This window comes from Crinia signifera, chromosome 8 (assembly GCF_055691185.1).
Source record: "Crinia signifera chromosome 8, ASM5569118v1, whole genome shotgun sequence".
NCBI lineage: Eukaryota > Metazoa > Chordata > Amphibia > Anura > Myobatrachidae > Crinia > Crinia signifera.
In genome coordinates this window covers 147783560-147855648 of record NC_139224.1, presented here as the reverse complement: position 1 = coordinate 147855648, position 72089 = coordinate 147783560, and the positions used below count along the sequence as shown (strand labels likewise).

General features: G+C 45.7%; 1 protein-coding gene across 1 annotated transcript; it reads right to left on the bottom strand.

Annotated features, from left to right (window-relative positions):
- Positions 1–21141: 21141 nt before the first annotated feature.
- Positions 21142–61478, bottom strand: SLC5A9 (solute carrier family 5 member 9). Its single transcript, XM_083158100.1, has 15 exons — positions 61365–61478; positions 56741–56812; positions 48067–48171; positions 47149–47313; positions 45366–45471; positions 42450–42530; positions 40061–40266; positions 38842–38977; positions 37641–37748; positions 33818–33968; positions 31779–31947; positions 28684–28899; positions 27309–27435; positions 27127–27195; positions 21142–21637 (listed from the first exon to the last, which is right to left on the bottom strand). The coding sequence occupies exons 1-15, from the start codon at positions 61476–61478 to the stop codon at positions 21429–21431; spliced, it is 2034 nt and encodes a 677-aa protein (XP_083014226.1). The 3' UTR covers positions 21142–21428.
- Between the last annotated feature and the right edge of the window lie 10611 nt (positions 61479–72089).

The following is a 72089-nucleotide window of genomic DNA, read 5'->3' as shown; positions in this document are numbered from 1 at the left end:
AGGCTTCATCAGCCTGGGAGCTCCGGGAGGTGCAGAGTGCTGTATATCAGCCTCGCTACCATACAGGCCAGAGCCAACAATCATAGAGCCAATGTTGTGCTGCTTTCATGCACATGACAATCGGTAATTGATTTATTTGGCCTGGAATAAGATGAGAACTAGTGGGGGCTGCGGAGAAGGAGCTGGAGCTTTACTGTCCAGCCGGCCCTAGCGGTGGGTATAAATAGAATTCTTCCAGAGCCACCCTCCCCTCCGTACACCCCTGTCTGCCTCTGGATCTCCTCAGAATCGTGAGGCCTGTCACAGTTGTCCCCCTAGACCCCCCTGTCGCTGGGCCTGGTTTGGACATGTGCATATTCGCACATGCGCAGACCCCCAACCATCAAAACGGGGCAGAACTCAACCGAATGGGTCTGAATCAGCCTCATAGTGTAAGAGAGGAAAAGGCACATGAGGAGAGAGGTCCCTGCTCGTAAGAGCTTACATACTAAAGGGGAAAGGCAGGCAGATAGGAGTGACACAGAAGAGGGGGGAGGGCATTCATGTTTAATAAATATGTTTCCCACTCAACCAACCCTAACATAAATTGGGGGAACAATAAGAAGAGCAGGAATGTTCCTCAGGGGTGGGCTCAACTGCCAAGGAGCACAGCAATGCCTAATCCACCCAGCCAAGAAGATACCATAAGCCCATATAGCCCCATACCTAGTCTAATACTACTCCTTTCCTTAATTCTATTGTCAGTCAGTAACCTTCACCCCCCTCATTGTCCACGATATATATTTTGTTTTGTTTTGTTTGGCTTCACTTTAATTAAGCAATTGTTTATTGGCAGTTTTACTAAATCACACATAGGTACTGGAAGATGTTTTTTATATGCACTTACAGAATTGTCACAAATCTATAGTACACTACAGTATTAATGAATTAAGAGCAATAGGAAAAAGTAGACAATCTGGGTACAAAAAAAGGTCAGAAGTCCGATACCAGTGACCTTCACCATGCCTTGCACCATGTGCTTAAATTGAGATATATTCATTTTTGGAAGGGGTTGAAGGGGTTTCACCCTAGGCTCTAGCCCTGCTTATACCCTGGATGTTCTGGCACACATGGAACACTGATAATGGATTAACATGGGCTTGAGGCTGAAAATGTTGCAGTTGCCTTTATACTGAGAAGGGAAGGATCTATGACCAGTGCTATGTGGGTGTGGCCAGTGCAGAGTGGTTGTGTACCATACTGTATATGAATGTCTTGTCTCTGGGAGAAGCCACTGGTAAAGGGGGGGGGGGGGGTGTTGCCGGGCCATGGTGCCATGAAGCCCTGCCCCCATTGTGTCAAAATGCCACATTGGAGTGGCAGGGCTACATAACATGATTTCTCTTTATATAGCTCTGCCCCTCCACTCAGAGCCACAAATCCAGCTATTATCTCCATTCTGCTGTCTTCATTAGGAAGTGAGTGTGATGCGGGAGAGGTATTCACTCTTCCAGGAGTGCGGGAGACTACCAGAAAATTCAGGAACCTCCCGTAACTTCTGGAAGAATAGTCAAGTATGGTGTGTATATCCCCTATGGTTTCACCTAGGGTGGCAAATCCTGGTACCGGGATCCTGGGATTTGGCCTCAAAATGTCAGGAATTTCAATCCCAGGATTGGAGTATCCAAACCCAGGATTTCAGTCTAATGCCGGGCAGCGTCTGAGCACCCGCTCAGACGCTGCCTGGCTGTTCCCGGCATGCGACCTGCGCCGGATGTCTAGGTCATAGGTCACGCTGCACCTCTGATTCCCGGGATTGAAAAAAATGCCCCCGAGATTAGCATACCTAGTTTCACTCCCCTTTCTCCCTACATATATAAATATATAAATAGGCAAAACGTAATGAGAAAACTAGAACTACAATTCTAATACTTATGATTTATGGAGGACTGTATGGTCAGGCAGCTTGTCATCATCACGAGGGGCCTATATTTTTAAATAGGCCTGGAGCTGGAGCTCCATCTGCCCCATTTTTAATCTGGCCGTGCTGCTAGGCACCGTACAAATAATACATGGCATATGTATACTGCCTGTCTCTCTCTTTCTCCAAGCTCCTTAAATGCTGTCACATGGGAACTGATATATACTGTATATATAAATCATATCCCCTGATAGGCAACATTTTTATTAGCATGGTTTCCGAATCCCTAACCTTCACAAATCCTATAATAAATAAAGGTCAGCCAGTAGGAATTCATAATTTATCATTTGTGATTGTTCCGATTACAACTTATCTTATTAGCCTAAGATTCTGATAAACTTATCACTATATAAAATCGAGCATTTTCCAATAGACATAAAACTGGCTTCCGGAAACTTATGAGAACACATTTGCCGGTGCCATTAATTACTCTCACTGCCAGTGTTTCTGAACATTACGTCCTGTCTTGAAATCTTGCTCAGCAAAGCAATGTTCTGCTGTCTGCGCGGCCCCATTTATCACCGAGAGTGAGTGAGCCACTGCTATTTACCAGGAATCTGATGTGTCATTTATTAAACATATTTGCATCAAAATGACAAATTAAATAACACGTAGACCCACTTTTGGAGAATTAATATCTACTGAATTCTGCCACTAAAACTAGACTAAACAAATTAAATGTTTATATTTATTGAAACTGTATACAGGAGCATCGATGAAGTGTCACTGATAACATATAAGCCCACCGCCTCTCAGGTTAGTGTCCCTGCTCTTATTTGGGGGACAGTCAGATACATGGAGCAGGATGGCCTCATGCGTTGGCACTAGGGATGACCATCGGCACACCCCCATCGATGGTTGCCATCGATGGCTATATATACATTCCACCTCCTGCCATCGATGGTTCCTGCCATCGATTCGCCACACATGCTCAGACCAACGGGACAGGCGGCCGCGTCACGGTGGCCGGCCTGCCCGACCGGGATGTGCACGCATGCGCAGAAGAAACTTTAACTAGCCATCCATCCACTTTAAGGTTCTTCTGCGCATGCGCGCACCTTCTGGTGGGGCGGGCCGCCCTCTGTGATGCCGCTGAATACAACAACGCTGTGCACCCAGTGCGCACGCAACCCCAACCTTACCTTTACAAACCATCCATGATGGCACAAAACTATTCAAACCTCCATTATCGATGCCCAAAACATTGAGCACTAGGTCACAACCATCAATGTTTTGGGAACTTGATAGTCGATGGCCATCCCTAGTTGGCACATGTTAGAGTTTTATAGGAGCTGCAGCTAACAATTAGCCTATAATGGTCTCTCCTTCCAATACAGAGGCTCTGCCACAACCCCTGCAGCTACTCTCCACTTTTTATGTCCACATGCATTGGGTCAACCACAGAAGGTCAACATGGCTTAGGTTGACACTTGAAATAGGTTGACATGTCTAAGGTCAAAAGGTTTGGAAGGTCGACACAAGCTGTAGGTGGACAATGGGAAGACGTTTTATCTGAGCCTGACATCATCAGGGATTCCCTCATTTCTGGGGAGGAGCTGCAACAGTAAACACACCTGTGGCTCCTCAGTCTGGTGGCTATGGGCTACTCGGTTTATTTTTTTTACAATCGTGGATGTCTACATGGAACAAAGAGGACACAATCTCCACCAGTGGGCATGGTGAGTATAATTTATTTTCACAGGTACCCCTATGGATTTCTACTGGAGAAGAGGACAGGTCTACGGGGGACCCTATAGGTAAGTATTGTGTGTATGTGGGGTGTATTAAAGTTTTATTTTTCTTGATGTCAATGTCAGTTATTGGGCTATTGGTTCTGTTGTAAAACTATAAGTACCAGTGGGCCCATTAATGCCCGGCATGCTGGGACTTGTGGTTCTCCAAGTACCTGCATGTGGGTGAGGCTTCCTGGGACTTGTTGCTCCACAACAGGACCCAATAGTTTTTTTTTCATAAATTTTTTACACTTGACTGGCATCAGACCAGTGCCCACAGCCCAGGGACATCGGGGACAGCCCCGGTCTGACAAGCCAGGATTATCATCTTTTGGGCGGGGGTGCTTATGTAAAAAGTGTCCCCCGGCTGTGGCATGACACCACTGGCTATTTGAGCCCAGCGGCAGGCCATTCTTTTGTATGGGTTTTCTTTATGTCCAGCCCACCGAACACCAGCCGCCGATAGGTGTGTACCAGCGGTGCGGCATCACTGGCACACACCTACTGTGGACCGTATCGGATGTGATACATCGCGGGTGCTTTTGAGCAGACAGGCACAACAATCTGATCTTGCGTCCAGCCCGGCCAACCTCCGACTCCAGTTTAATGCGCACGGGACCGCGCATTGGATCTAATGTCATACACATGCGATTGGGGGCAATTTCACCCGATTTCTTGGCCCAATCCACCGGAATCCCGTGAAATCGGTTCCAAATCACATAGTGTATGGGGGCCTTAAGTGTATTACCATAACTCTGCCCTCCCACGCAGCCTAGTCCTAAATTATAACCCCCCACCACATAAAGCCTATCTCATCTGCCCACAGCCTAACCCTGATTTCAGCAATCTTACAGTGTCAACATTTTACCTGTAGCCATTCTGAGAATGTCAACATATTTTCAAGGTCAATATCAAAACTGTCGACATTAGGTAAGTCAACATTGTTACTGTCAACCTTTTGATGACATTCCTAATAATATAATAATAAAAGTATGTTAAATACTAAACACAACAATGTAGAGAGGCACATGAAATGATTTGATTTTGTTTCAGGATATTTGATGTAGACATTAAACATAAGTTTCCTACCATGAGAATTCTTACATGCTGAATGTATCTGTATATGAAGGTCATATAACAACTTAGGCGGATTGTGCTGAGACTCGGAGACTGGACGTAGAATACCGCAGTCCCTTTACTGCCACAGGGGTCACCAATGCAATCAGCTCTCAACCCCAGAACGCCTACTAACGTAATCATATACTAGATGCAATTATCTGCCCATACCCAGAATGCTTTGCAGGTTTATCACTGGAGAAATGTTGTCTGTGCTTTTACTCATGAGTAATTTTTACCTCTGACAAGGTTATCCTAACTTTACTATATACTATATATACTATAATCAATGTCTCAACATTGCACCTACTTTTCAATATTTTTTAATTGAAAGGGTTTAGGGGCCATTTATCAAACAATATTAACGGCTTCATACTCAAAAAAACACCCATTTTGGTGGGTTAGCTGCTTTTTACCAAGTATCCCACAAATGTATGAAGGAGTCACATTTATCATAGCCTTCTATGGGCAGCAGGGGCTGTGTGTATTCCAATGGGCTGGGCGCCAGTGGCTCAGCCTGAGCCTGTGAGCTGAGTGGTGGATCCTCCGGGACACAGGACTGACAATTATTCACGTGCATGGCTGAACGGCAGCAGGCCAGCAGCTAGTGAAAAGTGGTGCCCCCGACGTAAATCATGTCAGTGGCTGCGCCAGTCACTCGCTGCTGCTAGCTTGACCATGCTACTGCCGCTGCTTGCTCGGTCATGCTGTTGCCGCTGCCAGCTCAGCCATCCAATGCTGCTGCCACCCTGATCAGGAGGTCAGTCACTTTGTGACTTACAGGCAGCCTGGCTGCCGCCTGTAATATGTGCCACCCCTTTGCCCAGCCCTGTCAATAGGGGACGTGATGCTGCAGGATTTACCAATTTCGGAAATGCAGTAGCCCATTGTAGCCTCAGGGCTACAGATTGGAGATGTAGTTCTGGTAGAATTCATTTGTTGTGTGCTGAGCTGGGCAGAGACAGCTGTAGTGGCAACCTGTCCTCTCTCTCATTTTTTTTTTGTCACGGGGAGCATGACCCTGCCCCCTCCTGGAGGCCCCACCTCCACCGGTGGCCACGCCTCATCCATTTGACCTGCCGACTGCCCTGGCTGCACAGGATTGAATGTGTGGCTAGATTTAAAGTGGCAATCAGTTATAAAGCAAAACCAGAAAACCTGTCAAAATTCCGTCAGTACCTTCTTTCAGATTCTGTTCCATTACTCCAATTGCATGAACTGATGCTTTTCATAAGCTATCCATTGACAAACTGCTACAAGAACAGGCATCAAATGACAAGCTGGTGAAATAATCTTGTTATTTGCCATTTCAACTTGTCTCCGGATAAACGTTAAGTATTCTCAAGGAAACTATATGGGGCCTTGGCACTAAGGAGAAAACATTTGTTCCGTGTCATTACTTATTTCTTCTGCCACTGCTCCTGACGATTACATCCAATATGGAAGACTGGCGCATGAAAGCAATGTTCTCCTGTCCGGCTGGATATATTTATTACTGTGAGGTAGTTGTGATAAGCTCTTGTAACATTTGACAGTTATTTCTAAGACAATAAATCAGTTTGGACAGACTTTAAAGACAATGCCATTTTATCTAAGATATGAACAGTATATTTGTAAAGGAACCTTTTAAACCCTGCAAGTCAGATTTCTAATAACTGCTGTTAAGCCCCATACGCAATAGGCGATATTGTGAACAATATCACCTAGTGTGTACGCTCAGTATTGTTATCGAAGCGCGCTCCCACGAATATCACTGGACTGCAGTAACGAGTGCAAATAATATCACTAAAGCTTTAACACTTGCTTCTCTTGTATGAAGTCTAGGGGTGGTTTGGCTGGTCTGTTTTTGGGGGTGTCCCACGTCATAGTCTTCAACCCTTATAATGTTAGGGACTTACCTGGATGTGGTGGGTAAGCCATTAACCCTGGTCAAGATGATGCAAAAAACAACTATTTGTTGCATAATGTATTACAATTCTAATTAGTAATGTTTGAACAGTGAACCTGCATCTTGTGTGTGGTACATCAAGGCCGGGCCGTCTTAACATAAGTTAGGGCTACCGGGCAACCTAATTCGCTGGGAGCCCCGCCTCCACCCCCCCCCCCCCCCGTGAAATAGTTTGCCAGGACACCCCTCACCCCGCGTGAAATAGTTTACCAGTAGGCCCCTCCCCATATCCCACACGCTGAGTGCTGCCGCCTACCTTTGTTTCCCCCAGCAGTCCAGCACAGCATTAGTCCCCGGCCATATGCACTATGCAGGGCACATTGGGAGCTGTAGTCTTGGCCGGCCACTCCCTCTCATGGCTCACGCTGCTGGAAGAGCAGCCAGCAGTGTAGAGAGCCAGGGAGTGAGCTGAGCGCAGGGCACATTGGGATTTGTAGTCTTGGCCGGCCACTCCCCCTCATGGCTCACGCTGCTGGAAGAGCAGCTAACAGTGTAGTAAACTACAATGTCAAGAAAGAAAATTACAAAGGTCTGCGCCCGGACCTCACCACCCGGATCCCCAATGTCTTTCCCATTGGGTTGGGGTCCTAGGGCCCCTGGGCAAGTGCCCATCGTGCCCAATGGGAAAGACGGCCCTGCATCAAGGCCCTTATTCAGATCATTCTGCAGGAGACTCCCTGAAATAACAGCAATGTCCCTCATTAGTCTAGCAGTCTCCCTCATTTACCTAGCCCACATTACACTGTTATATTTTTTTGGGGAAAAGGAATGAGAGACAGATACATTTACCAAGTATAGTAGCTCTTAGTAACAGCTTTGGGGATCATCTACATTTGGATATAAGTCATTTTAAAGATTCCTCTAAGATGCAGCAGTACAAACTCTTCTAGATTCCACGTTCACAATCTCTTTTCACAATCTCTCCATATATGGAACTAGACATGCCACTTGGGTGGAGCATGAGACGCCCCCTCAGTGGGGCACTGTGCAAAATTCTACTACCAACTATAATCTCCCTGACACTAGTTTTCAAAAGTAGGGAAGCATGATTCAGATCTGATCGCAGTACAAATTAGTTCTTAAAATGGGCAAAACCATGTGCACTGCAGGTGGGGCAGATGTAACATGTGCAGAGAGAGTTAGATTTGGGTGGGGTGTGTTGAAACTGAAATCTAAATTGCAGTGTAAAAATAATAAAGCCAGTATTTACCCTGCACAGAAACAACATAACTTACACAAATCTAACTCTCTCTACACATGTTACATCTGCCCCACCTACAGTGCACATGGTTTTGCCCATTTTGAGAACATATTTGAACTGCAATCCGATCTGAATAAGGGCCCAAGCCCAAGCAAGGGATCACCTGTCATTACATAGAGTGTATAGTCTAGGGCCCCTCCCTATAAAGTATAAGCTGTGACACACCACGTTGATCCCCCCTCCCCCATTGCCTCCCAAAAATGCTTATTTCCTGTGACTAACTTTGCACATAAATCCTCATTGAGACCGCCATTGGCAGATGTACGCAATGCAAATTAAGGTGCCCATACATTTGTCCGATTTGATGGATCCGGCAGAAAAATCGGCCCAAATGGGATGTGTTTGACACCTCTTCCGACCCGATGCGCTGTCCTGTGCGCTGTCCGCATCGGGTCGGACCCTACAAATTAAACCTACAGATTGTTCTTTTAACTTGGCTAACAAAGCTGAATTAGGCCCATTGTTCTGTTGAAATTATAAAATATAGGGAGGGAAGGGAAAAAAAGAAAAAAAGGGTGCGGTGGGGAGAGGTACATAACAAACATCAATCATCGCCCGAGAACAATAAAAAAAATTGCATTTAAAAAAATGTGCATAGGGTGGGAGGCATCATGTCAAAAATGTCACATCTTGTAAAATGACATTTTCAGGGGTTTGGTTGCATTCCAAACATTCACCAAGCTCAACAACGTTTTGTTTTCTGTAGCTTGGTGCATATGGGGATGGATTCCACACCCACTGGCGTCTCTTTTAAATGTCGCCATGAGAGGTATTTGGATTCCTTCCAGTGACCCCCAGGCTGATGGACGCACATGCACAGAGGACTCGCGGGTCACCAATCCAGACGTCCCCACACTGCAAAGGCCAGCTGTTATTAGGAGGGCTGTACTAATCTTAAATATACATGCATAAGGTGTTTTATGCATAATGCCGCTATGTATGCAGTAAGTGGTGGCAGGGCCGCCAACAGGTGGGGTCTGTGGGGACTGGAGTCCCGGGCCCTGACAGACAGGGGGCCGGGTGTCAGACTCGACCATCCTTCAATAACAGCCTGGGTGGCATTTTACATTTATTGCCACTCGCAAGCTCACTGGAGTTCACAGGCGGCAGACAATCAGGAGCTGCCACATTGGCGGCTGCTGATTGGCTGCCAGTCCGCGAAGCTCCGATTGGCTCATGGTTGGCTCCATATTTAAAATGGTGACAGCCCACTGTCACTCTCTCAATGGCAGCTGGCTCGTGGCTGAAAGCCCTGGATCGTAGTGTGGTGGCTGCTCTGCCACACCACGAGAGATAGGGGGCTCGCAGGCATATAGAAGTGCCCCCTTTTCTCCTCCGTTCCTTCCTTCCACTGGTTATGGGATACGGGGATGGCCAGGAGCCGCGGGGAGCAGCTGGAGTATATCATGCAGCTGATACAGAGGCGCCGGGGTGCTGATTAATGGCAGACTGAGCCAGTGATCCTTCCCGTAATGTGCTGCCCAGCTCCAAGGAGGAGCCAGATCAAAGACATCAACCAAGTGAAAGAGAATGGAGCCCATCACCACAGTGAAACAACGCAGAGACTTTAGAGGACTGCAAACAGGTCTGTAGAGTTTTGCCACTTCATACACACATCTCTGAGGAACCATTTCCTCTAGTGCCTAACCCTCCCACAGCCTAATCCCCACCCAGTGCCAAACCCTAACACTCCCTCTGTAGTGTAACAGTCACTCTAGTGCCTAACTCTAAATCTACCACAGCCTAACCATCCTCCAAGGGCTTACCCCCTTCCCATAACCTAACCCTAGTTCTTAAAACTAATCTCCCCCAACATCAGCCTAGATTTAACTCTCCCCTTAGTACTTATTCCTAAGCCCCCACCTTGCAACCTAGCCCTCCTTTCCCACAGCCTAACACTAACCATCTCTTCTCACAGCCTAATTGCAGTCCTGACCTCCAACTTGGATTCCCTCCAGGCGGCGGGAAATGGGGTCACATGCGATACATTACATGTGAAAGGACTGCATGCGATGTATCGCATGTGATCCTGCCACCCGGGAGGGTGCTGTCAGCACCGGGGTCTGCTGTGTTCCCAGCTGTGACTGTGGTGGACCAGTAGAGGGTGCTGGGAACTGGGAGGAGGGTAGTTTGAAGTATGATGAAGTCATACACAGGGACACCTGAGAACAGCTGGACCAGAGGGTTGGCGGAGACCAAGAACAGGGGCACGGAGTCTAATTTGTCAGCAGTATTCACCAGGGAGCCCCACAAGGAGCTTTGGACTTGGCTGTGTCTGACGAGCAGGTCACGGCCCCCTGCCCTGGTCCTCTGGGGACTGGGAAACTGAATGGGGTCTTGAGATGACCTGTCGGCCAGAAAGCCAGGGATGACAGTAGGTGGCTTAGGTTAGGTTAGTTAACTGTTGACGGCCTGGGAGCCGGAGATAACTGTTGATGACCTGGGAGTTGCTAGGAGTAGTCAATGGCCTGGGAGCCGGAGATGACTGGTGACGACCTGGGAGTCATTGGCGAGTGTTGCTTGCCTGGGAGCCGTTGGGAGATGTCGGTGGCTTGGGAGCCGGTGACAGTTGTCGGCCTGGGAGCCAGTAGGAGTGTCCACAGTCTAGGAGATGATGACGGTTGTCAGCCTGGGAGCTGTAGGAGTGTCGACGGCCTGGGAGCCGATGGCAGTTGTAGGCCTGGGAGTGTTGAGAGCCATTGGATATTGTCAACAGCCAGGACTCTGGTGGTGAAAGTCTCTGGAGAGCACAATAACTAGTGGTCGACCTGGGATGTCGACGGTCAGGATACAGGTGGTAAGAGTCTCTGGACAGCACAATAGCTGGTGGATGACCTGAGATGTCGATGGTGACTGGCGACAGTCAGGACTAGGAAAGGGATAGTCACTGACGCTAAGCAATAACAGGAGATTGGGCTGGGTTCTAGCAGCGATAGCTATCCAGGGCCAGCAGTGACCTTTGCTGGGGATAGCTGGACAACTCAACCGCAAGGATGAAGTAAGCAGGAGTGACTGGCAGGAGATGGGTTAACCAGATCAGCAGCAGGACACAGGAGATGGTAATGCTGGAAGCACTGGGTAACCTGGAGCCTTGGCACTCTCTGACTCATGTCAGCTGATGGTCTACAACATGGAAGAGCCTGGAATGAAGACAACCTAAAGTAGCCTGTGATTACTTCAGCAGACCGGAATCCTCACAGGTGAATTATTAGCTAGGAAGGTGATGCTGCAGCAGGAGCATGGACACAGGCAAGCCTGGAAACACTTGGAAATGGAGAAAATGAATGTGAAGCATGTCAGGTTTGTTGACAGCTGCGAGACATCGCAGTAGTATATGGCCAGCTTAAGGTTTACCACTATCTCAACCCTCTGACCCCCACCTATGTGTGCCCCTCACTTATCTCCGGGATATCCCCTGACCCTCATTTGCTCCCAGGTATTCCTTGAAAAAGCCGCATTTAGCGGTGAAACGCGTAGGTACTTGCACCCCAACCAAAAACTATACTTGGATAAAGCACCCACCATACTGAAGTATTTGCCACCCATTCAAATTCAGCGGAGATCACCCTCAGCAATACCACTGAAATAGAGTCACCATCCTTTTTCCACTCACTACGGCTCAGAAATTCTCTGGAGGAACGCCACCTTCTAAGGACCCGGTTCCATTCACAAAGAAATGGGAGAAGTTCCATTCCGCAAATCACTGGAAATTATACTTACGCGTCAACACCAACTTGGATGGACTTCCCCAGTACTGGTGGACAAAAAGGGTGACTATCCATGTATTCAGGTCATTGCACCGAATATATTTTATTATTGACCTTTTAACCATCCACTTTAACCATTAATATTTTTATGTGTATTGCTTTTGTCTAATGTCCTAATATTTGTCTTATTAAATTAGTCATTTTAAGATTGTACTTGTTGTCATACATCCAGCACAGTTACTATCCTTCCTGTACATCCCTAGGATATCCCTCTATCCTCCAACTGTATCTTCCCCTTCTTATCCCTCATTGTAGCTCCACCCATGATCCACAATATCTTGCTCTTACCACTGCTGTCCCCCCATCCCCCTGTGAGTGGGGGTCCCATCTATTTTATCAGTCCTGGGCCCCATTTTTTCTGATGGCAGCTCTGAGTGGTGGGATGCAACCCATTCAAAATATCAGTATCTGAAGCTGGGTGTACACTCGTCCCATCCTCAACAGTTCAGATTGCAGACTTGCTCATACTAAATAACTAGCCTTGAACCTCTCAGCCGTATCTGGTAATGGAAATGGGGTGAAAAACCAAAGTGAGGTTCTCCATATTTTATGAAAACCGGCACAAGGTGAAATAAGCCAGGGAGATAATACTGCATCTCCCTCTATTATCACTTTAACCACCCCACAACTGGTAAACTCAGGGCTTGAATGCCTCCAAAAATAGGGACCCCACAAAAAAATAGGGTTGACCCTCCCGAGCAAAAGCCAGCCCTAGTGTTGGTGGGCACAAGGTTCATGGTATATTAATATTCTTGTTACAGTCACCCTACAGGTCCCAGCAAGCCGGCACCATCATGCTGCTACTTGAGGAACCACAAGTGCCAGCATGTCCAGACATCAAAGAAGCGATGACACCTGTAGTCCACATGTAATGAAAATATTAAAATAAAAGCAAAGCAATGAATCTTGTAATATTGTATTGAGCATCAGTGTGGTGGGCCCACCAGGACTTACTCCAGCATCTTCTCACTTCAGCAACTATTCCACACTCTTCCTCTACTGCTGCTTAAAAAGGGAAACTGCCACCATTAGGCATGTCATCTGCTCCTGAACTCTGCAGGTAAAGGCTTTGACCCACTGCCAAGTCCTCCGCTGCTATACCCTCTGGCACCTTCTACCGTCATCACCACCATTCCCAAAGCCACCGTTACATCATGCTGAGTCCAGCAGCAGTGGATAGTGCCGGATCCCGGCAGATCCTACAAGACTGGAGATCGGGCTTCAGCAGCCCTCAGTATAAGTTGCTCGTCTGATCGGCGGTCGGGTCTCATGATATTTAAGCACATTTTAAAACCAGGAGACCTGGCAGGCAACCAGGGATGGGTGTACGGTTGCGGACCAGTTGGTGGAGGAACTCACTTGTCCAATGCTGGACATTCCTATTGTTTGGGAGTCGGATCTCCCAAGGAATGGAAAATGGGGACCCAGCTTGAGTCCAAAGAACCCTACAGGAAGTATTCTAGCCGCAGCGTACTGCTAAATTGCCAACTGTGTGCGGGGAGCTGAAAGAATGGCTGATCCGGACTCTGCTCTGCTTGTCAGACTAGAGAATGGAGCATGTTACTGGAGGTACCCTCTGAAAATGCTGTATCCGGACATCACTATTATCACAGGGATGTCACCCATATTTTTTCACAAGTTTGGTAATTTTTCATGACCTGGGTCATGCCTAAAAAACTGCCGGGATAAGGTGCGCTTGAACATCGCCCAGCCAGGAATAACCCAGGTCTTAGCGTCATTCTGAATGAGGAAGAACATCCAATGTACTGGCTCCAGTCCATGTTCAGTATCTTGAATCAGAGCATAAGCTTTATATAAAGAAGTGCATTTATTCATTCTTGGGCACTTACAGTTTTGTCATTTACATACAAGTCTTTTCTTCATTCTAATCATGATAGACATATCACACTTTTATTATTATTAAGATGTCCACAGCACCATTCAGGGTGCTAATAGTATAATACAATGTAAATGGACTTATCTAATAACAACACAAAGCCATACACAGTCTGAGTGGACTGAGGACGTGGGGCACTGTAGCTTGTAGCGGTGGCAGGTACTCAATGTAAGGGCACACCTATGGGGTTACGGTAAGGCTAGACAGTGTCTAGGTCGAAAGCCACTAGGTTGGCCACTAATTCTCGACAGTGACTAGGTCGACACCTTGAAATGGTCGACATACCCAAGGTCAACATTGGCAAAATGTCGACATAAGCTTATGGTTGACATAGACATGGTCGACATGAATGAGGTAGACATGAGTTTTAGCAATTTTTGTGTCTATGTCGACATATGGTGCGCTGCGCAAAACAATATATTATATTCCTACTCTATGCTCACTTGGATAGTAATGTATGAGAAATCATCTTTTTTTTGTGAAATGTATAAAAACTCATGTCAACCTTATTTATGTCAATTGTGTCTATGTCTACCATAAGCTTGTGTCGACATTTTGTCAATGTTGAACTTGGGAATGTCGACCATTTCAAGGTGTTGGACTAGTCACTGTCAACCTAGACATTGTCTACCCAGTGACCGCATACCAATTATGGTATCTGGGCCTTATTCAGGTTGATTCGCTCCCCTGCATGCTCGCGTAGGGGAGCGATGTTTTGCGGCTTGCGCATAGTCAGTTATGTGCATCTGCAGCCGCTGTGTGCAAGGGGCCACGGTAACCCATGCACTCGCACACAACAGCGCAGCTAGGGGGCACGGGTTGTGGGCTGGGGGATTCGCCCATGGTGGGCATTCTCATGGTAATTCCCCAATGACGCGGGTGCAGGGGCGGGCAGCTGACGTCAGCTGCCCGCCCGCTTCCCGTACAGGCACTCACAGGTGTAAGACACCAAAGAGGTGTCTTAGATTTGCGAGCGCTTGAAAATCATTCGATGATCGGCAACCATTGAATGATTTTGTGCCCGTACACAAGGCTGCGAATGGATGATTATGCAAATCATCCATTTGCATACCTGCAGGGAATTGCACCATGCTGGGGGGGGGGGGGGGGGCGGCTGTACGGGCGGCGGGCAACAACTGGTGGACTTGCAAGGCTGTGAAATTTGCAGCCTTGCGACTCAACCAGAATAAGGGCCTCTTTGTAGCTAAAAGGGACAGAAAACAAGGCACACAGGTAGCAGGGATAGAGCTAGGGGTAGAGCAAGAGGAGAAAGGGCCATGCTTATGAGAGATTACACATACAGTGAACGTGTGGGCAGTTGGTGGGTGAACGTGTGGGCAGTTGGTGGGTGAACGTGTGGGCGGTTGGTGGGTGAACTGGGAAAAAGAGCAGATGAAGGACCGGATTCATACTTAATCCTTCTTCTGCAAAGTTGCAGATGACTGTAATAAGATAGCTGCCACTGACACATAGAAAATCCGAGAGAATTCTAAATGGATCGTTATTTGCTACCCACCAGCAAATCCATACTTCATGAACCATCCAATGGTTTTACCAGTCTGTGCAAATGTGAGTAGGTCTAACCCTACCGGCCATCTGTGACAGAGACAGGCTGATCGAGCCCATCGCTGATGTCACAGACACTCCCTGTAAACGCCTGGGCACGTCTGACATTGCCAGAAAACGTACACCCCCAAACGCCAGCTTCCTTTAAGTTAATCTGCGGGTGGATTGCAATTATGATCCGTACGCTTTTTCTGTCACTATCTCGTCTTGCGCATGTGCAATGCATACGGTATGCATGCACAGTCATACAATATTCACTCAATCTACAAATTCACAGCTAGAGATGGGCAAAAACGGATTATTAAGCTGAGCCGGGATCCGAAGGATTTCTCGGTGAAAAGATACGGATCTTTTAGGCGGCTCCTCGACTCACTTAAACAAAAAAAGAATATACATGACTGAGTAAAAACACTGATTGATGGCTGGGTGCAGAATCCCAATCGATGGCAACCATCGATGGCGTCTGCACCGATGGCCATCCCTGGCAGCAGCAGCTAATCTTTCTATCACTTGCAGTCACAGCACTGTACTCAGTCTCCAGAGGTAGTACATCTCAGCTGCCACAGGTGGCAGCACCGAGATCAGGAAAATGCATTGTAATGGAAAACGAAACTGAAACGGATCACCTTTTTGGGATCGGCGGCTCACTCGTTCTTGAATGGGATCCGTTCAAAAGATCTGGTTCGTTCGCGAACGACCCATCTCTAATTCACACAACAGAGATCAACTGTCAATCAGGCATAAAGGATAGAGATATACAGTAAGTGTAGATTTAGGAAGAGAGCTGGTAAGCTTTCATGAAACTTCTGAGTACATACTGTATTTTAAACTGCTGATACTGGTAAAAACTCAAAATTGATGAGTAGGGCAGTGGTTCCCAAACTGTGTGCCGTGGCTCACTGGGGTGCCTCGGGACACTTGCAGGGGTGCCCTGGGTTGGTGGTCCAGGACCAACTCAAATTATTAATGGTTCGTTATTTATGAGCAAAACCAGTGCTGGTGGCTGCCAATCATAAAATGTGTACAAACAGAAGCAAATCCTGCCCTTTACCACATAACTGACCCTAAGAATTGCATATAAACCCAATCTAAAAAAAAAAAAATTGGCCTAGGGGTGCCGGTTCAAAAAAATTCTGATACTCTGGGGTGCCGTGATTCAAAATAGATTGGGAACCCCTGGAGTAGGGGATTAAGAAGACATCTTGGAGTTGGGCTTGAGAGGAGGTAATCAGTGTGGGGTGAGGCAGTGACCAGGGGAGGAGCAGAGAGGACCTTAAGGAGTTGGAAAGGATATGAGGCTGGAGATGAAATAGAGGTGGCGTGATTAAGGGTTTTAAATGTGAAGCAGGTTTCATAGAAGAGGAAGCAACATTGCTAGGGAAGACAGGGAAATGAGAATAGATTGCAGGAGGGAAGGAGAGCAAGGAGACGGTTACAGTAGTCAGCGCAGGAGGTGATGAGGGCAAGGATGAGTATCTAGCAGACATCAGGGTTATAGAGGACCTGAACCTAGAGATGATGCACAGCTGGAAATGTGGATACAAGGAGGAGAGATTGCTACTCGCACAGGACCCTCATTAGTTTCGAGGATGATAGGTGGACCCCCAGGTGAGTGTATCGTATAGAAATTTCTAGATGGCACTCATGACGGGTGTGCTACCACTGGACATAGAAGATATACATAAATGGCAAAGAAGAAAAAGTATGTCTCTACGTGGTGCACCTATTGAGAATCTCACGAATAAAAATTAACTTTTATTGATAGTCTAGAAAGGCGAAATATAAAAACACACAGACACAACATATACGCAGATGTGTTTAAAAAACGGTGGCTCTCCGACTCCACACACTTGTTAAGCGTAGATCAATATGAGTTATACAGGTATTATTTTTAGCCGACACTCTATATCATATTATTTGTATAATTCAAAATTATGGGTGTCTTAGTGGCTGGTTACCCATGGGCAAAGGTGCAGATATCTGACAGAAATGTGGCAAATGGTGTAGTTATTGGTACATCATGGAGTTATAATCGACTGATACTTCTTTTAGGTCCCCAGATACAATATCACGGTAAATTGTCTGGGTGTTTTGTCTAAGAATCCCTTAATTTCGACGTGTTAGAGGCACTTTGTGTATAAAGTTGACACCGGTGTCGACTAGTACCCCAGGTTTGTCACCAAAGGGGTCTGTCGCTGGCTGTCTATATTGTCAGAGCCAGATATCACTGTGTCAATTAATGACACTCCACCGTGTCATGTCAGTCTATAGGGGCGGATCAACACAAATGTCGACTGTACGTGTCGACCTCTGATAGTAAGTTTACTAGAAAGTTTGCACATGTCATTCATTAGTGTCTGCCGAGTCTTTTAAAGTGTTTTTCAGAAAGATCTCAGGATTTTTGTGCATACCTTTATTCTAGTGATTCTTACTGTTCATGAGTCCGTGTTATGCCCAGTGGTGTCAAATGTAGGCGTAGCTTAATTGCTTTTATTAACTATAATTGCACTTTAAACAAGAATGTATTCGTGCAATCAGTTAATTATTGATGCTTTGCTACGTTCTACTGGATATACTCAAAGGGTCGCCTCTATTATGTCGACTAATGTATCAGTCGTCCTTTTTGCACATACTATCAGGTGGCAGTTGGCTTACTGCAAAAGTACAGTCAGGCTGTTTATAATGTAATCCCCGCTCTGGTTGTAGTTATTAATACAGGCAGATTACTTGAAAAGACATGTGTCTTTCTTCAAGAGGGGTAGATTTGCTGCTGAATGCACTTGTTGCAAAAAATAGAAACAAAGTGTTCCCTCTGGAGGGATTGGCAATTATCCACTAATTGATGCAGCGTTTTATATACATAGTGTCTCTCAGGCTATTGTGGGTAAACTGACACAATCCTGAGCAATAATCAATATCACAGATTGGTGCTGCGGGGCTCTGTATTAGAGTCCTGGATTATAGCCAATATCTCAAAACCAGGGTGTTATTCTCCTGTATGCCACTCAAGAGTTTAGTCAGTGGTGACTAGCAAGTTATCTACAATGGTGTTGACCACATAGTAAGGTCTCTGCACACTATAGCACTCATGGGGTTCCTGTAAATAAGAAGTACAGATCAAAATGCATCCTAGTCAGTGTGCGAGTCTCAGGAGCGTCACCGCTAGCCGGCGCGCGCTTCGCAGTAGCTTTTTCAAGGCCTTGAAAAAGCTACTGCGAAGCGCGCGCCGGCTAGCGGTCACGCTCCTGACACTCGCACACTGACTAGGATGCATTTTGATCTGTACTTCTTATTTACAGGAACCCCATGAGTGCTATAGTGTGCAGAGACCTTACTATGTGGTCAACACCATTGTAGATAACTTGCTAGTCACCACTGACTAAACTCTTGAGTGGCATACAGGAGAATAACACCCTGGTTTTGAGATATTGGCTATAATCCAGGACTCTAATACAGAGCCCCGCAGCACCAATCTGTGATATTAAACTTCTAGTAAACTTACTATCAGAGGTCGACACGTACAGTCGACATTTGTGTTGATCCGCCCCTATAGACTGACATGACACGGTGGAGTGTCATTAATTGACACAGTGATATCTGGCTCTGACAATATAGACAGCCAGCGACAGACCCCTTTGGTGACAAACCTGGGGTACTAGTCGACACCGGTGTCAACTTTATACACAAAGTGCCTCTAACACGTCGAAATTAAGGGATTCTTAGACAAGACACCCAGACAATTTACCGTGATATTGTATCTGGGGACCTAAAAGAAGTATCAGTCGATTATAACTCCATGATGTACCAATAACTACACCATTTGCCACATTTCTGTCAGATATCTGCACCTTTGCCCATGGGTAACCAGCCACTAAGACACCCATAATTTTGAATTATACAAATAATATGATATAGAGTGTCGGCTAAAAATAATACCTGTATAACTCATATTGATCTACGCTCAACAAGTGTGTGGAGTCGGAGAGCCACCGTTTTTTAAACACATCTGCGTATATGTTGTGTCTGTGTGTTTTTATATTTCGCCTTTCTAGACTATCAATAAAAGTTAATTTTTATTCGTGAGATTCTCAATAGGTGCACCACGTAGAGACATACTTTTTCTTCTTTGCCACAGCTGGAAATGGCAGTAGTTAGATATGTTTTGAATATGAGATGATGAAGGGGAGGAGCAGAAGGAGAGAGCAGGGGATATAAGTGGTCACTGGAGGGAGTGGGAGGGGCATACTAGGAGTTTGGTTTAATTGGAGATAAAACACGGTGACGCCCAAGAGGATATGGCAGGAAGACTAACAAGAGGATATGGAGGGGCAGATATTTTTGGTATATTTGAGAGTCATCAGTGTGAAAGTTTTATTGGGGACCAAAGAAGCTAATGAGGTTTCTATTGAAGGAGGGTGTAATAAGATAAGAGCAGAGGTCCAATGACAGACATTTGAAGGACACAGATAGGTAAAGGGTGGAATCAGATGTAGTAACAGAAAAGGTTATTGGCACAAGAGGTAAACCATCAGTACAAATACACAGAGGTTTGCTGCATCCCACTCATAATATGACGAGAAGTGGCCACTGGATTTGGCAATGAGAAGGTCTTTGGTGACCATTGAGCCGTCTGTTGCAGATATATCTTCGATTACCCTTGCCCCAGCCATTCGCATGCAACTATTAACACCCAATCCTGACTAGTTGCGGACACTTTTAGGCGGCTTATACACTGTGAGATATGGCCACATGATATCTGGGTTCCTCCCCATATGTAGGAACAAGGTAAATGCCCAACAGTCAGCCATACACTGCCGGTGGCGGCTGACTTGCATCATCAATATATCGCAACAGTCTTTGTTTGGATTAGTGAATATAACTGTCCAGGTTTTTGTGTCTGGCCAGACAATATTGTATTGGGGTACCTTACAGCTGCCACCTGTAATTCCTCCGGGCTCCCAGTGGATGGTGCTGAATCACCTTACTTGGTCCAACTTTATCTGGAGTCTCCTTCGGGCTGGTGGTCTGGTTGTAAACTGCGTGGTATCCCCTGTGGTGCAAAAAGAATTATTTGATGAACCAACGCGTTTCCCCGCCTCCGATAACGGTCTCAGCGGCTTTATCAAGGAAAAAGAAAAGGAAGAGTCGCCTCTTCCTTTTCTTTTTCCTTGATAAAGCCGCTGAGACCGTTATTGGAGGCGGGGAAACGCGTTGGATCATCAAATAATTCTTTTTGCACCACAGGGGATACCACGCAGTTTACAACCAGACCACCAGTCCGAAGGAGACTCCAGATAAAGTTGGACCAAGTAAGGTGATTCAGCACCATCCACTGGGAGCCCGGAGGAATTACAGGTGGCAGCTGTAAGGTACCCCAATACAATATTGTCTGGCCAGACACAAAAACCTGGACAGTTATATTCACTAATCCAAACAAAGACTGTTACGTAACCAACAATTTAACTACAACTAATATACTAATGTGACCGCAACAAGTAAAAGGGAAGCAAAAATTATTTGGTTTTAATCCACTAACCTGACACGACCGGTTGTGCAATAATTTTTTACCTAAACCTTCCCCCTATATACTTTTTTTATGTAATATCAATTATATTATTTTTTCTTTAAAATTGTGTTATATTATTCTGTGTATGTTTTATATGTGTTTTTTATCGGTACATAAATAAATTGCATGTACTATTTCCCCCTTTATGGCGCAGTTCTATTCTGTTTCTTTCTGGTAATTAATTTGGGGAATCGAGCTATCCCCCACAGAACAGCAGCATTTAAAGGGGCATAATAGTCTGTGTTAATATTCTGTTTAGGAGATTAAAAAAGGTCAGACTACCCGCAGCGCAGTACCTAACCAAAACTGTTCTATTTTCCTATCAATATATCGCATTGGACGGACATGCTGGACAGTCCAGCATGTCCGATTTCAATATTTTCGGGTCGGTTACATGCATACACTGTGGAGGATCCACTGATATTGGACCAATTGGACAGATAATTATATAGTTTATGCCCAACATTACTACCACTATGAGGTATGAGCTCTGCTCCCAGCATTTTCCCCATGAGGTCTCAGTGCCTGGACAAAAATTGGAGGTGTTTTGTAAATACTGACAGGTAGACTCCATGTGATCCCGTCTATAAACTCTTATTTCTGCCTGCGATGCTCTATCCGAAATACCCCCAGAGAAATACATTGATAGCGAGGAGGAGGAGAGCGTTGATATCACACACTCTTTTCCAGAACGGCTCTTCCTCAATGCTGGTCAGCTTCAGCTGTAACCTCAGTTCTTCCTCTCTGGACAGCTTGGCCACCGGCTGCATGGATATACCACAGAACCAGTAATATACCGTCTTCCACCAGGGGTTTACGGGGGCTGCAATCACATGGTGCATTTGGTGATTAGAGATAGACATGGAACTTATCATACTACAGTAGGTACATGCAGCTGAGCACAAGACCAAGATTTATACACTGTTAGTGCCAACGTTATGCACTACCACCAACATAATGAATTGTACATGTTGCAGAGGAGTAATTCAATTATACCCAAGTACCGTAGATTTTATTGGCTATTCAATCTCCAGCCACTATTCCCGGCGATCCACGGCCGTCGCCCGACGATCCACAGCAATATCTCGTGGCCACGCCCCCTTTTTGACGTCTGGCAGACGGGACACTGAAACCTGTCTGCCGATTCTTCGTCAAGCCAGCCAAGAACGGGACAGGGTCACGGCTGTTGGGCCAGCCCGACAGTCGTGACCCAGGATTCAATATCCCCCTTTGTATCCGCTGCCCGGATGCAGGAGAAACAAATTCTGCAATAAGTGCCGTTTTTTCACAGTTACAATCATGAAAGCACATGGGCCAAATGTAATAGGGTGAGAGTTTCAGAAAGTGAGACATTTTGGAAGAGTTTTCCCCTATTTTTTAAAGCAGCAATCAATAACATGACAAAATCAACCTGGTTTTGCAGTGTAATTGATTGCTGCTTTAAAAAACAGGGGAAAACTCTCCCAAAATCTCTCACTTTCTGAAACTCTCACCCTATTACATTTGGCCCCAAGAATCTGTGTTTCGCACAATAGTGAGTACATTTTATAGGTAAAAAGGTATTTAATGAATTGTCCAAAATAAAAACATTGGGCAAATAAAAAGGGAAACAGACCAATTTTTTGTGGTCAAATTTGCCGTAATCAATTGAATTCCAATATTCTAATCAATAATAAATATTTGATGAAAAGTAAACTAATTTTTAATCATTTATCATGCCTGTGTGTAGAAAAAATAAACAGAAACAGTTTATTTATTTATAACACAATATTTAGATCACCCTTTGTACTAGCGATGATCAGGATTCTGTTTTACTAGGATTTACTCGGATCTCAAAATGGGATCTTTTTGGTTATCCTAAACACGTGACAGCCGATAACCAATCAGGAAAATTCAAAATAGCAATAATTTGGCGATAAGAACCGAGTAAATCCAAGTAAAACCGAACCAGCTGATCTCTACTTTCTACAAATACAAAAATGCAGCTGCAATGACAATAAAACTTGCCTACTCTCATAGGCAAACGCAGGGGGGTTTCTGCCTAGAAACCCCCATCCTCTAGGCAAGTGCCATAAATTATGACAACAATAGCACTGGTATATAATATGATCAATAGAGCTGCCACTACATCATGCAGTGTAAGGGACAGAGCAGAGCTGCTGCACATGCCTAGTGTACCAGCTTCTTCTACCACATTTACTGTATGTGTGGATCTAAGCCTGGACCAGAGAGCAGCTGCCAGGAGGAAGACAGGAGACAGGAGCCTTACCATGAAGTGGGAGATTGTGAGCTTAGAAAGTGCAGTACTGGTTCTATTATGTTTGTGTATTTATTTATTAATTATGATTTGTTTAACCGGTACTTGTTTCCTAGAACGGCCACAATCGTGAGTGATCGTGGCTCTTAATTAAGGGACACGATCCTCACGATGTGGCTGATTTTTTACAATTTTTTCCCTTTGATTGACAGAAATCGGGTCAATCGGTCGGTCGCGACCAATTAAAATCGGCCGCGATGCGACCGACCGATTGACCCGATTTTTCCATAGACTTCAATGTTAAAAAATCTTTTAACATTGAAATCGGGAGGATCTTGTCGGTCTTGTGCCATTATAATGGCACAAGATGAGATGGACTTGATTAAGTCCATCTCACATAGTGAAAAATGATAAAAAAGGTGAAATGGGCCAATATGACCCATTTCACATTTTTTATGTGCCCGCCATGACCCCACGATAGACGTCAACCCGAAGCGTGGCGAGCGCAGCGAGCCCGCGAGGGGCGGCGGTGCGCGTCCTCCGACCTTTTCATTCCCCTACTATCCACTAGGGCGTGGAGTGAGAATAGAATAGTGTGGCGAGCGCAGCGAGCCACCGAGCCCGAAGCGTGGCGAGCGCAGCGAGCCCCGCGAGGGGACGCGTATACCTGTGAAGTTATACGCGTCCCCTCGCGGGGCTCGCTGCGCTCGCCACGCTTCGGGCTCGGTGGCTCGCTGCGCTCGCCACACTATTCTATTCTCACTCCACGCCCTAGTGGATAGTAGGGGAATGAAAAGGTCGGAGGACGCGCACCGCCGCCCCTCGCGGGCTCGCTGCGCTCGCCACGCTTCGGGTTGACGTCTATCGTGGGGTCTAGCCCACTTAGTAACATTTGGGGGGGCAATTGAAAATAATCAGGTGAAAAAAAAAAAAATCGGGTGAAAAATCGGTCGGTCGGATCGGTCGCATCGCATGCGACCAAATCGCATGCGATGCGATCGATCCGATTTTTTATCTTACGACCACAACGATCTAAATCGTTGTGGCCGTTCTAGGAAACAAGTACCGTTTAACCTTTTCCTGAACACTTATCTTATTTAAATGTTTGAAACAGCCTATACTATAGACCAACTCCAGTCCTCGAGAGCTACCAACAGTTAACAATTTCCTGGTCTCCTCACAGAATCACAAGTTAAGTAATTATCTCTACCTGTGGATCTTTTGTAATTTGGCAGTGAGTAAAGAGTGCACCTGTGCACCTGCTAGGTGGTCTGGAAAGCATGAACTGTTGGTAGCTCTCTAGGACTGGAGTTGTCTACCCCTGCTATACACCATCTGTACTGTTAAATCTTGTATTCCATACAGAATCCAGTGTATAACAAGACCAATTTTTAGGGCTGTTACCGCTCCCCCAGACTCCCCTATTTACTCCATTGTGCTGCAGAATGGGAGATTTTGGATTACATTTGGAAACACCCATCGGTACTTCTTTACTTTCACGGCGCCACTAGATAGGACAGATAGGATACTAGATAGGATACGATTTTGTATGCGATTTGACATAAGATATCGCATAAGATATAGGATAAGATTTACTATCCATTTCATTACCCCACTATCCACTAGGGCGTGGAGTTGATTTTATATAGCGTGGCGAGCGCAGCGAGCCACCGAGCCCGAAGCGTGGCGATCGCAGCGAGCCCCGCGAGGGGACACGGATGTTGTTTCAAAGCAAGTCCCCAATATTGCATGCCATTTGCATGCAATTCCATAAAATACATTCCGTGTCCCCTCGCGGGGCTCGCTGCGCTCGCCACGCTTCGGGCTCGGTGGCTCGCTGCGCTCGCCACGCTATATAAAATCAACTCCACGCCCTAGTGGATAGTGGGGTAATGAAATGGATAGTAAATCTTATCCTATATCTTATGCGATATCTTATGTCAAATCGCATACAAAATCGTATCCTATCTAGTATCCTATCTGTCCTATCTAGTGGCGCCGTGAAAGTAAAGAAGTACCCACCCATCTATAAATCCTGCATTTGTCACAGATTCTCCTGATACTCCTGAAACTCTGTATGTACTCCTGGATTGCCGCGAGAGTAGAGTCTCCTCGAGGGGAAGCCAAAGGGGTGGGGGCTTGCTAGCATTTGTACCCACCCACTAAGACAAAATACCATGTTTTACCCATTTAACAATAGGGGGTGGGGCCACAATGATGCAATTCATGGGGCCACTCCTTGTGCACCTCCCAACTTATCAGCAACAATATATGAATATTTTACATTTGATTTGTTGCTGGCTAAGAGATAGGTATAAAAACTATTTTTAGACAAAGTACTGTAGACATTGGCTCCGTTGTTTACTTCCATTAATCAAGTTAGAATAGATATAACTATCTATAGATTTGTCAGTGATCAATCAAACTACTGGTTAGACGCTATGGATGATTTAGCACTAGATTTACGCCACACACAGTAGACTGTAACCAGCATTAGGACTCTGCCACAAATGTACACCATAGGTGACCTTCCAATCGATGAAAAAACTATTAACCATAACCAATAGTCCATCATCAATGGTTGACCCAAACCGGAAGCTCAGCTTATATTGAATAACTCAGAAATGCGGTAGAGACAAATAGGGGTGATTCGGATTAACTCGCTAAGCAGTGAATATTCACTGCTTAGCGAGCCTTCTAACGCCAGATGCACACTCCCGCTGTAGTCAACACATCTCCACCACTCTGCCAATGGATGTTTTGCATATGTAGCTTACGGGGCCAAAATCATTCCATGGTCGCCAACCATCAAAAGATTTTTACCCTGTTCGCATATCTAAGTCAGTCTGTGCTGCCCTAGACTTGCAGCGTCCGGGTCTGAGAATGTGGCATCAGCCGACCGACCCAGAAGGCAGGTGCCCGTCTGCATTCGCAGAGGTTTTCTGGGCGCACCCACCATTTTTGTGGGTACGCCTTGGAAACACAGGGAGTTTGCATGCGAACATCACCTGCCCACCTCCAGCCCGCCCCACATGTGGGAATGCCACGGTGGCTATACAAGTCGCCGAAGGTGCCCTGCGCATGCGCATATGCGCAGCGCATTAACATGGGTCCCTGGTGCAGGGACCAAACAGATTGGAATCAGGCCTGTAGTAATATTAACGCTCCACCTAAAGGTAGAAGGACAGCTAATCATTTAGAAAGGTTATCTATAGGGGATACAAATGAAAACAGTGCATAGTGTTCAGTGTGATGGAGTTAAGGCCCCCATACACTAGCCGATTTTGGTCAGATTTCAGCCAGATCAGTCGGATCTGGCCGAAATCGGACCAAAATCGGCTAGTTTTGATGTCCCCTCAGATCCGATGCGCGGTCCCGTGCGCATCGGATCTGCGTCGGGTGGTCGGACCTGCTGCACGTCCGACCACCCGACTTGGGACCTAGTGGGGCGGCGTGGCGGTAGAGGGAGCAGGGGGGGCTGGGGACGCTGCAGGGGACACAGGCGGCATAGAGCTGGGCAGGGGGAGCCGGCGGGAGCTGTCAGTATTGAATAAAAAAAAAAAAAGCCTATACAATGCATGGGCGGCCTGTGATTGGCTGAGCGCTCTCTCAGCCAGTCAGCAATTGGCTGAGAGAGCGCTCAGCCAATCACAGGCTGCCGATTCATTGTATAGGCTTTTTTTTTCTAGCACTGACAGCTCCCGCCTGCTCCCCCTGCCCGGCTCTATGCCGCCTGTGTCCCCCGCAGCGTCCCCAGCCCCCCCTGCTCCCTCTACCGCCTCGCCGCAAAGACGCTGTCCCCCGCAGCGTCCCCAGCCCCCCTGCTCCCACCAGCTCCCACCTCTGTAGCCCCCCCCTGCTCCCCGGGTTTTTTACATGTGATAAATCGAGACGATTTATCACATGTAAAAAATGGCACATCAAGTGCCAATCTAATCAAGCTCCCCCGGGGAGCAGCCGGGGAAGCTCAGGGGGAAGTCGGGGGCGACTTGTCCTAAGGACAAGTCGCCCTAGTGTATGGGGGCCTTTACTTTAGGGTTGTGTGAAGTCCTTACACTCACCATTGTTGGTCTGCTCAGATGAATCACCTTGGATAACGTCAACTTGTGGCACTAAGCCTCCTGCTGTTGGTGTAAACATAGGGACAATATAAAATCATACTGGTAAAATGATAAATGATTACGCTCATAGCTCTGGAGAAATGTCCTAATGGAATGATTATTAGAATGTGGGTTACCTGGTTCCTTCTCAATCGGTGGACTATCTACAGAGATGGAAGCGGGGTCAGACGGAGGTTCCAGTTCACCTTTTAAGTAAAGATTTTTATTGGGTCTTTTTCTTGTCCACCAAGTCATACGGCCAAGCTACAGGAGATGAAGAAGTTTGAATACAAATTACTTCTGTCAATGGCTGATTCAGCTGTGACTCAACACATGTTATCTTATTCCTTTTGTGTAAGTACACCAGATTAATGGGTCAATATAAGAGGACGGATACTGTATTGGAGGAAGGTCCTAAAGCAGGTTATCAACAGACTTCGTGTGCACTGCATGAAGCAACTGTAGACTATGTATGCGCTGCACCAAGTATACCCGCGGTCACTTATTGGGTACATAATGATGTAAGTGTCGCCATTTTGTTCCAAGAAAGGACAGCCCTCAGTAAGAGTGCTGTGGGTGGTGCTGGGAGGGATCTGAAGCTTGATATACATGAAAAATGCGATAAAACTCCAAAATCTGGATTTTAGGGGTCCTAGTAAACCTGCCTAGAGACCAGCAAGTACCAAGGGGCCACATTAAGGTATCCTGGACATCCAAACGTTACTAGAGGAGCATTGCGCAACATCCCCGTGACATCATGACATCACAGGGACCTGTCCACACTGCGAAAGTCCCTCTGATGTTCTTTGATAGTATAAAAATGTTTGGACCCACACAATGGCCTCATCCACTGTCCGTGGGCAGTCAGGTGACTTTACATGTGACACAGTCTACTTCCAAAAGATGTAGAGTCTGGTAGAGATTTGCATGCAATGCTGATATTCACACAGCTTAACATTTATCAGTAGACTGAGCATGGTCCCGATGCCACCTGCAATCAGCTGCAAAAGTATAGTGCTTGTGTTGATTGTTTGGGGGAGGGCCCCAACACGGTATCTTGCCTGGGGCCCCATGAGGTTTAAATCCAGTTCTGGTAAGCAGGACTTGGAAGTAAAAGTGTTTAATGTATCAACCTGCAATCCTGCACATGGTCACGCATAGCATTTTGCATAGGATTGCATTACATACGGAGGCCTTATGCCAATGCAATGATCCATAAGGCCAATGCGGGAGTTTGTGCCTCTTCAAGCAGAAATGAGTTTCACCCATTGGCATTATGCCAGCTGCCACCACTATGTTATATATAGTTACAAGAGATACTGTACCTCTCAGACCAGCTGCTCTGCCCTGTACACACAAATCAGACCCTCCATGTGTTCAGGGAAGAAACCTATGGGAGCTGCATTTGTGCATAACACAATATTCTGCTGCAGTCCTGCACACTGTGTAGTTAGTACAATTCTAGATCTCCACATTTCCCATTCGTACATGAAAGATGCAGCAAGCACTGACCTCCTCATCGGGCATGGCTGGAGTGCACAGGCTGATCACAATGCAGATAATGGCTGTCAGCCCAAACAGAAGGATGGCAAAATACAAGTAATGGACGTCTTTGAGCACTGAAGGTCGCTCGTCCACCTCTCCACAGTTTGGGGCTGTATACACAAAATCCATAACCATTCGAATAACACCCACGACCAGGCCAATGACTAAGCCCCAGAAGGCCCCCTGTGGGTAGAAATTGCACATTATCAGGGAGCAAAACTGAGTCACGTCATAAGTAAATGTGCACGGCCACATGCTCATGTCCAGCTGTACTCAGGGCAGCAGAGAGCCTGGCGGGGACCAGGTATTTATCTGTGGGCATGGCCTAATTGCAAAGACATGGCCATGCACCCTAAAAATAATATACAGAAAAAAATAGTACTTTAAGCGCCTCCCTGGCCACACTGCAGCCCAGCACACTGCAGTGTGTGCTAGATTGAAGAGAAGAGCTGCTGTGTGCTGGGCTGCTCCTACTTCCAGGTAATGGGTGGAGGACCAGGGTGCCCACTAGGCCCCTCCATCAGACCTGGGGCCAGCTAATTAGTACCCCCTCTTGGCACTCCTGGCTGTACTATACTCCTTTGCAGGGACATATTTATTCATTATGCTCTCAGACCCGATAATAAATATCCCTTTGCCGCTATTGGCTGCAATAAAAGATTAATGATCTCCTAAATGTACTAAACAAAGATGCAGAAGCATGCTCAGTTTGAAAGTGCCGGAGAGAGATCCATCTATCCGCAAAGTATCTCCCATGTCTGCCACCGTACATCCATTTCTAACAGCCGATACTTTGCTGATGTTGTAATGTGTTGGTTATCTCTGTTGGTATAATGTGATAGAGATGTATAGGATATAACATGAGGAGTATCTTCCATGATTAGTTTTAAGTAGGAACCATGGTGTAGAATAATGGGCATGTTTGCTGTTACCCTGGATGTGGCACCACTACTGGTGTAATGATGAGATACGCATACATAATGTGTTTGGGTTTTTTTCCACCCCGGGGCCAGTGTTATTTTTACTGTTGGGGGCAATGTTGGTGTGTTTTTTTCATATCAGGGGCCCAATGTATTTATAGTCCTGTGGGGGCCAATGTGTACCTGTCAGGGGCCAATGTTTTTTTTTTTTTAATTATTATTATTATGGCCAACGTGTTTTACGGTTTTCTGTAATATAAGTCAGTACTGTCCACTCCCCAACTGCCGCAAGAAATAACTCCACCGGTCCTCGAGATCTACCAACGGTCACATTTTCAAACTTGCTGCAGTCATTCCTACTATAGATCCACAGGTTGCCTGAGACACATGAACTGTTGGTAGATTTTGAGGACAGGTGTGGCCACCCCTGCTATAATGTATTTAAAAAAGGGATGGGGGGCCCAAACCAGTACTTTGTTTAGGGCCCCATCAGGTCTAAATGCGGATTTGGATCTGTGCTGCCAGTGTGATAACTACAGTGCGGATTGCTGGTACTGTGGGCACCATTTCTCTCCATCCAGCATTATCTTACACTAGAAGCCTAGAGTCGAGTGACGCGGGTAATTCAGGTAATGGAGTGGCCTTACAATAAATATAGGGAGATACAGATAGAGCCACATCCATCTAAGCCGCGAATCGGTGCGCGATTCGGCACACTGTGAATGAGGCGCGCGTGCGTGCATGTGAGATACTTGCACGCCCCCATTTGTGGCACTGGACGCGCGACCGTGTGAGACGGGTGGCTCCATCGCGCCGGCTGCACAGATGAACGGGGCTCCATATGTAGGTGGAGGAATATATACACAGAGAGAACAGCAGCTCACTCTGGAACCTGGCTGCATAAAATGTTCTTGCTTATATATAGAATATAGAAAGTGCAAGAATAATATACTGCAACGTTTGATAATCTCATTCCCTCTTTCATACATACAATGTACACAGTATATAAAGAGCTATTCTGTGTACATTGTAAATCTGACTAAGAGAATGTGATCGTGAACGTTATATATTATTCATGCACTTTCATCGTGAATAAAATGAAGAGTATTTTGTGAACCTGGTTTCCCACTGGGAAGACAATCTCTGTGTGTTTTAGGTGTGGAGGATTCAGAGGGGCATGGCTTCATCACCCAGTGCGAGAATCAAACATGCCGGGGGCATAGGACGCATGGACCCTCTCCCCTAACCCCTCAAAGCCAAAAGGCCTCCTGAATGGGAAAAAAGGGATCAGGTTGGCTCCTCCTCGCTGATGCTCGGAGTGATCCTCTTCCCTCGATCCCAGGAAGCGTTAGGGTGAATGTGTCCTCCTCATTAGAGCTCGGAGAGACCCTCTTTCCTCAACCACTGAAAGGGTTAGAGCAAAAAAGTACTCCTTGCCGGAGCTCGGAGGGATCCCATCCCTAAACCCCCTAAGTGACCAAGGTAGGTGGGTTTCCCTCTGCCTTTTGGCTTGGGGTCATCCCAACTTTCCCAGGGTTCACTGAAGCGTCCGCCTGGGCACTCTCCACCAGGGAACCTCTGGTATCAGAGCATTCTACTTAGTCCCAGAATTTACAGCTCCCTGGGATAATAAGCCGGGCTTTTCGCTGACTCTCCATCAGAGGCTACAAACCCCTAAGGAGAGAGAGCCATCTACTCAGACCCTGTGTTTCTCCCCATCCCATTGGATTCAGCTTTGTTCTACCTGAGAAGCTTAGTTCTATGGATAGAAGTGACATTGGCTTAGTGCTGATGTAATTCTGGTGGAGTTTTACTAAAGCTTGGAGAGAGATGAACTGGAGAAAGACACAATGAGTACCAACGAATCAGCTCCTGATATTTATTAAGTGTAGTCTGTAATATGACAGTTAGGAGTTGATTGGCTGGAAATGTATGGCTCTCTAAGCTTTGGACTGGAAGAGAACAAAATAAGACTGCAAACCTGCCTAGGGCTCCATATGGACACTGGTGGGCAAGACTGGCGATGGAGGAGGGTCACTGTGGAAATTTAGCCTTTCATACAATAAAGCAGATTTGGGAAGTAAGCTTTTATAATGGCATTCGTATTGTAAGCTTATCTGAAAGGTTTCAATAGGCACTTACTTGTTCATTGACGCGCTTGGTAAAGATAGCCAGGATAAATGTTGCGGTGACTGGAGGTGAGAGATAGCTGGTGACAGATTGCATGTAATCAAACAGCAGCCCACTGTTAGCGGATTGAATTATAGGGATCCATATGATGCTAATAACAACCAGTATGACAATGAAAACTCTGAAAGACAACATGAATTAGGGAAATTATACACTTTGTGCTGCACTGGACCCACATGTGCTCAGGAGACTCGCCACTGTGATAGTAGGGAGGGGGTCCGACAGTGATGAGTTCTGCCTCTGATTGTTTATGGATCACTTTGTACATATTGGCTATTATGAGGCCTTATACAGGGATGATTAAGGGTGTTATTCTGGTTGATTCGCAAGGCTATAAATTTGCAGCCTTGCGAGTCCACCAAACCCTGCCCGGCAAATGCCGGACCGCCCGCCCCCACATGCAGTGTGTGTTTCAACGCACAGGCTGAGAATGGATGTTTAACATAATCATCCATTCTCATGCTGCGGGGAACACCCACATTGTTCGATGGTCGTTGACCATCGAAAGATGTGGAAGGTGATGTCAGCTGTCCGCGCCCCCGCACCCACGTCAAGACCTCATTACAATGAGAATGGCCAATATTATCATGGAAAAACCCATGAAACACTGGGCATTCCCATATGGTAATGGGGCTGCCCGGCGTCCCACGACCCTCTCCGCCCCCTGCCCGCTATGTTGGGTGCGTGCACCCGGCGAACAAAATGTTCACCGTTGGCGCACGCACCCTGCGTATGCGCATGTGCAGAAATGCGCAGAAAAGCACATGTGCTTTAAAAACCATTGGTCCCTGTCCGTGGCGTAACATTAAATTATGCGCCCCCGCTGGCAAAATTTTGCCCCCCCCCCCCCACGGGAAAATGTCAGGCCCCCCAGTAAAGACCCCCGCAGCCTCCTCTAGCGTCCTCAAAGACAGTCTGCTTTAAGGGGGCGGCCATTTAGTAAGGTATATTTTACATAAGGAGCCAGCCCGGAGGAGCGCTGGACCAGGCTAGTAAATCTGCGGGTCCAGTCACGACTCCCGGCCACAGCAGATCCGGCGGCAGGCAGCAGCATAGAAATAGCTGGTAAATGCAGGGAACAGGCTGGAACAATGGTGGGTCTGGCTCAACGCGTTTCGGAGTATTCATACGCCTTCATTGGGAGCTGCTACCCTACCAGTCTGGTAACTATACAATTATTTGCACTATGGAAATCTTGTCCACCATCCCAATGGAGCCTCAATGTTGAGCTGGAACTTTAATAATTTTTGACCTAATATTTTTATCCATATGTTATTTTAACCCTTCCCCACCCCAATTACATTCTCTAGATAATTCTCTATACACTATATATATATACACTGTATATATGTGATTGTTTTTATTTGAATAAATGTGTAAACACCTATCATTGGGTTGTTAGAGTATTTTTTCAGTCAAACCACAAGCGCTGTATCTGTTTTCATTAGACTTAAGTAATTTATTTGCAGTGAGACTTTAAAGTTTCCGTTGCCTCACACATTTAATGGCAAGTAATTACTTAGTGGGCAGCCAATTAAAGCATCGTGTTTTGTAGTACGCTCTACAAATGACTCCCATCATGTTTCCATGTATGTTTCAGGACAAGTTTGTCACAGTTTGATGAACTAATAAATACCATACAGTATGTATTAAAAATTGTGCCATACCCCTGAAAAATAACACTATCGACGCGTTTCATAGCAATAAATTGATTTTCTGCTGTATACTTTTATGGGAACTTGTGGTCCAGCAATGAATAAGAATGAATGTGATCATTTATATCATCCCTTATCTTCCCGTCTTGTACCTAGATGTTTCCCAAATTCGTAAGTTCAGAACTAGCTTAAAAAGTCCTTTTAAAATGCTAGATGACTCAATGTAAAAACCCTTTCTCGAGGTCAGTACTGCCCTGCATTGGATTCGGGCCAGTTTGGCATCCTGAAAATAATGTATCATATCTCACACACTAATAAATACAGATCATACTACACCTGCCCACGATCATAAGCTCTTTATCCTTGGCGTTCTTGCGGATACGTGACCACACATCCAGCGTGAAGATGGTACTGGCGCTGTTGAAGATTGATGTGAGGGAACTCATAAGAGCTGCCATTATCACTGCGATCATTAAGCCCTTTAAGCCTAAAACACAAAGAGTCCAACACAAGTCAACTCTGAATTACATGCATGGCACTTTGGGGTTGATTTTGAGTTCCTATTCTGCAGTAGATTTCATGCACTGTTACTCGGCCGACAAAGCTTATTTTTTGGGGTAAGCGAGTACAGGTATTTGTGCCACTTGACAGGATAATCCTTTACAATTATCACTCTCATACTTTATAAAGAGACAGCGCACATCTTTGCTGCAAAAAAGAGGTGTTGTCTCATAAGGAAGGGTGTGGCCAAACAATAGTACCCCAATTCATATTATGCCACATACTAGCACAATCTTATTCACATTGCACTGCACATAGTGCCCCTGATTCATATTACTCCACAAAGTAGAGTCACTTATTCATGTCACAACACACAGCAGTGTCCCATATTCAGTTTACACTACACAGTAGTACCCCTTATAGACCATGCCCACAGTCGTATTGCCCCTTATCCACATAATGTCCAAAGTACTAGAAGTGTACTTTCCACACATAATGCCCAAAGTAGTAGTTTCCCTTTTACGCATAATGCCCACAATAGTAGTGTCCCTTTTACACATAATGCCCATGTCTTTGTACATGCATATTGCGATTCAGATGCATGTACAACCTGAAAACACCTAAGCATCTAGAATGTTGCCATATCATCCAACTTTGAATCAGGCTCTTTGTGTCTTTAGATGCAACCTTTGAATCTTGAAGGGGGACAGGAAAAAACTTATCTTCCCTTTACTATCCCTCAGGCTCCCACTCTGCAGCCTAACCCCACAGCTTGGCACACTGAGGTTTTGTGTTGGGTATGGAGTTGTTGGCGAGTGAACTACTTATGTACAGTACCAGATGTTTATTTTGATAATCACCATTGCGCATGCGTGAGGTCTCCAATGAAATACAGTACAGTAATATAGTGCAAGAACTACCTTTCGGTATGTTAAATTCAGCATACAAGTGTGGCAGCAGTGATAACATGCTTTACAGAAGAGTGGTCAGCTACTGGATCACTGAATACAGATCACACATAGGATCTAGAAATGTAAATCATGCTTTGATTTATACTTTTAATGTATGCTAAACTTTTTTTGCGGAAGAACAGAATACACAACCGATTTTTATTTTTTTTACATTTTATTAACTTTTTAAAACACTGGAGCAGATGGACACCAAACAGGTGGGTTAGCAGCACTGGAGTTCCTTGATGAACACAGCACAGTCCCTTGACAGACATAGACAGCAGCTCCGGGATGGACAAAGTGCAAGTCCAAATCTGGACAAAGCCCAATGTCCTCCTTGAGTAACAACGCTGCTATGCTTTATTCTGCATGGTACAGGTAGAACCAGAAACTTGTCACGCAACCAGCATAATAAAGTTATATTTTTTTTTTCGATACTGGAAACGTTTTATTTAAAAGGGACACACAGGGATGGGGCAAGAGGCTCAGAGACACAATGGGGCATGAGGATACGCAGCTGCACAACAGCACACATAACAATTACTGTACTATAATTTTTTGGTATACTTTTTATAAACTTTTTTTTACATTTTTTGTTAAAACTTTTAAAAATTATTTGTTAACACTGAGACAGATGTGTCCACAGCTTACTATAGGCATGGACCTCCTCAGTACTGTATAGCATGCTTAGTGTTTGCAGTGAGTTTAGGCTCAGTGGGTCTGAATAGGAGTGAGTGATGGGGGGAGGTGCTGACCTGAGCTCACTGTGTGAAATGCTTTGCGAGCATCTCTTCTGCAAAAAAAGAGGTTTATTTACCACCTTCTGATCAGGTAGTTTAGCTTCCAATGCAGTTTGGGGACATACAGTAGCGTACAGTACAGCAACTGTAAAAGCCAAAGCATGGGCAGAATTGCCTACAGTAGCGTGTGACAGTATGAAGAGAGTTCAGCAGGGTAGCCAAACATCATTACACCTAAACTGAACTGTGTGAAATGCTTTGTGAGTGTCTCTACCACAAAAAAAGAATAATAATAAAAATAGCAATAATAGTTATTGTAGAGGGTAGTGATTATCGCCTTACTCCGAGCTGCTGGCTATTTTAAGTGCCACCTCAACCACTGTTCCACATCCACCAGCCATAAGTTGGAGCTATTAATTTATAAAGCAATCCTTGTGCCCATACTTCATTTGCAAGGCAGGTGGAAAATGACGCTCAGAGCTTGTAGAATTGATTAATGTAGTTTGTCCTGCAATATTAATGTATTAAAAAGGGACCTGTATTTACTAAACTGTGCACTGGGCTGCTTGTCAGGCCTTGCTACAGTACCTGTACTTTGTATTTTGTAGTGCCATATCCATCCGCAGCTACTGAGCACTGTACTGAAGTTTGCATTAGTGGAGAAATCGCCACCCAGCGGTGAAGCAGTGTAATGATTTGGATCCTCTTATGCCTTAGTACAGGGCTGGGCAACACCGGCCCTCCAGATGTTGATGAACTACACATCCCAGCATGCCTTGCATCAGTTTCAGCATGGTCTCATAGCAAAACTAATGCAAAGCATCCTGGGATGTGTAGTTCATCAACATCTGGAGGGCCGGTGTTGCCCAGCCCTGCCTTAGTATGCCTTAACATGAGATTCTTATGGCAGTACTAAGAAATCTGGATGGTGCGACTGCAGCAATGATGATGAGTGTAGCTAGATGTGTTCAGTGACTATGTGACATTCTGTTTCTTTTATATACAAGTAGATTAGGCTAAAGGTGCACATATCTTCTTTATGTATAGGAGCCAATCAAATGTGCCTGTCCCCACATACCCCAATATATTGTTGGAAACATTTTAGCAGGGGGCAATGCATGAATGGACAGCAGTGCTGACTGTTCCGACACCTGCAGCTATCGATATCAACAGCTGCAGGTGTCTTTCCACGTACATTGCAGCAAATGTGGTGCTGTCAGCGGCATAACTATAGCACTGCAGCCCCCGCCACTGCAGGGGGGCGCTGTGCATGTGGGGGCGCCGGGGGCTGCGGTGCTATAGTTACACTCCCCCCCCCCCAATCCCCCGCAGACTTACCTATCTCGCTGGTCCCGGTGGCTCCGTTCTTCTGCTGAGGACCACTACAAAATGGCCGCCCCCATATAGCACACAGTTCTCTGAAACTGTCTGCTGAATGGGGGCGGCCATTTTGTGGTGGTCCTCAGCAGAAGAACGGAGCCGCCAGGACCAGCGAGATATAGGTAAGGCTGCGGGGGATTGGGGGTGGGGGGTTTGCATGGGCGGCGGGGTGGGTGCTTGGCAGGGCGGCGGCGGCAGGGGGGGCGCACCCCCCCTAACGGCGGGGGGCGCCCAAAACCTAGCTACGCCACTGGGTGCTGTCCCTGCCTGCAGGGGTTGCACATGCTAAGTGGCGCCGGCTTCGGGACTTTTATGTAATAAGTCAGAAGAATGATAACGTGGAGAGAGATAATCTACCAACCAATATGCCTGTGACATGACAGTTATGAGCTGATTGGCTGGTACCTCATATTGATCCCTTTTTTTTCTCTCCAAGGCTTTGTACAAGGATCCCCAAATTGTGGTAATTGCATCCATATGGTATACAGTAATGGTAAGTGGCTCTCTGGTGAGGAGTACTAGATTGTACCACGGACCACAAGCCACAAGTTCTATAGTGCAAACAAAGATAACAAATGCACATCTCACCTACAGGCATGAGTCTAATCACCAGCTTGGGATAAGCCGTGTTGGAGCAGCTCACATTAATTTTGCAGTATCTAAAGCATTCCTCAGGGTCAACACAGCCGATTTCATCTGTGGAGAAAGTGAGACACATACAGTATATATATTATATATATATATATAGTTGCTGGCGGCAACATTTATTTCACCTGTTTTACTACTAATGACCCGACTCGATACTTGAATACCGACTGTCAATGTAAAGATGGAGCAGCTCCCAATGGAGCTGCTCCTGGCGATAGAATCGCCAACCACCGCCTTGCACCAGCTGACAGAAGCACTCTGCCGCCTGCCGCTGGTCCCCTGCACCTCCCCGCAGTTCCCCCGCAGCCCCAACTGGCTGCCCCCACTCCCTGCCCGTCTCCCTGAAGTGGAGTTGGACAGGGAAGCCGCTCCCCGCTGCCTTCCTGACGGGGATGGGCGAGCGTGTGATGTAGTTTTAACCCCTGGGTGCCTAGTTTAGACCAACGAGAATGTAATCTACTCTGATAATTATTTTTGATAAATAAACTTTTACATTCACGGTGTGTGTCTTGCTGAGGCCTGTATTTCCACACATAAAACATTATATTGATTATAAATGTTGCACTTAAAGCTATCAACTCGGTACTCACCACAGGACACTGCCGCCTCAGGGCAGGAAGCGGGCAGTCCCCAAAAAACGGGATTGTCAAGTGAAAATTGAGACAGTTGGGAGGTATGATAAATGCTGGTCTGCATGAGTCACATTCACCCTACTACACCCTTTCTGTACATGGCCTGCATAAGTGAAAGCTAAAAATTAGCCTCTCTTCACACTTATGCGCATGTGTGTGATAATAAGGATGATACACCCCAAGGGCGTAACTACCATAGTTCCAAGGGGTGCAGCTGCTATGGGGCCCAGAGCTTAAGGGGGCCCATCTTTACTGTCTAAGTAATATGTTTTACATCAATTTTTCACCATCAGTTGCTAAATAGGGGGCCCTTAAAAACATTTGCTATGGGGCCTACGACTATTTAGTTACGCCACTGATACACCCCACTCACTCTGCATCTTCAATAGAGGCTATCATGACATGCCACAGTATAATATCAGAATCAGAATCACTTTATTGGACATGTATACTCTAGTATACTAGGAATTTTTTGTGGATATCTTATGGAGGAACCACAGGAGCCTCACCTGGATATAGCGCTCTGCTGATCATTCCTGGCAGTACTACAAAAAACGTGGGCAATATTTTCAGGTAACCTCCAACAATGGAGCCCCCTTTCGCGTGGGAGAGGTTCTTGGCTGACAGAGATCTCTGCACAATCACCTAGAACATATAATGTTGCAATTTGAAACAGTGGTTTTATGTACACACACAAGCGAGTGAAGTGGAGTGTCCAGGGATCGATGATGTATCATTGAGAGGTGGGGATGTGGTTTAAGGATGATGCAATAAAAAGTACCCAAACCCCCACACTTCCCATCTGAGCTTCTGGCTTCATTTAGCCACTCCAAAAAATCCACAGGCATGCGTCATATTAAACTTGACTTGACACCGACGCCAAAATCCCACTTTAGTAAATATCAACAGGGCTAAGGTAAGTAAGCTTACCCTCCCCCTGCCCCACTAACCCTAATCCTACCTCGCTGCTGCCTAACACCCTGCCCCCCACAGCCTGACCTTAACCCTACCTGCTATTGTTTAGCGCTAAACCCCAAGCCCTACCACCTAAACCTACCCCCCCTACTCCACAGCCTAACTCTAACCTCCCCTCTCTAGCCTAACCCTAACTGATGTTGGGATTCTGGAGCCGGTCTGAATGCATCACTGTAAGTTCTTTCATGTTATCTGAGTAACCACTATCAAAAAATTGTGTGGGGGTGGGAGGTCAGAGAGAGATAGAGAGAGAGTGTGTGTTGTGCGTGTTTCAGAACAGCCAGGTGCTCTCCAGTGGATTCCGATGCAACACAGGTGACGAGCAGTGTTAGTCTGTTATTATAGGATGCAGACTAAGCACAACACTGTTTTTCTAGCCAGGTTGGTGTTAGTGCACACAGCTTCTGACTGGAATGCAAACTCCAGTCCATCATACTTTTTTCACTATAGTTGCAAAAAAATTTGGCAAAAAAGTTCTGTATGTGACAGGACACATGGCTTGGCTTAGTGAGAAGGTCTGTGGTGCTCCATTATGAGCCGTTTGGTGCAATTTGAGCAAAGGTATATGTAGTTACATCCATAGCTGATCTCTGTGTAAGGAACAGTGGAAGGTGGACTGGACTAATTACCCAGGTCCGTAAGGGACCATCCTAACTGTTAACAATTAATATTCAGCTTTTAAGAATATAAAGGCCTCTGGAAAATGTCTTGAGGAGATTGAGCTTGATGACACAACAAGACCCAGCCACTCACCTGGTCAGTGCACCAAACCCATGTGGCCAATACAGTCAGACCAAATATGAGACCGGGCCAGGGCAGGTCCCCAGTGATGGGGTCACGCATCATATGGAAAGCATCACTGCGGGGCAGATGGCACGTTGTGTTGGGTACAATTATTTTTGGGATCGCTTCCATGTATTTCTGTTCCAGTCCTGTGTACCAGCCAATTTTGTCAAAAGCTGCAAGAATAAACATAAATGCTATTATATCATATATACAGTATCAGTGGTTCCCAAACTCAGTCCTCAAGGAATCTTAACAGTCAAGTTTTAAGGATAGCCATTATTGGAAGCTGCTGCCCCAGCGCTGCAGTTATGAGAACACATTACATGGGGAAGCCGGTCAGCACATGCCGCCACTGTATGTGCCACTGACCTGCCAGCTGGCGAAGCACTCTGCTTGTCTATCATCTTCCATCAGCTCACCCCCAACTCCTATTGGTGCACAGGAGTCAGGGGCGGGCTGATTCAAGATCATAGACAATGTGAGTTCTTTGATTCATTCAGATACTGACACCGTATTTCTGACGAAATTGACAGTAATGTGGTGCAGTCGCAGCAGCCAGCAATAATCCTATAGTAGTGACTTTACTATCTTCCATAGTACCTAGGCCCATATTAATTTCCTCATCGTCCCTCTTGCCTACCTACCGCATGTCACCCTCCAATGTTCCCCTAGCCTCCATCCCCTCCCATGCAGATTATGGCGCCTGCAGCCACCTCAACTGTCATATAGTGCCCCCTCAGTCACCCACTGTCCCTATCATCACCCCATGCCTCTCCCTGTCACACATTGCCTCTCCCTTCTCTCCATCACTCTCTCTCATATCACACGCTGCCTCTACTCACACTCTGCCTTCTCACTTCCACATACTGCCTCACCGCCTCCAACTACTGTATTTCTCCCTGTCACCCTCTCCATCACCTACTGCCTCTCCCACTCACTCACAGCATCCCCCTTGGGGGCACCCACATGGAAGCCAAATCGAAAGTTATTACATTTGGCCACATGTCTTCACTGAGGTATGGGCCTACACAACAATCTACACACTGGTCAACTCATTTTTTAAAATGCCTTTGGCCAAGTCTGTGGATGTCCATGAGCTGTGCAATTTGTCTGCTGGCCTGGTCAGCCCCTTGGACAATGTATTGCATAACTCCCTGGTATCTTTATAATACATTTTATATACATCTGGATCTCTTACCAATAAAATCATTACACACATAAGACAGGGTTACCTACCCTGCCGGAATGGCTTGGAGGGTCCTGGAAATCAGGTCCACCTCCTGCCCACCCTCCTGCCCCCCCTTCTCAGTGGGGTCTATGGGACCAAATGACACAAATCGCATCATTGTAGCCCTGCCCACCACTGTGCAATGCCCAAAATACCAGCATTGCCCGGCGGGGGGCGTGGCCACGAGGACACTGGCCAGGTCCCCAAAACACAATATCCCTCTGTAGCTCTGCCCCCATCCCTCCCCTTTCCCATACCTACAGTGGCCCCGCCCCCCTGCCTCAAGGAACTGGCTGCCCTCTCCCGGAGAGGGCAGCCAGAAAGTAGACAACCCTGACATAAGACAAGACAAGACCTTGGGTGAAATGTAATAGGGTGAAAGATTCAGAAAGTGAGAGATTTGGAAAGAAATCTCCAGGTTTTTTTTTTTTAAAGCGGCAATCATTTACACTGCAAAATCAAACTGGCTTTGCAGTGTAAATGATTGCCGCTTTAATAAAACTGGACATTTCTTACCAAATCTCTCACTTTCTGTTTTCTTACCCTATTAAATTTCACCCCTACTGTTTTCCCTGCGGTGACATGTAACCTACCAGTGCCAGTGTATATTTGTTTTGCGTTTGCCTTGTTCGACTCCAAATGGGCCTGATTCAGAAGTGGATGTTTATGCAAATGTATGCTAATGTCACAGCCGATGGGCTGCCTACTAAGGCACCCGCCAACTGCAGCCCTAAACTACTATGGTGTTTAAACAGTCAATGCAAATATTTGAGCAGACAGTGACTGCATCATCAGAGAATAGCGCAACCTTGTAGTTGGTGAGGATGTCTGACAGTACATGGTCACCGGTGCAGAGTGCTGGGATGATTCATTCAATTCACTCGTACCAAAAGGAATTTGCAGTACTTACAGTATATTTGGGCCATTGCACATGCCCTCTTTTATTAGAGTTAAGGTTAGGCTATGAAACATAAAATGTTAAATGAAACTACCAGACTGGGAACTTACTATAGAGGCCCACATTTATTGTGCTTAGCTAATGGGAATGGAGTCTAATAAATCATTATTAAATGGGGGACACTCGCATTTAAGCCTCCCAAATGCTGAGTACATAGACAGCATACTTACATATGAACATGAGAATAAAGGCTCCGATCACCATGATGACTGTTTGCAGGGTGTCGGTGTAGATCACTGCGGTTAGCCCTCCTGTTTAATACAAGGATATGAAACACTTTGCAGTTACACACTTAGGGGAACAGGTAAATCTACAGTATGACAAGTGGCAGCTGCAGTACCGATCACATAGTGCAGGGGGAACCACGTAGCACATACAAACATACATATTCTGGTGTATGTAATATATGTATGTGCTGGCTGGCTGCACCTTGCATCGGCGGAATCGGGACATCTGTCAGAATGAACTTAGGTCTACAGTCATTAGGTCTACCCCACTAGGTCGACTGGCAGGAAGGTCGACCTGACTTAAGGTCGACATGGGCCAAGGTCGACATGACTTAAGGTCGAATTTGCATAAAGGTCGACATGAGGAAGGTCGACTGGTCATAAGGGCGACGTGGGTTTTTCACTGTTTTTTGATCCGAATGTCGACACAGTCGACATGGACACAGTTGGCAATGAGAATCGGACCCTCGCATCGCTCGCTACGCTCGCGATGCTTCGGGCACGGTGCCTCGCTACGCTCAGCACACTATTTTATTCTCCCACCACGCCCTAGTGGATGGTAGGGCATGAAATATCGCCTGTCGGCACATGTCGGCTCAAAAAACAGTGAAAAACCCATGTCGACCTTATGACCAGTCGACCTTCCTCATGTCGACCTTTATGCAAATTCGACCTTAAGTCATGTCGACCTTGGCCCATGTCGACCTTAAGTCAGGTCGACCTTCCTGCCAGTCGACCTAGTGGGGTCGACCTAATGACTGTAGACCTAAGTTCATTCTAATAGATGACCGCATCCCGCATCGGCAGTGCTACATGTGTTAAGCGGCATGCGGCACCCGGGACTCTGCATAGCCTAAAAGAGTCTAAGCGGGAAATATTCAGAGGACTGCAGCCTGAGTACAGTAAGTCTGACCTTACTTAGTCTGCCTGTGGCCAAGTAAACTGTGACTTGCTGCACAGTCCTTTGCCAGGCAACTCCCATAAACGCTCGCTGCCCCCCCCCCCCCCCAGAACGCTTCTGCCTGTCAGGCAGAGACATTTGCTATTCTGCGCTGCAAATGCAGGATCTGTTCTGCACATGCGCAGCACTGGTCGTGTGCGTGCACAGTGCACAACCATTGTGGAAACTGCATGTTATTTTGCTTATGCGATCCAACCTGAATTGGTCCCTATGTCCTGTTTGCGATGGGTTGTGGTTATTAGTCCATGTACTTGGCCATTTCTGATAGTGCTGGGACCTATTTGACTTGTTTGGCCTTTTTGTAAAAGAAAAATCAGTGTACCTGACTAACAGTGTTGTTGGGATCACAACCTATGGGGAGGGCAGGCAGCAGACTAGGATAGTCAAAACTGATGGCAATAAGGAAAACAAGCAAAGGTCAGGGCAGGTGGCAATCAAGAATGGTAAAAATGAGCTGTCTCAAGCAACAAGCAGACTTTAAACTAATGCAGAGTATAATACCCTAGTGAGCTGATGATATAAAAGGTGGTACCGGAAATCAATGGCCCATAAAGCTTTATGAACCCACAGCGACCGATTATAGCAGTGGTTCCCAGTCCTCAGAGTACCCCCAACAGTGCACGTTTTCCAGGCCTCCACACAGAGGCCCTTATTCTGATCGGTGCGGCCGGATCCGAATATGCAGCCAGGACCGTGCGTGCGAAACCCCGCCTTCCATACGGATCGCCAACTCCGTCCGTACGCGGTAAGAAGCTGGCCGAACGGACCGCACATGTATTTTTCCTCCTCCATCTCAGGGAACCTCCCCCATCATTCGATGGTCGCAGACCATCGAATGCAGGACCGAGTGCTCCACCAGCTCCCGCAACCTCAGACCACACGGATATTTTTCCGTGCAAAAGCAGGGATCTGGGCGGGCAGCTGACATCCGGCGATGTCATATGTCCGCCCCCTACACGTGCGTCACGGCCGCATTACCATACGTACGCCCAGCGTTTGCATGGGAACGCCCATAAAACGCGGGGCGTATGCATATGGTAATGAGCCCAAATAGCCCTTCACGCCCCTCTCCACCCCCTGTTCGGAGTGTTCACATTTCATGCGGTATTTGGCCGTACGCCCCGCTCGCACATGCGCAGAGACGCCTCTGCACATGCGCAGACACAAAACATCGGCGGCACGAACGCACGCGGATATTACCGCACCAACCAGAATAAGGGCCAGAATCACAGGTGAAATAATTAGCTCCACCTAATAATGAGTGCACCTGTGGGTGACCTGGAAAACGTGCACTGTTGGGGGTACTTGAGGACCGAGGTTGGGAACCACTGGATAATAGCAATAGATCAGTCAGCCACTGGACCAGCTGAAGCAAGTGTCTATGAAGGTGTCTTATTAATCCTGATCTACCTGTCATAGTAACATCAGCCTATTCCTACTCATCTCATTAATCATAGGCATTGAGTTATTACAGTATAGCCAAATGAAACTGGGGTGGCCAACCCAGGACACACACCCGCTTCAGCCCCCAAGTCCCAGTTCCCATCAGGGCAGAACGCAGCTGGTGAATTGATATGCATGCGCTCTTATAGAAAAAGAAAGAGGGAAAAGAAAGCCCCAGACTGAATTAATAAATAAGGTGCGATATCAATAATTATTGTGTACACAGGATGATGTCTTCATGGAGATAAAACTACAGATGTGACGAGGTCCATCATGTGTAGTGCTGTATACAACCAAAATACTGCAGCCCCATTGTACACAGATAGTATCATAATAAAACATTGCGGACTGGCATCACAATACCAGGAACTCAGCTGACAATAAACTCCAGGGTTTCTAGACTACTAGTAATGACCATAACAGGTATAAACTATACACAATATATCGATAGTTACCAGCAACGGTGTAAATTGCTGTCACGACAAGTAATACAACCGTGGACAGGTAAATATTCCAGCCCAATGCCTCCTGAATAAAGAGGGCTCCAGAGTAAATGTCTGTCTGAAACACAAAACAAAGATATAATGCAAATAAATACATGATAGAACTAGGCAAATTGTATTAATGAATTTGCGGATTATATACAGTATTTGCTGCAGTGATTGCATCTCCCACTTACTCTGGTTTGTATAACCAAAGAATCAATTAATACATTTATTTAGTTTCAGGGACTTTATATAAATACACAAATACACACACACATACACACACACACAAATATATATATACACTCTCAAACACACACACACGCAACACTTAGTGAGTTAGCACTCTAATGTAAACATAGTATCTGAGACCAAACTTGGTAGTCTGTACATCCAGTGGCGTAGCTACGTTTTGGGCGCCCCCCTGCCCCGGCAAGCACCCCTACTACCCCCCCCCCCCCTCAATCCCCCACAGCCTTACCTATCGCGCTGGTCCCGGCGGCTCCGTTCTTCTGCTAAGGACCACCAGAAAATGTCCGCCTCCATACAGCAGACAGTTTTAGAGAACTGTGTGCTATATGGGGGCGGCCATTTTGTGGTGGTCCTCAGCAGAAGAACGGAGCCGCCGGGACCAGCGAGATAGGTAAGTCTGCGGGGGATTGGGGGGGGGGTTTAACTATAGCACCGCAGCCCCCGGCGCCCCCACATGCACAGCGCCCCCCCCACAGTGGCGGTGGCTGCGGTGCTATAGTTACGCCGCTGTGTACATCTATTACTTGTTGTAGTCCAAAAGGAGAATGCTATAATTCCAAGTTAATATATTTATTAAAAGTCACAAAACCAAGAGTGGACAATATCCTTTGTTTTGAATTCCTTCACCCCGCTTTTCGTTGTGTAAAGTAGGGGTCACAATTAAAATAAATAAAATCCAGCGCGTTTCAGCTCAATGAGGCTTCATCAGGGGTATTTTTCCCAATAGAGCAACATAAACTCCTCAATTGTGTACAACTCTTTGAGGCCGTTAAGAGGATATTAGGGGTGAGATTTAATGGGATGAGAGATGCAGAAAGTGAGAGATTTGGTGAGAAATCTCCAGTTTTTTTAAAGCGGCAATCATTTACACTTCAAAATCAAACTGGTTTAGCAGTGTAAATGATTGCCGCTTTAAAAAAACTGGAGATTTCTTACCAAATCTCTCACTTTCTGAATCTCTCATCCTATTAAATCTCACCCTAGGTTCCTTATCACTAATCTCCTGATTGAACGATTGAATCAATATAAAGATAAATCAGGAGCACTTGGTTTAGGTCGAATCCAGGAACAGTGCGTATAAAACCAAATAGGTACAATAGTACTTCATCTATGGACTCAAACTTTCAGTGAATTCCTTGTAATCCCTTGGGCCAAATGTAATAGCCATTTAGCAGCAATATTTAAAGCTGCATTTTTTTTAAAGGAGAACACAGTTACTTAGGAAATTTAGTATATTGCAAAACTTGCTTTTTTACTGTACAAGCGAAGTCTACATACATCCATGAGCTCCCTCCCCATCTTGACTTGCCTTCAACAAGACTCAAACCCTTTGTATCATAAAGGTGGCCTGCATTAACAGGTTATCTCTAATTTCAAGTTTAACATATATTATCCAAGTATGCAGCATATATATATATATATATATATATATATATATATATATATAAATATATATATATATAAAAGCTAAACCATAATTACTGTTCTAGATTATACACACCGATATTTTGGTAAAGATGTAGAGGATGAGGGATAGCACAGACATATAGATGCGAATCCGGTGGCCTCCAAAACGTTTCTGTAAATATTCCGGCATAGTGACCACTCCCGACGCGATGTAAACTGGCACAAATATCCATCCAAGAGCGACCAGCACCCAGGAAGCCTTAGAGAAATAGTACCATGAATAGAGAAAAAGATAAGTCTCTAGAAGCAACAGCACCTCAATGGCCACCTTCTTGGTATAACTTACTGGGAAGATGGTGGCAATGAGGACACCGCCTAACAAGAGTCTGGTGATGGGGAGGCTGCCTAACAACAGACTTGTGATGGAGACAATGCCTAATAGCAGACTAGTGATGTCTTGGTCTTTTACGTCTTAAGAGAAGAGAATACAGATTGCCAGCCAGTCATTCTATGTGGGTTGTGGTGTAAGATGTAAGCGGTACCAGTGGTTTTAGCAGCATAGATCTAGCAGTAATAGTAGCGTCTCTCTCTGGAGCTAAGTGGTGCACCGCTGTGTCCCACTAGGGCAGGGCTGGGCAACACCGGCCCTCCAGATGTTAATGAACTACACATCCCAGGATGCCTTGCATAAGTTTCAGCATGGCCACATAGCAAAACTAATGCAAAGCATCCTGGGATGTGTAGTTCATTAACATCTGGAGGGTCGGTGTTGCCCAGCCCTGCACTAGGGTGATCTAACACAGTGACAAGATGGTGCCGCACAAGAACAGAGGTACAGATGGTGGCCATCTTGGTTAGGGAATGAAGCCTCCTAAACGAACCAATATGAATTATGTTCAGTAGCACTCTCCGGCTTCAACAAATGGAAGCTACACCTATGAGACAGAATATATATATATATATATATATATATGTGTGTGTATTAGTAACATATATAACAATATTTTCTTACGTTCCATTCAAAACCTCCGACAGCCAAACCTCCAGCTGCTCCTGATCCTGCCATGCCGACAAATAAGCCACTGCCGACATTGCTGGACATAAGAGATGCTCCAATCTAGAGGAAGAGAAATGATGATACACAAATGTCATTACTTGTGTTGTGGGGATTAAGAAATATACAGCCAGGCGGTTTCTAAAGAAAGAGAAAAAAGGAAAAGCGGTTGCAGGTCTGGGCGCACACCTGGATGCCAGTTCTATGTAATTTCTGAATTAAATTTGGTTTTTGTTTTGAAAAAGCCAGCGTTGACAGGAAGAAACACGTGTCGGACCGCTAGGGCCCACGTTACTGCCGCTACTTTATTGCAAATATGCTTAGAAATCATTGAAATGTTTGTGAGATGAAAATGCTATTTTGTTGACCTGATAGATTGCCTATAACTGGCAAATAATTGTTAATGACCTGACTTAAAACCAAAGGCATAAAGTAGAAACTGCCTGATATATTGGAAAGTCCAGGAGGTAGAGTGACATAGTGCAATAACAGCACAGAAAAATCACTCTTGCCACTGGAAAATAAGTCTTGTCATCCATCAGGCCAACTCTGTGTGGGCTAAAAAATTATAAAGCGCACTAAAATAGCCATTGTAGACCTGATAGAACCGTGACTCAAAAATCAAAGGCACAAAATAGACACTACCTGATATATTGATAAGTTCAGTGGAGCAGAGTGACATAGTGCAATAAAAGCCAAAAATCACCTCTGCCACTGAACACAAGTCCTGTCACCTGCCAGGCTAATTCAGTGAGAGCTGAAAAATAGGGATATAAAAAACAAATTGCCTGATATATTGGAAAGCTCAGTTGGGCAGAGTGACACAGTGTAATAATAGCACCAAAAACACATCTGCCACTGAACATAAGTCCGGCTACTTACCAGGTCAAACTCAGTGAGAACAATAGAAGTGACAGTGCACCAATATATCAACCGCTCAGATTGGCAATACGCCAAACAGCACTACAATATCACTGAATAAAAATCCTGCTATTTCTACAGGTCTACATAACGACATAAAAGCTACAATGTATGAATAAACTTTGTTACAATAGCAAATCACCTCACACGTATAAAAGCCTGGGCTCTGTGCCAGAAAAGGAAGGGATACATTTTTAACATAAACTCCCAAATAAACACAGAGCCTATAACTCTAATGCTAGAGAAATACAATCGGCAGAACAAAGGCCCTGCATCTTTTTAAAAAGCTATTTTTCTGCACTAACATTTTTCCAAACTTTTTTCTCTTTAACATAATCTGTGTTGTTTTGTCAAAAGTGTGTGATTTTAACCCCTTATTTCATCTTGTCTAATTGTATGTAAGTGTGACCTAGAGTTTCAGTGAAATAAAAGAAAAACAGACGGGTCACTTTTTAAAAACAAAATTTAATTCAGAAATTACATAGAACTGGCATCCAGGTGCGCGTCCAGACCTGCAACCGCTTTTCCATTCTTCTCTTGTACTACATTTGGTTGTTGTGACAGCACCCCCACCATCAAAATAGGGTGGAATACCCCCAAACCCAAGGGGAAGAAATCCAGTGTGCAGCTTTTTCTCTTTACGGTTTCTAAAGGAAAGATGGTTCTGCTACTCATATACTGATTATACATACAGATCCCGCCTTGGAGAGACAGATATACAGGCAAAAGCAGACATATCCAGACTATGGCCCTCCAGCTGTTGTGAAACTACAAGTCTCGTCATGCCTTGCCACAGTTTTTCTAATATGGAATGCTAAAACTATGGCAAAGCATTCTGGGATGTGTAGTTTCACAACAGCTGGATGGCCACTGGGCTAAAGTTTTAGAGATGACCTTATGGACCATGTTATGAATGTATTGGCCTCAGGGAATATAAACCCTGTGAATCTCAGTGATGGAATAATTATATTATATTATTATTATTATTATTATTATTATTATTATTATAGGATACAGGAGCAACTACATAACACAAATGTTGTGATGTAAGTTATAAAGGTTTAGTTCATTTGTAAACATTAGCTCATTGCTGATTTTACTAAATTGATTATTAATGTCAATGAGTAACCAGGTAACACCAACATTGCCAAGTCCGAGTTATACCATTACCCAAATTTGTGGCTTAGAACTATTTGCCGATTGAACACACTTGTCCCTTATTTAGTGTGTGTTCTCTCTGTGTCCCTGTCACTGATACATTTGGATGGCACAACAAATTCCTTTTTGTTTCACTATGAGAAACTATCAGGCTACTTTCCAAAAGGTTAACCCCAGGTTTCACTAATACCACTTTTACAGCAGCAAGCACGGGTCGCACCCTGGAGTTTGGAATCGACTCCAAGCTGGGTACGAACCGGTTTGCGACTCCTTTTAGACCAGAGTCCCGACCCGGTATAATGCCGGGCAGGTGAGGTCACCGGAGGCGGGGCCTGATCCAGCGCTGAGAGTTAAGCATTTCCATTGCAGTGAACGTGTTCTGGGTCGCATTGATTCGGATTACCTGTTTACACTGCGCAGGGATCCAGGTTGATGCTGAAGCTCCATCCTCCCCATTGTTAATTTGTGAGGCATGGTGCCCAAAGCATGGCGAGCGGACGCGGTACACTTTGATGGTGTCAAAATTTTGGGGGAGATTCTCTAAACGAAAAATGCAGTAAAAACCCTGTTATTGGGGTTTGTACTGCATTTTGGGATGCTCTAAGCCTCCCCACGCCGGGTTATCGTGACGGGGGGCATCGCCAGAAAAATCTGGCGATGCCCCATAGAAGCCTATGGGCTTTTACCGCAATCCACCACAATCCACCGCTTCCCCGCACTGCCCCCCGCCGCCCCACATCAACCCCCCTCACCTGTGTCCGAGCAGCACTGCCCGGACCTGTGACCTCCCCCTCCCTGCACTATGATCATCTTCCGGGTGCAGAGAGGAGGAGAGCCCGGCGCAGCAGCAGCAGTGGCTGGTGAGGGAGGGGGGAGCCACCAGGAGCTGTGGGGTCCCGATGGGACCCGCTGTCTCTCACCGCAAAGGACAGCTCTTAACGCAAGAGCTGTCCTTTGCCATAATTATCGCATATGTTAGAGCATATGCGATAATTATGTAGGCGATGGGGGGCAATGTGCGGCGGCAAGGGGGCGCGGATGTTAGAGCATCCCCCCTTTAAATGTTGACCTTGACATTGTCGACCTAATTCTGGTGTCGACCCACCAACCCTGTGGACCTACTTCATGTGTCGTCATAAGCATGTTGACTTAATATGGGTCAACACAATGACCGATATTCATTTATACTGTCGTTGGTTTTCTTTCATTATCACCATCTGAAAATGCTGTCTGTTGCCCCCTAGAGTATCTTGCGATCCCCTGTGAGGAAGAACATAATGCAATATTGCCCCTGGCTGCATATGGCATAGCTATTCCTCTGTGTCACAGTAATGACCAACGAAGGGTTAACACTGCTGCAGGTGGCACCACAGTATAACAATAGTAAGTTGTGGAGGCCTTGGCAGCTCCTTGTATATACTGTATAAATGTATTGCTGCAATAGCATGGATGGTGCCAGACACACAAGTGTAACTGGGGTGAGAATAAACCAGAATACAGCTGGGACCAGAACAATTACCAGAACCTATTTGTTTACCAATATAAAAGTATAAAAATGAAGCACACAATAAATTGTATGTAGGGCATTGGCGTTACTGTAATGGGTGCAATGTGTGTGGTGCACATGGGCACCTCTGTCCAGGGGGAGCTCAAACTGCACTTATGTTTCCAGAATCCTGTGTCGGAGCTGCAGCCACTGAAAGAATCACCTGCAAAATGTCTGCAATGTCTTCAGAGCAACCTGCACATTTGCTCTGGCACAATGCTAAAGTCTTCTGCACTGTGAAGAAGTGTGGGCCCACCCAGAGTCTGCACGCGGTCCCCTCTTCTCTAATAAAACATCCCGATCATCTGCGACACCATCAGCCGGCTGCGTGACCCATGGGGTGGGACAGGATAAAGAGGCCAATTCTGCCCAAAATAAATGGCATCAGACTGTCACACTAATGTTGCAGACCCCAAACTGCACATACGCAGTATGGGTGAGGCCAATTATCCAACATCACTACTTTGCAGCATGAATCAGGCCCAGTGTCAGTGGAAAGGGAGAAAGAGCCATAGAAGGGAATTTATTGAGTAAATCTAGTAGGAATAATCACCACGAGCCAGGGCCGGCGCCACCACTAGGCAGCTCTAGGCATTTGCCTAGGGCGCCGGCACCTGGAGGGCGGCAGTTCGCCCCTCACCCCCAGCATGTGCAGGCGGCGTCGGCGTCCCTGCAGTGCTGGAGCGGGCAGGTGCTGGAGCGGGCAGGGGTGTCCATGCCGCGGGGGTACCTGCGGCGCTGTCACTGTGTATAAAGCTGCTGCTGGCGGCGGCGGGCTCCCTGCAGTGAATAGAGAATAACTAGCGCTATGCGGCGGCGCGGGAAGCGCTTCTGGGTTTGAAAACACTTGCCGCATGCTGATTGGCTGAGATTCAGCCAATCAGCTGGTATATCGAGAAGCAAGAGTCAGATTATGGCAGAGGCTCAGGATCAGAACAGGTGAGACCTATCTACCGTATGCTCACACATCAACATAACCCCAAGTTAGGTTCAGCTCAGTGCCTCTGAAAGCAGTGTTTCCTGCCCTATCCTGAACCTTGGCAGGCTAATCAGAGTCCATTGATTACAGGAGCCTGAGCCGCCAGTGATAGCATTGCTGGTATGGAGGGGGGGGAAATGGGTGATAAGTAACTGATTATTATTATTATTATTTTGAACACCAGCTGTGAACACAAGAACTTATGTAATGCTATAAATCATAGTGCAACACAACAACTGTGTTTCTGATCTGGAACCAGGCCTTCTTCTGGTATTACATATACTACATATTGGACATCAGAAAGCGGTAAAATAATAATAATATTCGCTGTCATAAATATAATACTTTGATTTCTTTATCTCACCATGTAACTTTGAACTTAAGATACAATAATAAAAAATTAAAAGCCTTTATTTTTAAACCAATAAAGTGATAAAGAACCACTAGCGGGGCAATATTGGTTACATTAACTTATAGTAGCGCCCACGCCCCCAGCCTAAGGGGCCTAAGCCTAACCCTACCCGGCCACAGCCTAACCCTAAAGGCCCCCATACACTAGTCCAACTTGTTTGACCCAATTTTCCCTGAGCTCCCCCGGCAGCTTCCTGGGAGAGCTCACTAACTATTTGGCACTTGATGTGCCATTTGCGACATGGGAGCACTCTCAGCCAATCAACGGCTGGTCTGTCTTTTGAATTTTATTTCAAATTCTGATGCCTCTGGCCACAGGTCTGCTCAGTGCTTTCTGGACACTGTGGACTGCCAGCCCCGCTGCTGCATGCCAGTCACCCACACCCCCCAGGCGCTCAGCGCATCCTGTACCCCGCCCCTGCACATAGGTGTGTGCCAGCGGCATGTCTAGAACACAGACCTTCTAGCAAGCATCTACTTGAGGCAGTGTCCCAGAACACAGGCCTTCTGGCCAGCACCTACTTTAGGTAGTCTATTAGAGCAAAAGCTTTCTGGCCAGCACATACTTTAGGCAATGTATTAGAACACAAAACTTCTGGTCAGCACCTACTTGGGGCAAGTCTAGTACACAAGCATTCTAGGAAGCATCTACTTGAGGCAGTGTCCTAGAACACAAGCCTTCTGGCCAGCACCTACTTGGGGTAAGTCTGGAACACAAGCATTCTAGTAAGCATCTACTTGAAGCATTGTCCTAGAACACAAGTCTTCTGGCCAGCACCTGCTTGAGGCAGTCTAATATTTATTTATTATTTATTAACAGTTTCTTATATAGCACAGCATATTCCGTTGCGCTTTACAAAGGAGACAGTGATACAACAAACTGGGTATTTACAAACATTCAAAGGTAAGAGGGCCCTGCTTGCAAGCTTGCAATCTATAGGGAAATAGGATACACAAGGATTGATATTCTTTAATGCATAAAGTCCACCAGAATGCAAAGGTTCCTGGTGTGCTGTAAGATATGGTGACCTAGCCGTTTGGCCATGGGTCAGTAGGATGGAAATGTGAAGAAAAGAGTGGATATGTGTGGACTGTATAGTGGGGATGTCATTAGATAGGAATGGTATATGAAGGTTAAGTGACTGGTTCTGGAATTTGATAAGCTTGCCTGAAGAGGTGAGTTTTCAGGGAACGCTTATAGGTTTGGAGGCTGAAGGAGAGTCCTATTGTGCTTGGGAGGTCATTCCGCAGAGAGGGTGCAACCCGAAGAAAGTCCTCGGTAATGGGAGCGAGTAATGAGTGTGGATGATAGACGCCGATCTTGTGAGGAGCGTAGAGGTCGGGTTGGAAGATATTTTGAGAAAAGAGAAGAGATGTATGTTGGTGTAGTTTGGTTTATGGCTTTTTGTGTAAGTAAAAGGATTTTGTATTGAATACGGTAGAATACAGGTAACCAATGAAGTGACTGACACAGTAGCTTTGTAAACGATGAACGTCTGGGTAGGAAGATTAGCCTCACAGGTCCTTGAAAAAGCTGCTTATTGCGGCGAAATGCGTTGGGCCAGGCTCCTGATTGCCCATCCATCACGCTGCTTTCCACTATCACCACCTGCCACCAAAAGTTAACTGGAGATCCAGACCTTTCAACTACTACCGGCCCATTGACCTGGAGTGAGGCACTCACCATCTGAAGGCAAGCCGCCTATCTAATACCCACCCAGAGTCACCCTGCGGATGTCTCAACACTACTTCGTATTCCAGTTGGGAGGCATGCAACCCCCATTCTAAAACTGGAAGAAGTCCCAATCGAGCACCGCTTTGGCCAAGTCTAAAGGATCATTTCCATCTCCCGGTTACACATTGAACTGTGGACTTACAAAGGTGATATTACAAATCCAGTGGATGCAGCTTTTTACATCCCCCTCCCTCCCCCTTCTCCCCTTTTTATATTTGTCTTTTAGAAATGTATTGATAGAATATTGTGTAAAATAAAAATTTATACTTTTTCAAACCGTTGAGTATATTTTATTGAAGCAGCCAGCGCCGGCACACCCTCTTTCTTTGTAATTATCTTCTTCAGTACACCCTACTCTATACTAGGAGCAATAGTCAGGTACAGTATATCATCACTCATTACCAATTATTCATATCCCGCATTTACACGAGCACGTCCTCACATTGGCCCTTATTCTGATCGGTGCGGCCGGATCCGAATATGCGGCCAGCACCGTGCGTCCTAAACCCCGCCTTCCATACGGATCGCCAAACTCCGTCCGAACGCGGTAAGAAGCTGTCCGAACGGACCGCACGTGTATTTCTCATGAATACACCTCCTCCGTCTCAGGGAACCACCCCCATCATTCGATGGTCGCAGACCATCGAATGCAGGACCGAGTGGCCAGGCAGCTCCCGCAACCTCAGACCACACGGGCATTTCTCTGTGCAAAAGCAGGGATCTGGGCGGGCAGCTGACATCCGGCAATGTCATATGTCCTCCCCTACACGTGCGTCACGGCCGCATTACCATACGTACGCCCAGCGTTTGCATGGGAACGCCCATGAAACGCGGGGTGTAAACATATGGTAATGAGCCCAAACAGCCCTTCACACCCCTCTCCACCCCCTGCTCGTAGTGTACACATTTCATGCGGAATGTGGCCGTGCGTCCCGCTCGCACATGCGCAGAGACGCCTCTGCACATGCGCAGACACAAAACTTTGGCGGCACGAACGCACGCGGATATTACCGCACCAACCAGAATAAGGGCCATAGTTAGGCTGAGTTAGGCTGGTTACACATCTGAATGATGTATTGTTGGAGGACATGCTGGCTAACCTGCTCTGCTGTGTGTACACATTGCTCTGTGTAGTGTTACAAAGGGACAAAGTATCATGTAATTCTGGCATCATTAACATTATCTTATGAATGACCGTACAGTATGGATAGCCATCAGTGCAGTCACCATCAATGGTCTCCGGGGCTATTGTAATGCCACTGCCGCCTGCCGGGAGCTCACCTGCCACATCTGTGGCCGGTGGCCAGAGCCCGGGACCCGCAGAAGATTTGTCTGTGGTCCTCCCGGCTCCCTTGTCCCCTCTGGCTTCTGCTTCTAATCTAAACGGACCATCACAAAATGTCCGCCCCCATACAGCAGAAAACTGTCTGCTGTATGGGCCAGACATTTTGTAATGGTCAGTTTTCATTAGACGCTGGAGCCAGGAGCGGACAGGGGAGCCGGGACCACAGACAAGGTGCCTGCTACAGCTGCTTTTGGAGGGGGGAGGTTAACTTTACTGTGCGGGGGGGGGGGGGGGGGGTGCTGCTGATATTTTGGCAGGGAGGGCGTAAAAATTGTAGTTATGCCACTTCCGGAGGTGCAGGGGACCGGCGATGGGCAGCAGAGGGCTCCAACAGAACGTGGCGGACACGCATCTCGTGCGCGTGTGCCCCTGGCGCGGAGCATGGAATGGTGATTATATCACCTGGAGCAGCTCCACTAAGAGCTGCTCCATCTGTAAGAATCATTGTTATGATCTGGAAATATCATGCAATACTGTCCTGTAGGTATATTATTTTTTAGTAGACTAGAAATATAACTTAATACTGTTTATACTTACAGGCCACCATGTCATGTTTCTCCCAGCCAGGAAATATCCTCCTACCGTTCCCCGGCTCGCGCGGACTGAGGACTATCCAAGACAGAAAGCAGATGGTTAAAGTTCTCCTACCATTTTTAATAAAATGCTAAAAGCATCATTCATATCATTCTAGTATTATTCAACAGTCTATCTATGTCTGGGGCTCTTCCTCTATATTCAAATAATCCATCATTACATTTAATCTTCATTTGATTTTTTTTAGCCTCATAAGTGGAGGTTGGCAGGTTCTTAGGCCCTTATTCTGATCGGTGCGGCCGGATCCGAATATGCGGCCAGCACCGTGCGTCCTAAACCCCGCCTTCCATACGGATCGCCAACTCCGTCCGTACGCGGTAAGAAGCTGTCCGAACGGACCGCACGTGTATTTCTCATGAATACACCTCCTCCATCTCAGGGAACCTCCCCCATCATTCGATGGTCGCAGACCATCGAATGCTGGATAGAGTGGCCAGGCAGCTCCCGCAACCTCAGACCACACGGGCATTTCTCCGTGCAAAAGCAGGGATCTGGGCGGGCAGCTGACATCCGGCAATGTCATATGTCCGCCGCCTACACGTGTGTCACGGCCGCATTACCATACGTACGCCCAGCGTTTGCATGGGAACGCCCATGAAACGCGGGGTGTAAACATATGGTAATGAGCCCAAACAGCCCTTCACACCCCTCTCCACCCCCTGTTCGTAGTGTACACATTTCATGCGGAATGTGGCCGTGCGTCCCGCTCGCACATGCGCAGAGACGCCTCTGCACATGCGCAGACACAAAACATCGGCGGCACGAACGCACGCGGATATTACCGCACCAACCAGAATAAGGGCCTTAGTAACAGACTTTAAACCAGATACTTTAACCCTTTGAGTGCCAACATCTCAGATGTTCAAAATATCCACTAAAAATGCCAGCGTCGCTCACATTTGTTATATTAATTCAAATAACAAATGTTGTGTGAAAATAGATTATATTTCCTGTATAAGGTAGACATTACAGGTCATAATGATGGAAAAAATGTTTGCTTGGCAATTTTCACACCTATTTTGACAAATGCATTTGGCACTCAAAGTGTTAAGACCGTCTGACCCAAATATAATAGGTTTCTATGTGCATCTCCCTACGAATAACGTAATGCCTGCAATAGGCGTGGAGTGGGTTAAACATCCAAGGCTGCTGTGTGACCTAGGAAGGCATGTGACTCGAAGGACCAATAAGGACTCAGGAAAAGGCAGCGTTAGCTAGGATATCAGGTCAGGAAAGGGAGGGCTCTTCCTCTCTTTCCTGAAGGTTTTCCCGCCCACCCTCCCTTATGGTAATATGGTGGGGTGGGTGTTCATTGCGTTGGCTGATAGGCGGGAAAGAACGGCAGGTTAATAGAATTACTTTTTATTCAAATGATGATGCTACGTATATGTTTGTTTTTCGGTGCGCTCGCCTCTCATTGGCTTAGGCCTTCGCTCGATCACCCGCTCGGGGGGCAGCGACCCCACCCGGATGGGTGGGTAGTCAATGCAGTAGGTCGAGCGGATACCGCTTGTTAGGGTAGGCTTGATTACGTATGCATTGTGTGGGTGGAGCTTAGTTAATTAGGTGCCGGATGGGTTCCCGACAGTCGGGATGCCGACAGTCAGTTACCCGACGTCGGCATCCCGACTGTCAAAACGCCGGCAGCCGGGTGACCCGACGTCGGCATCCCGACTGTCAAAACGCCGGCAGCCGGGTGACCGACGGCCACCCGCTATTTTCCCTCGTGGGGGTCCACGACCCCCATAGAGGGAGAATAGAATAGGTGGCTCGCGTAGCGAGCCACCGTGCCCGCAGCGTGGCGAGCGCAGCGAGCCCGCAAGGGGCTTTTTTGCACTCGCCATGCTGTCTGACTCCGGCCAGTCGGGATCCCAACGTCGGGATAATGACTGTCGGGATCCCGACTGTCGGAGTCCCATACCACACCCAGTTAATTAGCCGTTCTTTCTGGGCCACCATTAATTAATTATTAATAAATTAATCTAGCTTAAAATTGCTAAAATAAATCAGCTAACAAATTCTGCCAAACCTAAGTCTCCGAGTCTTTATTTCAGGTTTAGTTTGTAAGTCTTGAAATGTGATGTATATACTGTACATGCTAGAGGTCACACACATCAGATGCTAGGATGTTTAACAGTTCCATTGCACACAGGTTGGGAACCACTGAGAGGGTTTGCTTTTTTATTTTTATAGATCTGCTGTCTCAATGTGCATAAAACAATTTTAAAATCAGCATTAAGGTCCATACACACTGGGCGACTGTGCCCAGTGTGTATAGACAGCGATGATCTCTTTCATCGCTGGGGGGGAAAGCCGCTAAGTGCCCGGAGGGGGAGGGGGAGAGGACGGCGTTGCATAGCTGAGCGCTATGCAAAGCCATCCTGAAAGCCGCTCATCTGCTGGTATAACCAGCAGATGAACGGCTTTCCCGGCGATGTTGCAGGAGCGCCCAGCAGCGCTCACCGCTCATTGCCCGGGCATACACACTGGACGGCTTTGAGCTGAAAGCCACTCAAACCTGCTGTTTTGAGCGACTTTCAGCTCAGTCGCCCAGTGTGTATGGACCTTTAAGTTCTGCAGGATACAAAATATAATACACTATTTCTGGTACTTACAGTATATGTTAGTTGGGCGCCCACTAAGCTATTTTCTTAGTTTTACGCGTCCGCTCACCGCGCTTCAGGCTCGGTGGCTCGCTGCGTTCGTCACACTATATAAAATCAACTCCAGGCCAACATGGATAGTGGGGGTATGAGCGTACTAACTATAGTGGGAACCCAACTAACATATAAGTACCCTATTTCTTATCAAACAGTAATGTGACTCTCTAATAGTGTATGTGATATATGCACTCCACTTATGTCTCGGTAGTACTGTTCATTTATTTTTTAATTTCCCTACAATAGACCTGCTCTAGAGAATGGTGTCTATGTACTAAGCCTTGGAGAGAAAGAAAACAGACTTAAGGCCCCCATACACTAGTCTGACTTATCCTAAGGACCAGTCAGACCAGTTTGCCCTTGAGAGCCCCCTGGCAGCTCCCGCTTTTAATTTGGCACTTGATGTATATCCCCGGGGAGCTGGCAGCGGTGGGGTGCGGGCAGTGGGGTCCGTGCGGCGGATGGGAACTAAGTAGCGCTATTTGCTGGGCGGTGAGAAGCGCTGCTGAATTTTAAAACATTTTGAAAACACTGGCTGAACGCTGATTGGCTGAATACAATCAGTGTCCGGCCAGTCTTTTAAAAAAAAAATTCAAATTCAGCAGCGCTTCCCACCCCGCCACCCGGCAAACAGCATTAAAAAGCTCCCAGCCGCCACCGCTGCTCAGATCCCCACTACCTGGACACCGCTTCCCAGCCGCCGCTGCCCGGATGACCATTCCCTGGATGTTACTGCCCGGACCCCGCTGCTGCACATACAGTAGTTGTGTGCCAGGGGATGCAGTTTAAATCCCGGCGGTCGGGATCCCGGCGTTTGGAATCCCGACCGCCGAAATCCCGTCACTTTCTCCTTCCGTGGATGTCCACGACACCCCTGGAGGGAGAATAACTGAATATCCTTGTCGGGATTTCAGCGGTCGGGATTTTGAACGCCGGGATCCCGACCGCCAGGATTTCATACTGAATCCGTGTGCCAGCAGTGCTTCCCCGCTGGCACACACCTACGGATCGGACCAACACATCGAGGGTGCTAAAAAGCTGATGGGTCTGATCCGACAGATTGAACCTGCAGCAGGTTCAATCTGTAGGGTCCGAGCCGATGCTCATGGGACCGCGCATCGGGTCAGATGAGGTGTCAAACACATCCGATTTGGGCCGATTCCGACCGTCTGGATCTGGGGAAATTGTCCTAAATCAAGTGCACCTTTAGACAGAGTACCGACCAACCAACCAAACGCCTCCTATCATTTTGCAAACAGATGGTAACATGGTAATTAGGAGCTGTTTGGCTGGTACTTTATCACTGTCGGGGGAGGGGTCATTGGGGCAACCACTGAAGGTCGACAGGGCTAAGGTCGACACCTGAAATAGGTCGACATGGCTTAGGCCGACAGGGTGGGAAGGTTGACACACGCATTATGTCAACAATGGGAATGTTGACAGTCAAAAAGTCGACGTGTGTTTTTTGCATTTTTTGGTCCCAAATGACGCCATGCTTGGAAACGATATTTTCATCTCCCACCACACCGGCATCGTCGTGGATGGTAGGGCAGGAAATACCGCCTGTCAGCACATGTCGGCTAAAAAAAAAGTGAAGAACTGATGTCAACCTTTCAGCTGTTGACCTAATACTTGTGTTGACCTTCCCACCCTTTTGACCTTCAGTGGTGTTGACCTAAATAGGATCGACCTAGTGATGATATTCCTCTGTCCAGGGCTTAGTACATAGACCCTAACGTCACACTTTATATCTGCATATATCAGTGAGGACACAGCATACCCATAGCTGCAGGTGAACTTGGCACAGGGACAGTAAATAACTCTCAGACACCCGGACTTGCATCTAGAGAGATTACCCGCCCCTAATAATCACAGTCCTGTCGGAAACTGGCAAGTTTTGCACTTACCCATATCCCAACCGCAAGGACAAGCACAAAATACACCACGACCACAATAATATCGGGAATCCCAAAATCTGCATATTCAGGACCGGTCGATGGGGATTGTGTGCCATTTTCCATTATTGCCGGTGGAAGGATAAATGAGTCTGTGTGGAAGAAGAATGACTTATCTACTGATTGATTACTAACCAGCTGTTAATAACTAACAGACTTATCAACGTGCTGACAGCTATCTAACAATTATTGTTTCGTTCTGCACATCAGCTCATTTCGTTTATGGTTGAAATGTTTCTTGACAGTCTCTAGAACACTTGGCCGGCATAAAACAAATAACACCATCATTTTTTTGGTCCTAAAGAAATGGAAGGTAGGATAGATTTGTCTGTCTAAAAATATAGTCGAATATCATTTTTTGTTACTCCTTTACATATAAAAGATAAATAAAAAAAAGAGTATTAAGAAGATATGTGCTGTTATCTACAGTATGCTGACAGCAGTTCTTTATGATGCATTGGGGTGGGATGGGCTAAGCTTGAAAAGTGCTCAGTTTGTGCCTAACTATCATTTTTCAAAAATGCAGGCTGTAACATGGCACTTAGGAGCTGATTAGTTGCTACTGAATATTACACAGCTCTGAACAAAAGGCCAATCCCAAACTGTATACTGGATACTGTGGCTGGTGATGCCACTCACACATGCCCTCTATAGCCATACTATGGGCCACGTTCTCTAAGCTTCAAAAATGATAAAATGGAGCGTGATAAACAGCCAGCCAATCAGCTCCTGCCTGCCATGTCACAGACTGTGTTTGAAAAATGTCAGGCAAGAGCTGATTGGCTGGCTGTTTATCACTCTCCATTTTAGCACTTTTGAAGCTTAGAGAATCTGGCCCAATATCATTTATAAAGAGCCGTTGGAAAATGAGTGTACATCCGTGCATACATCACCGCCGAAATGCGAATTTACACCCATTTGCATGTGAGCGTACCGGTCAAAAATCATTCATTGGTCGCCGACCATCCAATGATTTTTGAGCCCTTCGCAAATAAAAGTCAGTGTAGGCTGATTTTCATACACCATGGCCGAGAATGGGGCGGGCGCGTACGGTTTGAGATATTCAGCGTCCTGCTGTGCGCACCCACCATTTTTGTGGGAATGCCCAGGAAATGCTTGGCGTCCCACGCGCCAACCCCTTGACTGCCTCCATCCCCCCCCCCCTTGGCACGGCAGCCATGAGCATGTGTGTATCTGCATATACGCATACGCAGTGCCAAAACATTGGTCACCGAACATTCATGGCCTGTAAATATTAAACTCCCTATAATAAATGTCTCAATCTGCCATATTACAGGAAGTCGCCGAAAACAGATGTTAGGAGAAAAAAAAGAAAAAAGCTGGTTGTAATTTACAGTAGTTAAAAACCAGCCAAGGACAGCCGGGATGTGTGACAGCTCCTAGAACTGAGTAATCATTGGTAGAATAGTTCATTCATTAGGGCTTGAACTTTCTCCAACTCTATTACTACTAGAGTTACGGCATGTTGTGTGTACTGTGGTCTCAGGCCTGATTCAAAGATGGACACACAGTCGATGTTTCATGGAACTGAGCGATTATCAGCAGACTGCGAATGGGTGTGTTAGAGTCAAGGTGCCGCTGCATAAATGCACACAATGGGCGGTATTCAATGAGGCTGATTCGCCATGTTTTTATGGCGATTTTGTGCTGTAAGGCGAATTTTTGACTAAAACGGTGAATCACCCTATTCAATGACCAGATGGCGAATACATTTCAAGGTTTTTTTCGCCATCTTTTTATGGTGAAGTGGAATGTGAACTTTTAAAATAAAGTGTTTTGTTTTTTACATTTGGTGTCAAAAAATCAGGAATTTTATTCTGAGGAGGGGCATGCTATTTTTATTTATGTGCTGTAAGCACATGAATATATATTTAATTTAAAAAAAATAATATATATATTTTTTTTTACACAGACCAGCCAGCAGGGGGCCGGAGCCGAGCCGCTCATTAGATATTCATATATTCACTTCACCCGATCATTACATATGCATGTTCGGGTGTAGTGAATATACCCGGTCCCCTGCTGACACCCCCGGGGGGCAGCCTGTGCTGCCTGGCACCCGGGGAGCCCACCTCCCCCCAACAAACGTTCTGGGGCAGGCAGGGAGACTTCCATCTCCCTGCCTGCCGCCATCCTTAGGCTCCCTGCGGCATCGCCGCAGGATTTAAAATTCGCCGGTCAGGGGCAGCGAGCCCCTGACTTGTTGAAAACTGGAGCCGGCGAGGCTCTGGAATGCGGCGATCAGTGGCGAATGTGCAGCGAATCCTAAACAGGATTCGCTGCACATCGCCAAAATGCTCATTGAATACTGCCCAATGAGGACACCTCTGCAGAGTGACTGACAAGTGACCATTAGGGAGTGTTAACATGGTGTTAGTGTGGAGTGGTCGCAAAACGCTGGTTCGTCATTGGCATTTTTGGAGCACGTATCTGACGTCAGCTGCAAATCCTAGTGTAGGAAAACATGGCACCTGCGTGACTATTGTTAAAGTCTGCAGACTGGACGATTCAGACCTATTTGTACAGGTCCAAAGTCGGCCCCGTATGCAATGTTTTGGGTCTGCGCATGTGCATTGTCCCCACTGCGCATGTGCAGGCCCTGGCCTGAGTGACAGACAGAGGGCGCTATTATCAGTGAGTACAGGTGTACAATATTATTGCGGATCATTGCACATTATTATTGCGTATGGGGGTGATTTTGTTTGGTTTGCAAAAGCAAACTCCTTCTTTAATGGACAAAACCATGTGCACTGCAGGTGGGGCAGATGTAACATGTGCAGAGAGAGTTACATTTGGGTGGGGTGTGTTCAAATTGAAAAGTAAATTGCAGTGTAAAAATAAAGCAGCCAGTATTTACCCTGCACAGAAAGAAGCAATATAACTCCCCCAAATCTAGTTCTCTCTGCACATGTTACATCTACCCCACCTGCAGTGCAACATGGTTTTGTCCATTGAAGATGGGGGGGGGGGGGGTGTTCTGAGTACCCAGAAACCACCCTTGACGGACCAAATTCATATGGAGCTGGTCCTTAGATAGAGAGCTCTCTGCTTTGCAGTAGCGGGAGCCAGTAGCGCACGCAGGGGGGGTTTCTGGGTACCCAGAAACCCCCCCAGGAGTCTAAGGTGCCTAGGCTGAAAGCTGAGGGTCCCCTCTTTCCATGGGTACAAGAATTTTAAAATTCGGCCCTTGGGAACTGGAGATATCTGACTTCAAAGCAGTGGTCCCCATCCAAGCCTGTTAATTGCTCTTCCCAGTCAGATATTTCAGGTTCTGTCCGACTCATAGTTTCTCTGAGGGTATATTCCGAAAGCTGGGACTCTCCCCCATTGGGGGACACTAGTAGCTTGTCTCTACTGTTCCCAGAACCAGAGATATCAGCCTTCCAGCAGCTGGTTACTGCTCCAGCTCCACACACCTGGTATGTAGTATTATATACTCGTGGGCAGATTGCTCTGCCTCCTGAACTCTGATCCCCTAGTCCCCAGTACCATTTGGTAGGTGGGATTCTCTAGTTTTTAATTTCCATTAAAATCTAATAAATCTATTACTGGAAACTGGAGATATCTGCAGTCAAGCAAGCTGTCTTCCACCAGAAAATGATGAATAATAAGCCCACTCCACTATACACCCCTCCTCTGCATATTAAACATCCTCTACCACCCTGGAAGTTATGTGTCAGTGCCCCTTCATTCAGCCCAATGCCCCCTTCTCCCACCCAATCTCCCACTATCTGTGCAGTAAAGGGGTAATTAATGGAAATTACTGATCCAGGCCCTACATGCTGAGCAGTTGATATAATACCCCCTACCACTCGGGGGACATCAAAGCTTCCCCCACCCCTACCGCTGGAGGATCGGTAGGGGCCCCAATACATTGCTATGCCCAGGGGTCTACACTGCTGTTGACGCCCCTGTATGTATGTGTATATATATATATATATATATATATATATAAATATATATTGGTCTATCTATAATACTTTAACTGACCCGGCATATACTGGGTCACCTACGTGTCCATCTCTGTGCTTTGCTCCGCCCCTCTGGAAACCCCCTTCTGAAAATCCTGCGTTTGCCACTGGCGGGAGCTGCAGTTACATACCCTCCAACTGTACCGTTTTAGCTGGTACAGTACAGTTTTTTTACGGTCTGTACCGGCTAAAATAAAGTGTACTGATTTTTTTGGTACTTGTGTATTATAGCGGCTCCCCCGATGTTCATCGTGCAATGTTTTTATCGCATCGCATGCCATGCACCCGATGGCGACGCGATTTTTGCCCCCTATGCGATGAAACATTGTATAAGCACCCTAAAGGGTGCTTTTAAGCACCCAAATGGGTGCTTACAATGTTAAATGCACCCCCACGCCCCCCCCCCCCACTATAAACGTGAACCCGAAGCGTAGCGAGCCCGCGAGGGGCGGTGGTACGCGTCCTCCGACCTTTTCATACCCCCACTATCCACGTCGGCGTGGAGTTGAGAATAGAAAGTGTGGCGAGCGCAGCGAGCCACCTAGCCCAAAGCGTGGTGAGCGCAGCGAGCCCCACGAGGGGACGCGGATACCTTCACAGCTATCCACGTCCCTTCGCGGGCTTCACAGGTATCCGCATCCCCTCGCGGGGCTCGCTGCGCTCGCCACACTTTCTATTCTCAACTTCACGCCGACGTGGATAGTGGGGGTATGAAAAGGTCGGAGGACGCGTACCGCCGGCACTCACGGGCTCGCTGCGCTCGCCACGCTTCAGGTTCACGTTTATAGTGGGGGGGGGGGGGGGTGGCGTGGGGGTGCATTTTACATTGTAAGCACCCATTAGGGTGCTTATACCATTTTTAATCGCATTGCATTGCATTGCATTGTATGGCATTATATGCCATATACAATGTCATACAATTTTAAAATTGTATGACATTGTACAATATCACGCAATATCGCATCGCATACCAACGCATGCCTTTTGGTATGCGATGCGATGGGCGCCGCTATAATACACAAGTACCTTTTTTTTTTTTTAGAGCTCTGGCTGAGGGACTCTGTCTCTGGGAGATGTAGTTCATAACATTGCTGACTGTTCCCCAGGGAGTGTGGGGAAGCAGCCAGCCAGGACTACATCTCCCAGGGTGCACGGTGGTGGGACATGGCAGGCCCGCCTCCCCCTCAGGGAGAGACTCCAATTGGGGGGCATCACAGCTGTGGGAGGCAGCATGTGCAAGGCGCTCCCCCCCTCCCAGCGCCCTCTCCCCTTGTAGCTGCGGAACCTACCCGGATTGGAGCCCTGACCTGAGACCTGTACCTGCCTGGTCTGGCAGCCGAGCAGGGGAATCCAGGTGAGCAGGAAGCCCGGTTTCAGTTTGGGGTAGTGGAAAGTAAAAGGGTCCAGATCACGCCCCCTTTAAAATGGTAACACCCTCTATCTATGGCCACACTCCCTGGCCTGTACCAATTTTTTTATTTGAAATTGTTGGAGGGTATGCAGTTAATAGAAAGATGTGGGAGCTCAGCTGCAAGTACAGCAGTGGGTGCAGTTGCTATGGGCCCGGCCATTTCAGGGGGCCCACGAGTCATCAAGCGAGAGTGCACCCTGCTCTTTTACATTTTTACATAAAAGAAACAAAAAAACTTTTTTTATTTCAATAAAAAAATGGGGGCAGCTCCCCTGGACTGATACGGGACACTGGGCAGAACAGCTGGACTAATTCGGGGCAGCCCTGTCATAAAAAAAAAATCAAAAAAACTTTGTCCCATATAACAGCCCCCTTAGTAGTAGCCTCAGTAATGCCCCCTTAGTAGTTGTACTCTCAATTATTGTCCACTTAGTATAGTTTCCCCCTCAGTAGTTCCCCCTTAGTAGATGTACAAAAGTTCCTGCACCATTAGTTCCCCCTTAGTACAGTAGTGCAGTGCAGCCTCTATTTGTTCCCCTATTTGTTTGCCCTCCCTTAGTTTGTCCCCCCATAGTGTTATTTTGTTCTCTAAAGCTTTTTCCTTTCTGCAGACAGCACGGACACATCCGAATGAAGATGGCGTCGGGTCTTTTATAGAGATCCGGTCTCGCGAGAATCCGACGCAGGAAGATGACGTTTGGCCTCTTTTTGGACTCGGAAAGATGGCGGGACCCATTGAACTCTTCGGATCCGGCCTCGGATCATGTAAGTTCGGGTAGGGGTTCAGATCTCTAAGATCCAACCCGCTCATCCCTAAGTATAGGGATATAGTGTACATTATTATTGAGTATAGGTGCATGTTATTGTTATTGAGTATAGGTGCATGTTATTGTTATTGAGTATAGGTGCATGTTATTGAGTATAGGTGCATGTTATTGTTATTGAGTATAGGTGCATGTTATTGTTATTGAGGATAGGTGTACAATATTATTGAGTATAGGTGCATGTTATTATTATTGAGTATAGGTGCACATTATTAACCCCTTCCCGACGCAGCCTGTTTTTGCCTTCCTGACAGAGGCCTTTTTTTCAAATCTGACATGTATCACTTAAGTGGGGATAACTTTTTTTTGCTTTTACTTATCCCAGTGATTTTGAGATTGTTTTCCCGTGACACATTGTACTTTAAATTAGTGGTAAATTTTGGTCGATACAGTTTTTTTTTTTTTGTGAAAAATACCAAAATGTCGTAAAAAAATGGAACATTTTGCTATTTGCAAAATGTAAAATTTTCTGCTTGTGAGACAAATAATCATACCACTCAAAATAGTTAATAACTAACATAAACCATATCTAAACTTTATTATTACATCATTATTTCAACCTCCTTTAATTTTTTTGGACACTAGGGGGCAGCAGAGTCTAAATTTTACACATCACACATTAAACGTTGCTTTTGGCTGTTCACGTTTAAACAGCCGATCGCAGCGATCGCCCATGACGGGGGGCATCGCTGCCCCCCCTGGGCAATGAGGGAGGATGTCTGCTGTCAGGGACAGCAGACATCGTCCCTCTGTCACCGCGTCTGTAGACGCGGTGACAATTCAAAGGCATGACGTACATTTATGCCATGTGTCGGGAAGTACATCCCGGCCATGACGTAAATGTACGTCAAATGTCGGGAAGGGGTTAAGTATAGTTGCACACTATTATTGAGTACAGGTGCACATTATTATTGGGTATAAGGACACAATATTATTGAGTACAGGTGCACATTATTATTGGGTATAAGGACACAATATTTTTGAGTACAGGTGCACATTATTATTGAGTATAGGTGTACATTATTATTGAGTATAGTTGCACACTATTATTGAGTATAGGCTCACATTATTATTATCGAGTATAGGCGCACTTTATTATTATTGAGTATAGGCGCACATTATTATTGAGTATAGTTGCACACTATTATTGAGTATAGGCTCACATTATTATTATCGAGTATAGGCGCACTTTATTATTATTGAGTATAGGTGCACATTATTAGTATTGAGTATAGGTGCACATTATTATTATGGAGTATAGGTGCACATTATTATTATGGAGTATAGGCGCACATTATTATTATTGAGTATAGGCACACATTATTATTATGGAGTATAGGTGCACATTATTATTATGGAGTATAGGCGCACATTATTATTATTGAGTATAGGCGCACATTATTATTATTGAGTATAGGTGCATGTTATTGTTATTGTTATTGAGTATAGCTGCATGTTATTGTTATTGTTATTGAGTATAGGTGCATGTTATTGTTATTGAGTATAGGTGTACAATATTATTGAGTATAGGTGCATGTTATTATTATTGAGTATAGGTGCACATTATTATTAAGTATAGTTGCACACTATTATTGAGTACAGGTGCACATTATTATTGGGTATAAGGACACAATATTTTGAGTATAGGTGCACATTATTATTGAGTATAGGTGCACATTATTATTATTAGATTTCGGTGTTCAGATAATAGTGGTGATTTGTGCGTAAATACACCGCATCGGTGCGTACGGGCGGGTTCCCGTCCGTTCTGACGCGGTAAGACCGTGCATACGCTGTAAGACCGTGCAGAAAATGTGTGTGTCCACCGCACACGCAAAGGTTTGGATGTCGTCCGTAAACACGCCCTCTTCCTAAAGAGTGAGTCCGTCCGAATGTGGAGGACCGGTGGGCGTTTTTTCGTACGATGTCCGCACAGCGTGGCGTGCAGACCTCTCCGAAATAAATCGGAAATATACGCACCAACCAGAATAAGGGTCATTATTATTATTGTGTATAGGTGCACATTATTATTATTGAGTATAGATGCACATTATTATTATTATTATTGAGTATAGATGCACATTATTAGTATTGAGTATAGGTGCACATTATTAGTATTGAGTATAGGTGCACATTATTAGTATTGAGTATAGGTGCACATTATTAGTATTGAGTATAGGTGCACATTATTAGTATTGAGTATAGGCACACATTATTATTATTGAGTATAGGCACACATTATTATTATGGAGTATAGGTGCACATTATTATTATGGAGTATAGGCGCACATTATTATTATTGAGTATAGGCGCACATTATTATTATTGAGTATAGGTGCATGTTATTGTTATTGAGTATAGGTGCATGTTATTGTTATTGAGTATAGGTGCACATTATTATTAAGTATACTGTAGTTGCACACTATTATTGAGTACAGGTGCACATTATTATTGGGTATAAGGACACAATATTATTGAGTACAGGTGCACATTATTATTGGGTATAAGGACGCAATATTATTGAGTACAGGTGCACATTATTATTGGGTATAAGGAAGCAATATTATTGAGTACAGGTGCACATTATTATTGAGTATAGGTGCACATTATTATTGAGTACAGGTGCACATTATTATTGGGTATAAGGACGCAATATTTTTGAGTACAGGTGCACATTATTATTGAGTATAGGTGTACATTATTATTGAGTATAGGTGTACATTATTATTAAGTATAGTTGCACACTATTATTGAGTATAGGCTCACATTATTATTATTGAGTATAGGCGCACATTATTATTGAGTATAGTTGCACACTATTATTGAGTATAGGCTCACATTATTATTATCGAGTATAGGCGCACTTTATTATTATTGAGTATAGGAGCACATTATTATTATTGAGTATAGGTGCACTTTATTATTATTGAGTATAGGCGCACATTATTATTATTGAGTATAGGCGCACATTATTATTATTGAGTATAGGTGCACTTTATTATTATTGAGTATAGGTGCACATTATTATTGAGTATAGGTGTACATTATTATTGAGTATAGTTGCACACTATTATTGAGTATAGGCTCACATTATTATTATTGAGTATAGGCGCACATTATTATTGAGTATAGTTGCACACTATTATTGAGTATAGGCTCACATTATTATTATCGAGTATAGGCGCACTTTATTATTATTGAGTATAGGTGCACATTATTATTATTGAGTATAGGAGCACATTATTATTATTGAGTATAGGTGCACTTTATTATTATTGAGTATAGGCGCACATTATTATTATTGAGTATAGGCGCACATTATTATTATTGAGTATAGGTGCACTTTATTATTATTGAGTATAGGTGCACATTATTATTGAGTATAGGTGTACATTATTATTGAGTATAGTTGCACACTATTATTGAGTATAGGCTCACATTATTATTATTGAGTATAGGTGCACATTATTATTATTGAGTATAGGTGCACTTTATTATTATTGAGTATAGGTGCACATTATTATTGAGTATAGGCGCACATTATTATTGAGTATAGTTGCACACTATTATTGAGTATAGGCTCACATTATTATTATCGAGTATAGGCGCACTTTATTATTATTGAGTATAGGTGCACATTATTAGTATTGAGTATAGGTGCACATTATTATTATGGAGTATAGGTGCACATTATTATTATGGAGTATAGGCGCACATTATTATTATTGAGTATAGGCACACATTATTATTATGGAGTATAGGTGCACATTATTATTATGGAGTATAGGCGCACATTATTATTATTGAGTATAGGCGCACATTATTATTATTGAGTATAGGTGCATGTTATTGTTATTGAGTATAGGTGCATGTTATTGTTATTGAGTATAGGTGCACATTATTATTAAGTATACTGTAGTTGCACACTATTATTGAGTACAGGTGCACATTATTATTGGGTATAAGGACACAATATTATTGAGTACAGGTGCACATTATTATTGGGTATAAGGACGCAATATTATTGAGTACAGGTGCACATTTTTATTGGGTATAAGGAAGCAATATTATTGAGTACAGGTGCACATTATTATTGAGTATAGGTGCACATTATTATTGAGTACAGGTGCACATTATTATTGGGTATAAGGACGCAATATTTTTGAGTACAGGTGCACATTATTATTGAGTATAGGTGTACATTATTATTGAGTATAGGTGTACATTATTATTAAGTATAGTTGCACACTATTATTGAGTATAGGCTCACATTATTATTATCGAGTATAGGCGCACTTTATTATTATTGAGTATAGGTGCACATTATTATTATTGAGTATAGGAGCACATTATTATTATTGAGTATAGGTGCACTTTATTATTATTGAGTATAGGCGCACATTATTATTATTGAGTATAGGCGCACATTATTATTATTGAGTATAGGTGC

Excerpts from the sequence above, each read along its gene's own strand:
- SLC5A9 (XM_083158100.1), bottom strand. The coding sequence starts at position 61,478 with ATGGAAAATGGCACACAATCCCCATCGACCGGTCCTGAATATGCAGAT. Across the intron at positions 56,813-61,364 it reads TCCTTGCGGTTGGGATATGG|TCCTCAGTCCGCGCGAGCCG; the intron begins GTAAGTGCAAAA and ends TGTCTTGGATAG. Across the intron at positions 37,749-38,841 it reads CAGCAGAGCGCTATATCCAG|ATGAAATCGGCTGTGTTGAC; the intron begins GTGAGGCTCCTG and ends CTTTCTCCACAG.